General features: G+C 40.3%; 1 long non-coding RNA gene across 1 annotated transcript; it reads left to right on the forward strand.

The window, feature by feature from the left end:
• Positions 1-29,864: 29,864 nt before the first annotated feature.
• On the forward strand, positions 29,865-47,165 carry LOC135971231 (uncharacterized). Its single transcript, XR_010587289.1, has 4 exons — positions 29,865-30,086; positions 32,874-32,948; positions 34,879-35,119; positions 42,492-47,165. It is a non-coding gene; the product is annotated as an uncharacterized lncRNA (long non-coding RNA).
• Positions 47,166-72,089: the final 24,924 nt, after the last annotated feature.

The following is a 72,089-nucleotide window of genomic DNA, read 5'->3' on the forward strand; positions in this document are numbered from 1 at the left end:
ACCTATGCTTTCTCTCCTACCTTATCATTCCATTGCTGACCTCCCTGGTGGATGAAGAGCTGATTTCTTAGCGCACCTTTTCAGTTGACACTCTGTGGTCCTAGCAAGGCAGGTCGTCTTTCTAAGTTTCTGTTTCTTGAACTGCGGAATTGTGAATTTCTAGTCCAGAATCTCTCTGTTTCAGGATAGCCACAACTTTAAACAACTGGCTGGCTTATGGCCTCCCAATTGTTTGATGGTCAAAGAGGGAAATGTGATACAGTAGTCATCAAAATAAAAACAATTCTTGGCCTAATAGACTCTAATGAGCACGTTGCAAGCAGAAAGCTCAGAAAGGGTCATTTGGGTTTAGCAAAAAATAAAAAAGAAAATGAAGGCTTAAACAGAATTAAATATATAAGAATCCTGTTTCTGGTAATTTTTTTTCTTACCCATTATGAAAAAGTCTTATTCTATATTCATAAAGATTCATCTTTGGTGCTAAAAAAAAAAAATTAGGGAAAACTATCACTTGATACATGCATGACTCTACAAATGACTATATGATAGAGAAAAAAAGGTGTTTGGAGTTTGGAGATAAAGCTGTTTATCACTACAGTAATGTAAATAAATTTTTTTACAACTAACAATAAAGAACTCTCAAAGTGGAAGGTGAAATAAATGAAACGTCTAGTTATTTTTGAGAGGAAACATGAATCAAGCAAGTGTGAAGAATATTTGTTAGTGGCAAACACTCCCACATGGAGAAAGCATTTGCAATATAGTAACCACTATGAAATTTATTTTAAAATACCACCAAAGGCAAAGAAACAGCTTTTCTTTAAAGCTAAATGTTCATGGGCAGCTGTGATGTTCTCTGACTGACAACAACACAATCGCTGTCTCTACAAGAGCACCCACCCACATCTCCAGGATTAAACTAGGACAAGTTACGACAACGGAACCATTAAGGTCCATATTGATCTTCTCACATCAGCCTGAAATAGAACATCCTGTTATGTTACAGGCCCATCAGAAGCAAACCCGTTCTTGTCACAGCCTCTATCACTTCAAGGAGTTTCTAACACGAGTGCCGAGAGTAACCTCCCTCTTTCTACCTTAATGCAAAGTTTGATTTGAGCTTCCTGGACAAAAAGGATTCGAAGAGACACTCTAAGACTAAGACTTGCTTTGCTCCTGTGCCCTCCTCCTTTTGAAGTGCTTGTTTCAGAGGGGTGATCTGGCTTCAGAGCAGCCTGGCATTGACTTTGGTAAGTCCCTCCCTTCATTGCTTTAAATTTAGTAGCTGTATTATGATCTGAAAGATTACCAATTTTATAACGTAATCAAAATTCTAGTATGTCCTGTAGACTCCTTTCAAAGTCAGGAAATGGTCAGTACTTACCAGAGTGGGTTTTCGCAGTGAAATCATAATATCTTGCTAAATATTTTGAATTTGTGATATCCATGGGGAAAAAGTGAGATCTTCTTCTTCGTTTTTTTCTGTAAGTGGAGAATTTATTATCTCAAAGCTCCTCAGAGGTAGAAAAACACAGATGTAAAGAATTACTAATGATCGTTACTGTAGTGTTCATAATAAACACAACCTTCTTTCAACTCTGTGAAAGAGACAGTGCTACACATAATTATTCCTCACTCCTAATGTGTCTCCTCTCACATAAAGATGATACAAAAGTAATTAGGAATTAATTGAAACTACTGTAAGCTAAAGTTAGTCTTCCAGATATAAGAAGTTTACAACTTACCTAAGGCTTCTTTTTCTCTGTGTTTCAAATAAAAGTCAGTTAGTATTCCTAGTGGAGTAAATGTTTTTATGACTTTGATGGGAAAAGAATGTTCTCCCAAATCAGAGAATATAAAATATTACACAACTGAAACAAGTTTATGTTAGTTGCTCATCCCAGAATAATAATCATGAGAAGAGAACAGAAAGACCAAAGAGGAATCATCGGTGATATTTTGCACTTTAAAAATCCATGTTGAAAAAGTCATGTTGGGAGGAACACATTGTGTTCACTAGAGAAATGAGGAATACTTTCTTCTCTAAGCTGTTCTTGGTAAATATACAGAGAAACTAAAATCTGCATGTAATAATTGTAACCACTAGTATTTCTTGGGTACTCACGATGCACTTTTATAGTGCTCTCCATGCAGTCATGCATTTAAATCCCGGTGGTACTCCTCTACACACAGACGGAGACATGGCCTATTGTTAGATAAAAACTGGTTGTTATCAGTCAGGGTAGACCAGGTATGTTTCAGTTACAAGCCCACCGCCCCAGTGGCTTACAGAACTAAAAGTTTTACCGTTGCGGTGTGGATCTGGCGGTCCACGTAAACAGCCCTCTTCCAAGTGGTGACTCAGGGACTCACGCTATCAACGAGTGGGAACTTCACGTGTTGGAGTCCTTTGCTTCCAGACTCGAGGACTGGGACTGGAGGATGTGGAGGATAAAGAATGAATAAGGCAGAGCCACTTTTAGATGTATTGACCTAGATGTGACCCCTCACTTCCACTCAAGGTCCATGGACAATAAATTACCGATATGACCCCATTTATTTATTTATTTAGAGACAGAGTCTTGCTCTGTTGCCCAGGCTGGAGTGTCATAGTGCGATCCTGGTTCACTGCAGCTCTGCTGCCTGGTTCGAGCAATTCTCCTGCTTCAGCCTCTCAAATAGCTGGGATTACAGGTGCCTGCCACCACACCTGGCTAATTTTTGGATTTTTAGTAGAGATGGTGTTTCACTATGTTGGCCAGGCTGGTCTTGAACTCTCGACCTCAAGTGATCTGCCCACCTAGTCCTCCCAAAGTGCTGGGATCACAGGCGGAAGCCACCGCGCCCAGCTGATATGACCTCATTTAGATACTTACAGGCAGAACAATGGAATCTAAAAAATTATTATGAGCACTTCAGGGAGATGAATACATGTTGCTCAACTCTACCATCAGTTTCTGTCATGAGACCTTGATATTTGAACTCTTGGCCCGATTAAAATGCATGCAATACCTGAGAAAGACAGAGGACTGGACTCTAAAGAGCTCCCTGGCTCCCACATTGACAGAACCTCTGGTGGGCAGGGGGTGGAATAAGAACAATGAGAGGACCCTTTGCACTCTGCTCAACAAAGGGCTATTGTGGGAAGAGGTTACTGTTTACTGCTGTGAAGAATAGTAAAAACAGCTAATGGGGCCATACCTATGGTCTGTGCATATTGGTAATTATGCAGAAATATTCTGAACTGGGGTTTCAACTCACCACTGCAAGATTTTTCCACACATAAGTGGATGTAGTCATTGAAGGGTTCCTAACAGGAAGCAAACTCCTGAGAAAGCTATTAGCAGTTTAGTATTTGCAATTCATGTGACACTGCTTGCCTTAAGGGATATCATCCACAGAGTCCTGTTTGGTTTAAAATGTAACTCTCACAGTGGAGTAGGTTGAGCATTCAGATCTCAGCTGGGTTTCTCTTGAATTTATTAACTTACAAATGGAAATACACTTAAAATAGTTTACTATCTTTCAGTAACGGCTTCTTAACTTCCCCATTTCCAGAAGTGGTTCCGCTCTCCCTAGGCTTGTAATCTTGTAGTACCTCTGACTTCTCTTGCCCTTGGCACTCAAAATGCCATCTGTTTACCAAATCCTCTAGGTAGTTTCTTCACAACAGAGCTTTGAATCCTGACTTTCTCTTTATTTCTACATTTTGACTACAGGTTCTAACCACTCTGTAATTTTATTGCTCTGTCTACTGCTAACTAATAATAATATATTTCACATACTTCTAAGAATCAGCATCTGCAAGCACCTTGGTCCCTCTGTTACTTTTCCCCTCAAAGTTTACAGTGAGCCAGGGAAAGACTTGGAGTAAGAGCACTGACCCTCCCAATGTAACCAGAGCTTTACATCGGCTGAAAGAAATTCAGAATTTCAGGAACCATACAAACAGCACAGGATAGACTAGTAGATGCAGAAAACTCCTTAAAAATATGGGGAAACATTGGCTCTCCTGGTGACTTCTGGCTATGTCAGAGTGCCTATAGTTACCTATGTAATTTCACTTACTGAAGTCCTCTAGATCTGTTGTCTTGTTCTCATAATTAACGTCAACCCCTCACTAAAGCTCAGAGATCATTTGCCCCAGGATTCTATTTTTGCTTTCATTAATACTCTTCTCTTTTTTCTAAGATCAAAGAAAGAGGCAATGTTTAGTGAATGGATGCATAACAGATATTTAACAGGATGTCAACGGTAGTTTGACTAGTAGTTCCACTGTTGGCTAATTATGCTGCCTTTCATTTCTAGCATAAAGTGGTCCAGCTTGGTCACTATAAATGGAAGGCAATAGGAGACGATTCTTCAGATACACAACAACACATACCAGGCAGTGCAAAAGGCTCCCACTCATAAAATGTAAAACAAAAAACACATACCATAGATGATTTGGATTTTACTGAAAGTGGTGACATTAACACACACGCCTCGCAGGATAAGAATCGCTTCTGTTTCTGCAATAGACACTAAGGCAGAAAATATTTCATGGTCAATGAATGGTCACAGGGCAGTTGAGTCTACAAGTTGTCAACACAATCACAGGAGGAGAGGAATGAAAAGCAAATTGACTGTTAAGTACTCTGATAAGCCTCCTTAACACGATTCTCAAAACTCGCAGCCCTTCTGCCCACAAACGTACAAGTTTAAAAATCGCACGATTACAGCGTACACCTGCAAACTCCATTGTGCTGCTTGATCTGTGTATTTTACTGTAGGTCAAGGCAGTTAATCACTGAGGGCCTCGGGGTAGCCACAGAGAAGCTTATTTATGGGCAAATCAAGAAACCGAAATACTGAACCGTGCCTGATTAGCTGCACTAATATGCTACTTGTGGCTAATTTCTGAGCTGCTTAACCCACAGGTGTTTGCCCTCACCCATAAATCATGCCGTCCACCTCCTTTTTGCACTCTCGGTCTTACCATGCATATAGATAGCCTGTTTAAATGACAGGCAGGAAATAATGGACGGTGCACTAAATCACGCCAGTGCTTAGTCAACTGGCTCTCCTCTGAAACAAGTCGTGCAACCTTCCCAGTGCCCAGCTCATTTCAGATGTTATTGTAACCCAAGTCTTATGTGCCACTAAATGCAACCTTTCAAAGGTACAAAGTGTACATTTCCCCATTTTTATTTATTTTACTTGTAGAGCACACCCTTTGCATAAGACAGCACCATTAAAATTTCCACTCCAGCCAGCAGTGCAATGAAGCAGAACAGAATCCCAATGACTCCAATGGTGAAAGGAAACTCTCCCAGGGGCTTGAGCAACCATGGCCCTCCACTTACTGTTAATTTATTTTCTCTAATTAAAGACGTTAATTAAATGGATCACAAACCAAACAATCTAAACACTAAATACTATGGGCAGGAAATGCTTGGTTTGCATACAATTTGACGCCCTAGAGTAGTTCTTTGTTTTAAATCAACCTACAGGTCAATATGAAAGCCAGTAGCTATGAAAATACGCATTTTACATATATTTACAATGTTTGTCTGTGCTTGGAACAGAAGAAAGTGTGGGACTTGGCAGGAATTTTTTTTTTCAAGCTCCAGTTAATAAAACCCATAGGAAAAACTATTAATGCATAAGTGCTGAATGAAATCATATAAATAGACATATGACAAAATAGTAACGACGAGATGTGGTGTCACTATATTAGGACAAGTGAAGTCAGGGGCGTGATGCGATGGAGGCACTGTACAAGAGCTCCTCAGCTAAGGAGAGAAAAAGTTGTTTGAAATGTTCAATTACCTCTAGGAATTTTACATATCTCACTCTTAGACTCTATGATAAAAATAAATTTATCTGTTGTTTTGACACTTTCTAATTGAACTTCAATAGCCAGCTATCATGGCAAGATTTTGGTCATAAAGTATTCTCATTCTTGGGAATTCACTTTGAAACAAGATGGAATATCAGAAACCAAGATTATCTTCTGGCTGAAACACTGAAAAACTGATGAACTATACAACGTATTGGATCTCGAGGTGCTGAACACCCAGCAATGAAGATCTCTGATAAGGCCTGTGATTGTTCTAGGTTAGTACCTTGCGAGAGTTCAAGCCAGCAGGCAGGGACAGGGAGCCCAGATGGAGCCCAGAGAGTTAAAGAGGTGCAACGGAGCACCAGGGGGATAATCGTGGTTACAGGTTTGCAGAACGGGGTGGCAACAGGGAGAGAAGTGTATAAAGATAGTCCTCTTGAAAACTGCAGAGGATCCCTTCAGAATGTTCAGCTAAGACTTGATCAGAACACATAAATGAAGAAACCATCAGAAAGAACAAAAAGTATCAGTGTTGGTCACTCACCCAAGGCTGAGATAGCATCAGTTTTCACCAGACAGACGGGAAAACTCACGACCCATGAGCACGGAGGGGAACAGTCAGTAAGGTCTCATCTGAGGAGACGAGAATAGCTCGTCATGGACCAATCACTGCTTCTCTTCCACCTCACAGACTTTAACAACAAGACCTGAAGGATCAGACTGTTTTCAGGTAACATAACTGTGTCTCATGAAAAAGATCTGAAATATTTATAGAAATATAAAAATATCCAGCAGCCAAAAGATATAATTCACAATGTCAGGAATGCAATAAAATATTACCAGACATTTTTAAACACAGAAAAATATGAGCCATTATAAAGAGAAAAAAAAATTCAGTCAAAAGCAGACAAAATTACACAGATGTCAGAATTAGCAGAGAGACATTTTTTTTTCAAATTGTACTGCATATGTGCAGAAAGTTCAATAAAGATTTAGAAATTATTTAGGAGACTCAGTTGAACTTCAATAAGTGAACACTATATATAAAGTAAAAATTCAGTGAATGAGATTAATTTTAGTGTAGACACTGCAGAAGAAAATATTTGTAAACTTAAAGACATTGCAAAATAAACTATACAAAATAAAAGACAAAGAGCAAAGAGAATTAGAAATGAACATAGCATCAGTGACCTTTGGGAAAACTTGGAATGGATTCATGGACATGCACGTGGACTCCCTGATAATGGAGGGGGCCAGAGCAAAAGCTGATTGAAGAAATAGTGTCTGAAAACTCAAATTTCTTGAATACAACAAAGAACAGATCCAAGAAATGCAACAAATCCCAAACATGAGAAACCTAAAACAAACAAACCAAAAAATATATACTTGGTCCATCATACTCAAAGTACTCAAATCTAACAATAACACACAGATCCTATAAGCAAGCAAAGAAAAAAGACACAATATATACAGAGGAACAAAGATAGGAATAACCACAATTTTCTCTTTGAAAATAGTTCAGAAGAAAAACTTCCAACATAAAATTTTCAAGCACAATAAAAACAATGTAAAATAAAAACTTCTAGCATAAAATACTAAAACACAGGTGAAATAAAGATTTTTTTTTACATTCATGGAGATTTTTTACACATACAATTGATAAGAAGCAGATATGCACCAAAACCAATCTTACATGTTTTTCAGAGAGAAGAAAGATGTTACCTGAAAAATGTGATTATAGGCAGTGGAATGGAGAGCACTGAAAATGAAACTACATGAGTAGCTTATTTTCTTATTATTTAAATCTCTTTAAAAGCCAATTAATTTTTTGTATAAAAATAATAACAATATATCACCATATTTATAATATAATGTAAACTTGAAATATTTGACAATACCACAGCATAAAAAAAATAAATAAAAAGAGAAAAGAGATTTGAGAGTTGAGTAAATACAATTTTATTACTTTATAAGCTTTCTACATTTTTTATAACATGGTATAATATCACTCGAAGTGGGACTGTGATGAGTTAGAGTAATAAGTCAAAATTAAGATAAAAAGGAATCCTTAAAAATAATTAATTATTTCAAAGGAAGCCAAAAAAAAAAGAAGATGAGAGCAAGAAAGAACAGAGGATACAATTAGAAAGCAAATAGCAAGACAGTAGATTTAATTTCAAAATTTAACAAATAAAAATGGTGTAAACACCCAAATTAAGAGGCAGAGATTGTCGGATTTAAAAAATAGAGGCAAACTATATTTTATCCCTACAATACACATTTAAATATAAAGACTCAAAAATAGATTAAAAATTTTTTTTAAAGTCATGATAGCACTAATCAAAAGAAACTGTAATGACTTTAATCAATATCAGATAAATATATATATGAGAAAATAATATCAGCACTCTAAGTTAAGTCATTATCAATTATTCAATAATCAATTTATTTGCTGGGAGCTGTGGCTCATGCCTGTAATCCCAGCACTTTGGGAGTCTGAAGCTGGTGGATAACAAGGTCAGGAGTTTAAGACCAGTCTGGCCAAGATGCTGAAAAACCATCTCTACTAAAAATACAAAAATTAGCCGGGCGTGGTGGTGGGCACCTGTAATCCCAGCTACTTGGGAGGCTGAGGCAGGAAAATCACTTGAATCTGGGAGGCGGAGGTTGCAGTGAGTTGAGACTGCACCACTGCACTCCAGCCTGGGTGACAGAGTGATACTCCGTCTCAAAAAAAAAAAAAAAAAAAAAAAGAAAGAAAGAAAGAAAGAAAAAAAAAGAATCAATTAATTTATCAGGAGGACTTAACATTCTTTAAGTGTTATGAAACCAATAACAGAGTTTCCAAATATATGAAACAAAACTTGATAGAACCATGGGAAAAAATAATAAAACCAGCAATTGTAGCCCAATATGTTAATGCTCCCTCTCAGTGATTGGTGTAACAAGTACAGAGAAAATCAGTAAGGATACAAAATATTTAAACAATATGAGTCAGCCAACATTAAGTGACATTTCTAGAACATCCTATTCAACAGAGGAATGCACATTTTGTTGAAGTACAGAGGAAACATTTACCAAAATAGAGCATATTTGGGGTCATAACAAAAATCTCAATATTCTCACAAAGCATTTTCTCTTACTACCATGGTGCAATTAGAAGTTACTAATAGGAACATTGAGAAAATGCTAAGTATTTGGAAACTAATATCCCACTTCTAAGGAACCTATGTATCAAAGAATGCACTAAACATTAAGAAACGAGAAAGATTTTTGGTCTAAAGAAAAAAATGAACAAATTCAAACTTCTGAGAGGCAGCTAGAGTGTTACATGGCACGGGGAGTGGAGAGATTACAGTAATAGATGTCTGGATTCGAAAGCAAAAAAAAATCTCATGTCAATAACTTCAGCTTTCTAGTTAAGGAAGAACAAATATGCGGCAACAAAGAAAATAATAGAGGACAGAGCAGACAAACATGAAATAAACACCAAAAAAAAAAAAAAATCTCCCAAATCAAGGAAATCAAATATTTTTTCTTTAAGAAGATCCATATAATTGACATAGACAAAATTTACCAATGTCTTGTCTGAGAGAAGTGACATCGATATAGATTCTTCCCAGAATAATTTTTGTATCTCAACAAATGCCTCAAAACAGGGAATTGAAAACAACATGCTAATGTTATTATCCATCAGGATTTATTATAAAACTATAGTTACCAAGATAGTGTGGTATTGACATAAACATAGATCAATGGCAAAAAATACAGAGCAAAAACAGATCCACACATATGACTACTGAGTTTTCACAAAAGTGCAAAGGTAAATCAACAGAGTAAAGATAATCTTTCAACAAATGATGCTGAGATAAATGGGTTTTCATGTGCAAGAAAACGAAAACAAAACAGAAAAGAAAAATTATACATCAATACCATATGCAAAATGTAATTCATAATGAATCATCAGACATAAATGTTAGCTTAAAATTATAAAACTTATACATGATGCCTTCTTCAGTTTCATAAATATTATTTCTTAGAGGGCTTTTTACAACAATGCCTTTCCACTTTTTTCTAAGCATAACCCAGTTTCCCCCAAGCACACAAGTTTATCATTACATTTCAACTTATTATTCTGTAATACATCTGAAAGGAGAGCATACCCTCCTTGTGAAAATATTAAATGTGCTTTGGGATCCAACTCGCAATACTTAACACAATGAATCTCATCTGCCATTGGCACCTAAAAATTATATTCCCTATCTTCCACTATCTTAAAAATTATATTCCCTGACTTTGCCATTGCTTAAAACATCTGTGGCTATTCTTAACAGTTATTATAGTTCTCCATCCTTGACACTATTGTGCAGTCTACTTAAACTACTTAATGTAGTTTAATAATACTCGTGAGGTTCTATAAATATGCTAACTTCTATAAATTTGCTAACCATTGTGTAAAGAAACTTCTCTTGTCCATCTTTATATTTTTCAAAGCCCCTGCAGTTCCTCATATTTGCAGTTGTTCATGACTTTTAGTATAAATTTATGTTCACATTTTTTATTTTCATTTATGATTGTAAAAAGTTTAATTGTATTAATTTTCTTTCCATAATAAAATCTACTTATAAATCTCACAATCTCCTTTCCTTCCAAAGAAATTTTAGATCATGAAAGGAGGAGTCTACCCTCATGTAAGACATGACATATCACCTTCCTTTGGACCAGAGAACGTGTTTTTCTGTTAAATAATATATACTAACTCTTCATGCTCCATGTGCTGATGAAATAAACAACAAAAACAATCAACAAGCCAGCACATGCTCAGGGGCCAAAAGAGGTTGAATGTGACCATATTCATAAAACACAGATCATGGACATAGTTACCCAGGAGAGGACATGATTTCCACGGATGTAGGACAGGCTGCAAAAGAAGTCCATGTCCTTGAGATGACATCTGCACAAGAAATGAAAGCTAAATTTACCTGGTTAACATAAAGCCATTTTTTTTTTCGTTTCATTGTTTTGACCTTTATATAAATACTGAGTTTAGAGCAATATTGCAAAATCATGTGCCATTTGATTTATATAGCTCTTATTGCTTAGCTTGGCAGTATGGTGATAAGTGAAACTTCTATTCACTTGAATACACCCCTGTATTTACTGTACTATTATATAAAAACAGCTAAAACTTCTTCAAACTTCGGGAAGGGACCCCTTTTAATGAACGCACCACTAATAATTTAATGAATACACACATAAGATATACCTCAAGTTAAACTATTCATCACAGTATACTGACCTGGGATGCGTGTCATTTGAAAAGTTCAAGATGCCGTTTCACCCCAACTCAGGAAGGCATCCACTGAATTTTGGTGGTGGCAGTAGTTTCAATGGTCGTTAAAGCCTGTCCTGCACCAGCATTAACCACATTTGCTGGAGCTGCATTTTGAAGAAAATATGATGATTGAAACAGAAATGGAGAATAAGATGTCTAATATAGTACATTCAAAATAATGAACTGTATTTTTCTCATGATTTTTAAAGATAATCTTGGTTTATAAGAAGAACTGGATAATCAGTGGATCTTCTGGTTCTCAGGGGCTTTTGTTTCGATTGTCTTCTCCCAACCTGTGGTGGCATTTTTGTTACCAACTTCTAAACACCAAATCCTCAAGATTAAAATGCTATCATCTTCCTAGCAGAAGTTATGCTGCAGTTACCACTGGAGTAACTAGATGAATGGTTTTGGATGAGTAACTGGAAACAAAACATGGAAGACCACACTTTCGTCATCTCCTGCCTTCTCGAAACATTCTCTACCAGCTCTCTGTTGTCACTGTCCCAACACCAACCCATTGCCTCTGTTGTTTATGCTAATTCTGAACAATCATCTCAAAAATACAACTCTCATTGTATTTCTATCCATGGACAGCTCCCCCATGTCTTCCCATCACCTGAGGGTTCCCCATGAGTCAGGTGGTCCACTGTAATTGCAGGGCCCTGAAAAGTGGAAGAGAGAGGCAAGAGAGGCAGTGCAATACGATGTGAGAAGGACTCAGTTTGCTGTTTCTAGCTTTAAAGATGGAGGAAAGAGCCATGAGGCAAGGGATATGATGACCTTTGGACAAAGCCAAGAAACAGATTCTCTTCTAGAGTCTCAGAGAAGAAACCCAGCCCTACCCACACCTTGATTTGGGCTCATTGAAACCTGTGTCATATTACCCAATTGAACTGGGGTTTGTTCACCCAACACATGCAAGCCAAACATCCACATCGAGGTTTGCAGCAGTAGAAAGGAGGGTGTTTATTTTTAGGGTACTGGACAAGGAGAACTAGGCAGCTCATGCTTAAGACCTAACCAACCCCATGCCTTGTAAGCAAGGGTTTGTAAGGCCAGGGGAAATTTTCAAGAAAGTAGAAATTATAGGCAAAATTGCAAATCAATACTTAAGAAGCAAAATTACAAATCAAAACCAAACATTGGTTTGGCCTAAAAAGGGAGGATATCTTGAAGCTGAATCTTACAGGTAATAGGTGGATTTAACGCTTTTCTGATTTTCAATTGGTTAAGGAAAAGAAGCTTTGCTTTAAAACGTGGGGTCAGCAGAAAAGAATGTTAGCTCTGGCTTGTGGGTATGACTTCCTCCAGGCCCCTAAGGAAGAAATTTAGGAGAGAACAGTGGTGAGTGTTCAGTCCTCAGTCTACCTTTATCTGAGGTCTCCGTGCCGGCAGATACTTTTGGTGGGGGTCCATGTAACTCAAAGATATATGTTAAGCTGTTACCTCTGGTTTCTGTCGGGAACCAAACATCTCATGGCTCTCCTTTCCTTGGCTGTTGTTTTAGGGGGCTGTTACCTTCTTGCTTATGAAGTCACCCTTTTACTCATTTACTTCTTGGGGCAAGCTAGGTGCCTGGAATTTCTCTTGAAGGAATTCAAGATTTTTCTTTATTTTTATGCTTGTGGAAAGGGGGTGCTGACCCCTAAAACAGGTCCCTGCTCCACCTCCGGCAGACATTGGTAATAGAAGTCTAACGCACATGGCTTTGCATTCATTTTTACCGGCAATACCCATCATACTGACAATGGATTTTTCTGTAGCTTGTTGCTCTTCTGCATTAGACTAGCAATTTCCATAAGGGCAGAGACTTGATTCTACTTCCCACTGTAATCCAGTACGCAGCACACAGCCCATGGCACAGTCTGTTTGTAGAATGATATTAGGGTCTTTATAATCTCTTACTTGTTAAACAATTTATCTTAATTTATATATTTTTTATTTTTTTAGAGAGAGGATCTTGCTCTTTTACCCATGCAGGAGTGCAGTGGCACAATCCCAGCTAACTATAGCTTCTAACTCCTGGGCTCAAGTGATTCTCCTGCCTCAGCCTCCCAAGTACTATGTTAATTTATTTAAAAAAGTAAACATCATGGCTTAGACGAAAGCATGAAATGATTAAAATGAGGATATTAGTTCAAAGTGTGGGGAGGAGGGACAGTTCTTAATTGACTTCTACCATTTCCCAGGATTGATTTGGTGTTGTCCGGTTCATTTTAATCCACCGACGTAGAAGAGAGACAGGCTCCTGTACTGCGTCAGGCTGGTAGGGCAGGGCAGGGCTGCCATTACCTTGGAAAAATGGATTGCAATGAAGGACAACCATGGTAGAATGAGAGTATGGTCCAGAATCAACCAGAAACTCTTCTCACTGGAGAGTCACAAACCAGAACTTGGGGAGTGAGGAGGGGGAGTAACTAAAAACACAAGGAGGAGAGTGGGCATCTCAGACCCTGATCAGCAACCCCGAAACTGCAGGTGTCAGTTGGTTCTCTGCAAGGCATACATCAATCTTCCCTCCTGAGACGGGGGCTACGTGATGATGTCTATATGTTTCTATTACATTGACTCAAGATTTCTTTAGGCAAATAACTATGAAAAAGTCATCTGACAATTCCAAAAAGAAAAATGCATGAGGTGACTAGGGAGTGGCACCAGGAAGAGTTATTGTTGCGCTACACAGACAATTCAGAGCTGGCAGAAAGTGTATTATAGACAGGCAGGGTGGTTCCAGGATGGGAATTAAAAGGGCACCCGCTAAATCTGTCAGCAGGCACTTTCAAGATGTAGCACCAAAGAATTATATCAGAAAGGTCACTCAGAGAAATACGAGTGTCACAAAGTTAAGTACATCAAGAGAAGATCAGATAATAGGAAATATCTTTTTTCAAAGCTGAAATGATATATTGCAAAAATGGTAAAGTGAAGCACACGGCGGATATAAAGGGAAATCAAGACGCTGGGAAAAAATAAAATAGAAGCGTAATACAATAGAAGTGAAGCTGTAGAAATCATAAAAGAAATGCTTGGAAACAACAGTGAAACTTATTGAATAAAGCAAAATTTATTCAGAACATTCAGATGGCAAGATTCAGAAAAATAACCCATGGATTGGCATTCTGGCTGATTGCAAGATGCTGTGAAGAATACATTTTTTTAAAAATTGTCATATGTTCTCATAGAACACTGTATGAATAATTTAACAGGAATGCCACGATTTATGAAAAGAGTATTATCAGTGAAATGTTAATGCCAGTCTCCAGAATTTGTTTTTTAGGTGATAGTTTGGTTCTAACCAACATAATTATTTCTCTTTGTCACTCCCATGCCAAAAATGGAATAGAGAAATCTGAGGAGAGCTTTCCGATGTGAGCTGCATCTATGATTTATTATCTCTATATGACTTAGAACCTGCATTACCTGCTAATTGAGCTATTCTTGAAGCATCACCCGATTGAGCAGCCTCCAGCTGTGTCTCGTGCACTTTTCCACGGCTCTCAGTAATGTGATTTCCCTGTTGCCCAAGGTGTGTGTTTGTTTGTTTTCATGCACATCATTTCAGTAGGAAATCACGACTGTAACCAGCAGCCTTTCTTGAAGGAGAAAAATGAAAACGATTCTGCACTCACTATAAGCGACATGCCCTTTAGTCACCTGTAAGGAGGGCAGATGCATACTAGTTAGATGCAGTCCTGTGAATATTCACAAAGGCCCCTGTCCGGTGTGAGGTGCACTCTGAGTTGGGTTTTCGTCATCTCCACTAACAGTACAGCCTTCTGCATGGGTGACCACCTATCACCCAACCTGGAAAACTGCTCACAGTCATCAGAGCAGAAACACACGTTCTTTATCGCACAGCACACAGAGAAGCCTGAAATGAGATGGTAGACTCCTGCATCAAAGATTTCATCTTTGCAACCCTTTGAAAGCGTGGTCAGTACTTTACGTTCTGTTACATCACACTCAAGGCCTACGGAGAGGGAGCTCCTTCCCCTGGTGCTGGAGCCTGTGGCGTGTGACATTGGGCCACTTGGTTCATTCTTCTGCAACCTTTTGCCCCGAGCTAATCTGTGCTTTATCCACTGATGCAAAGATAATTCAATTTATGGGATGTTATGCAAGCATATTGAACTTTATGGGACTCTTAAAATCAGCTGCTGTATTTGTAAAGGAAACTCACGCAATGGAGGAAATTGCTTATAATATTGAGTTGCTGATACTGTACTTTAAAAAATTGATATGTAGGTAAGCTTTATAGTTCTAACACCTCATACTGTTGGACATTTTTCTAAGATAAAACCAGTTCTTTCTGTCTTCTAAACAAACAAACAAAAAAAGATTGTTAAAGGCAGACAGACCATTCAGGTTCCACAAAGATGCATGCTCTTAGATTAATAAATGGCACCATGCTTCCTCCAAACTACCCTCTCCTGTGTTCTGAAGAGGTTATTTGCAGATGGAATTCATAGTGATTTGAAAATAAATGTCTTACAAACATTACTTAATTTTATTAATATGCTTGAACCATGTACTTCTTCATTTACCATAAAAATAAAATGGAACAGCTATAATGCGATTATATATTCAAGTACTAATGGGTATGTTAAATATATAAGTTCCAATAAAATCCGTAATTTATTGAGGTTTAGAAACTGTGCATTGTGAACGGGTTAAGTGTCACTTTTATGATTATGATACGTCTTTTGGCAGTGAGGTCACGGCGCTTTTCTGGTTCCTATACGCGCCAGCATAGAAAAGAGTACTCCGATTTTCTTTTAAAGAAGAAACACAGAATTTCAGCAGATAAAGAAACATTGAGAAAATAATTGATGAGTCTTGCAAGGTCTGCAATAGTATAAAATAATTATACACAACTTTCATCACAGATGTAACTTGCATTATAAATCCTTTCCTAATATATAAATCATTCATTTGTAATATTTGGACTTATGTTTTCTTATTCCTCATTAAAATACGCCCGTGTGGAAGACAGAGGGCTCCAGCACTTATTCTGTGAAATGACTAGCTATTTCACTAGGAAGAGCATGCGTCTATCCCCACAGGGGAAACAAGAAAGAACTATACAAACTCTATCACTTCCACAGTGACAAGAAAAGAAATCCTCTTTTATGGTCTCATTCGTTCCATTAAGCATATTGAGGTCAGTCGTCTGTTAGATTGGCAATGGCCCACTCAATACCCACAGAGGACCCCGTGTGACCTACCTTGTCGGGACTAAACTACCACGCAGCAGCAGCCCTCTCCTCCCCAGTCCTTCCGTCAGTCATCCCCACCACAGTTGTCCAACAAGACCCGACAAGCACCAGCAGCAGGGCTGACACCCACCAAGAGCCATCGTCATTATTGTCATGCTATCTTTATTGCCCAGAGACCCTCAGCACCACCCCATCAGGCCTCCCATTCCTGTGGACCCCCAGGCAGCAGGGGGACACATCCAGGCTGATTCTGCCACTACTGGGATGCTCATCTTTTCCCAGCTCCAGCAGCTACTGCCCTTTCCCACCTCTCAAAGCTTCTACGGGGCCAAGAATCTTATGCATGTTCAACTTCTCTGCACTTCCCTGCACCTCTTGCTCTGACTGGCATTTGTCAATTCCGGAGGACACTGTTGGTTTGGAGCCCTATCAGAGGTGGCTGTTTTTATCATTTTGCAGATGAGGGAACATATCACGGAGGGGAAAAGGTTTTCTGCTGTTTATTACCACTTTGGGACTATTTATCTTCCAGTCTCTCTGAAAACCCCCAGCTTTGCTGAAGTGAGTGCTTCAGACTCCACCATGCAGTGGACACAGGCAAGCCTCCAGGTGTGCTCCTCACTCTGCCATGGGAAACACTTACAATGATAGTTAATGTTCTGTGTCTACTAATTAGGGCAGGGGTGCCCAGGTTCAACCTTATGTCTAGGTGCCTGTGAGGCTTTTCTGGATGAGACTGGCATGGAATCCCTGGACTCAGTAAGGCAGGCTGCCCTCCCCAGTGTGGGCTGGCCCCATCCAACCCATTGAGAGCTCGAGTAGATCTAAAGGCAAAGGAAGGAGGAATTTGTCCCCCTTTTTTTTTTTTACCTTACTGCTTCAAGTGAATCATCCCACCTCATCTTCTCCTTCCATCAGACCGGGAGATGCACCACCAGCTCCCCTTGATCTCAGGCGCTTGGATTGTAACTGAATCTCACCCCCAGCATCCCTAGGCCTCCAGCTTGCAGAGGTGGATCCCAGGACTTCTCAGCTTCCATAATCACAGGAGCTAGTTCCTCTTGACCCATCTTTCCCTCCCTCTCTCTCCTCCTGCCTCTCTTTCTCTCTTTCTCTGTATTGGTGTAGAAATAGAAATCGATGTGGATGTAGACATAGACATAGGTAGATATAGATGTAGATAGCAGTATAGATATCAATTTCTTATCTGTTTTGTTTTTCTGGAGAATCTCAATATATCAACTATGTATCTTTCCCGATTCTTAACACTTGTTATAATTTGACCCCATTTTATCATCTTAATAGTTCCATGTTGCAGATGAGGGAATGTATCACTGAGGGGAGAAGGTCTTCTGTTCTTTATTCCAGCTTGGGGACTATTTCTCTTCTAATCTCCCTGAAAACCCCCAGCTTTGCTGAAGTGAGTGCTTCTAATTCCACCATGCAATGCCCTAATTGCAGACACAGGCGGGCCTCCTGGGCTTGCTCATCACTCTCCGGAGGTGTCAGCCTCAGTCGGCTTCTTCCTGTTCTCACCACCAATCACTGCAAGATGTAAACAGCCACGTGGAAGACAAGGCCAACATCAGGCTCTCGGGCTTGTGTCTCATCAAGGCCCACAGTCACTTCCTGTAGCCCTCATTGCCTCCCGTGGTCATATTTCTGGATGATGTCACCATTGATAACTAAACCTCATCTAAATTTTGAATATAAACATTCCACTTTTGCTCAACACCTTCTATCTTACTAAGCAATCCTTTTGTCCAACTAGGACCTCCAATCTACTGGTCCTCTGGCATGAAAGAAAAGAAAATCTCATTAAAAATTTTTAATTTACAAAATGAATTACATTCTTAAGATTTAAAAATAAATTACATTTTTATGATTTAAAAATGAAGTAAATGAACACCAAGCCAGGGGCAATTCCTTCCCCTTACACACTTCTGCTGTCTGTGAAGTTCTCACTTGTACACCCCGTGCTTCTCCCAGGTCAACAGTGAATTTAGTTTCTTGAGTAAGCTTTCAAAGTTTCTCTCTGCATATTCTAGCAATCACAAAGAAATGTTCTTAATGTCTCATTTTTATTTAAAAGATAGAAATGCTATGCACTCTATTCCTAAGCTCCCTTTTTTATTTAAAAATAAATTAAGATAGTTCCATGTGGCCAGGTGTGGTGGCTTATGCCTGTAATCCCAGCACTTTGGGAGGCTGAGGTAGGTGGATCGCCTTAGGTCAAGCATTCAAGACCAGCCTAGTCAATGTGGTGAGACCACATCTCTACTAAAAATACAAAAATTAGACGGGTGTGGTGGCACATGTCTGTAATCCCAGCTACTCAGGAGGCTGAGGTAGGAGAATCTCTTGATTCTCCTCCAGGAGGCGGAGGTTGCAGTGAGCTGAGCTTATGCCACTGCACTCCAGCCTGGGTGACAGAGTGAGACTCTGTCTCAAAAAACAAAACAAAATAATGCAAAACAAAAAAGATATTATATGAAAGCATGTAAAAAGCTTTCTGTATTAGCCATTTTTAAGTGTAGAGTTTAGTAGTGCTAAATATATTCACATTGTGCAATAGATTTCTAGCACTTTCTTTCACCTTGCAAACCTAGAACTCTATATTCATTAAACAACTCACAACACTCTCCTCTTCTGGCCACTGGCAACCAACATTTTACTTTCTGCTTCTGCGAGTTTAACTATTTTAGATAACTAACACAAGTGGAATTATCCAGGACTTGTCCTCATGGGACCGGTTTATTTCACTTAAAATATTGTCTTCAAGGATTATCCATGTTGTAACATGTAACAGGGTTCCATTCATTTTAAAGGCTGAGTAATAATTCATTGTTTATATATACTACACTTTATTTATGCATCAATGGACATGCAGGTTGCTTCCACTTCCTGAGTATTGTGAATAATGCTGCAATCAACATGGTTATGCAAATATCTCTGCGAGTCCCTACTTTCAATCCCTTTTTACATGTGGACATTCTTCATTTTATTTATTGAGGAATCTTTGTACTGTTTTCCATAGAAGCTGCACCATTTTACCCTCCCACAAACAGTGGACAGGGGTTCCAGCTTCACCCAATCTTTGCCCACACTTGTTATTTTCTGGAGATTTTGGATCATTTTTCCTGGTAGTGGCCTCCCTAATTTGTGTGAGGTATTCTCTCCTTGTGGTTCTGATTTGTACTGCCTGAGTGGTGGGCACTGTTGAGTACCTTGTCATGTGCTTGCTGGAATGGTGTCTAACTTTGGAGAAATCTCTGTTCAAGTCCTTTATACATTTTCAAATCAGGTTATGGGTGTATTTGTTGTTAAGTTGTACGTTTGTTTTTTATTCTGTTTTTTATCCCTTATCAGATATATATTTTGCAAATATTTTTCCTCTTTTGGTAAGTTGTCTTTCAATCTATTTTTTGTTCACTTTGGTCACCAAAGTTTTTAGGTTTGTTGTAGTCCTATTTGTCTATTTTTACTTTTTTTTTTTTTTTTTTGCCTGTACTTTTGGTGTTACATCCAAGAAAACATTGCCAAATAGAGTATCATGAAGTTTTCCCCCTATATTTTTTTCTAGGACTTTTGCAGTTTTAGGTCTTATATTTATTACTTTAATTCATTTTGAGTTCATTTTTGAACATGCTTGAAGTATCTAACTTCATTGTTCTGCACGTGGATATCCAGTTTTCTCAACACTATCTTTTCTACATCATGTCATCTTGGCACCCTTGTGAAAAATTATTTAACATTATACAGGAGAGTTGAATTCTGGGCTGTTTATTATTTTCTATTCAGTCTGTCTTCCTGACAGGACTACACTGCTTTGATTACTATAGTTGTGTAATATACTTTAAAATCAGGAAGTGTATGGCCTTTAGATTTGTTCCTCTTTTTCAATATTGTTTTGGCTATTCAGAGTTGCTTGAGATTCCATATGAATTTTAGGATTTTTATTTTCTGAAAAAAAAGGTCATTGGAATTTTGATAGAGATTGCATTGAATCTCTAAATTGCTTTGGGTGATACGGGCATTTTAACATTAAGCTTCCAATTCATAAACACGGATGTTCTTGCATTTATTTGTGTCGTGTGCTTTTTAAAAAATTCTGTTTTACGCAGGTATTGATTTATCTAAACAGGAATTTAATTAACATATGAATCTTTGTATTAGATTGGTTCAATTTTGCTATTAGAAAAAAATGCTGCGGTAAATAACTACTAACACACATGGTTTTATAGTCATGCAAAGTTGTGTCTAGAAAAAATTCCAAAAAGTGGAATTTCTGAGTAAAAATTTATAGGTTTTTAAATTGTTTTCTATTTTATTTATTTATTTTTTTATTATTTCCATAGGTTTTGGGGGGAACAAGTGGTGTTTGTTTACATGAATAAGTTCTTTAGTGGTGATTTCTGAGATTTGGTGTAGCAGTCACCTGAGCAGTATACACTGTATCCAATTCGTAGTCTTTTATCCCTCACCCCGTCCCACCCATTTAGCACAAGTACAAGCTAAGTACTCTTCTCTCTATTGCAAATAGTCTTTCTAGTTTGACCTTTATCTCGACTTTATTTATCATTATTATTTTGTTGTTGTTGTTGGTTTGCACAGATTTTAGCTTTTGCAGTCATATTTAGCACCATTTTCTTTTATGGTCTCTCGGTTTTAGTCAGGCAGGCTTTCCTTTCTCCAAGGTTATAAAGGAATTTGGCTGTGTCTTCCAGTTCTTTGATGACTTAGCTTTTATAATTAAATATTGGAACCAGATTTTTCCTGGGGCGTGGTGTGAAGACTGAGTCCAATATTACTATTTCCATAACTCAACCGAGCTGCCCCATCACCACTTATTGAAAAGATCATCTTTACCCTCTTATTTTAATTGCCATATTAATTGTCCTCCAAAGTCCCAATGCATTTCAGTGTATTTCTTTTGTTCTATCTCTTCATGTGCCAATATCACACTATTTTAACAATGATAATTTTGTCGTGTGTTTCATCTTCCATTGTTTTTCCTTTTAGAGTATTCCTTAATCTTATCTTCAACGTGAGCCTTGGGATCAACTGGTCTTATTTCTCCTAAAATATCTGTTGATATCTTTTTATTGGCATTGTATGAAATGTGTTAAATGAATTACAGGCATTTCATATAGCTTTAATTTTGAGTATTCTTATTCAAGAACTTGGTACTTCTTTTCATATATTCAGTTCATTTTTGTGCTCTTCAATAACTTTTAAAAGTCTACTTCAAGTAAATGTGGCTTCTTTCATCTTCAATTTATTCCAAATCATCTTATATTTAGGGTTTGTTATTTTACATCAAGAATTTAACTGCATCGGAGCTATTTATGCATGTTAATTAATTTTCTACATTGCACAACTTTTGAATTGTAATATTATTTGCAGCAGTGTTTAGTTGATTCTCTTAATTTTTTCAAGAAGCTCTACTATTATATAGTAATAGAGTTATCTTTTCTAAATTATACATCTCTGTTTTATTATAATTTCATTAGCTATTGTTAAATGATGTTGATGATAATAAGAATGATGATCACCAAATAAATGAAGCACAAATGTATCAGCAATCTCACTGGATAAATGTAAGTGCAATATCGTAAGTGAAAAATGAGTAAACATAGTTTAAAAGCACTATAAAATAATCATTTAATAATCAAATAGAGCTTATTTCAGATACCAGGACAGTTTGTCTTTAGGAACTCGATCTAATTCATAATATTAAAATATTTAAAGAAAAAAATTATACTCATTTTCACAGGTGCAGACAGGCATTTGGAAACATTCAACAACCATTCATCATGTTAGAAAAAATAATAAATCGAGAACAGGTGACCATGTTCTAACTGATAAAATGTGTCTACCTCTATTCCAAAGCAGGATTATACTCAACAGTGAAACACAAGAACTATTGCAAATTCTCATGTTTAACTTGTGCCCTATTAGATGGGCAATTTTAATGACCATTCCATGATCACATAAGCCAGATATCTTCTCTATTTTCAGGACATAGCATTTGTTCTATACAAAGCCAGTTTCCTTTATTAATTATATTACTAAATTATATTAATATATTATATTAATTAATATATTATATTAATATATTCTATTAATTGATATATTATAAATTAATATATTCTATTAATATATTCTATTAATTGATATATTATAAATTAATATATTCTATTAATATATTCTATTAATTGATATATTATATATTAATATATTATACATTAATATATTAATTAATTCTATTACTTAAAACTTGATCTGTCATGGATGTAGATAAATGAATTGAAGTGATCACAACTTAAGTTGCTTCTATTTCTTCTTGCAGTCCCTGAAGTTTCCGCTTCATGAATATAGTTATTATGCTGTTTCATGTGTAGAGTTCAGAGCCGCTACATCTTATTGGTCAACAGTTTATTTTTATATTATAATTTCCTTTTTTAAAATTTTGGTCTTGTTTAATGGTTGTAGCTAAATTATTGCTTATTTTGTCTGATAGGAAGATTGTGTTCCCTGCTTTGTTTCTCTTTGCTAGCCTAGCTTTGCCTATTCATCAGTTTTCTCATCTTTATAGAATCACATTGTTTTAGTAATGTCCCATGGAATAACCTAAATTTACAATTTACTTTGCAACTGAATTTTAAAATGTGCTTATTTACATTTCCTGAAATGAGAAATAGGTTTGTCTCAGCTTTACCACATTATTTTATGTATGTTCTATGTTCATAGAAGTTTTAAAAGTCTTTAATTTGTGTTCAGTTTTCTTAGTGCATTTTTTGTGCATAGTTTCCTGACATTTAAGAAAGCTTGTATTTCTGTTGTTGTTGTAGTGATCATTTATAATTGTAACTTTATATAGTACCTTTCATCCTTTCATTACTTAGGCAATTTCTAATAGTCTCCCCCTCAAAGCAATGATAAAGTTACCACTTCCCTTTCTCTTCATTGTCCTCTATCAGCATCAATTTTAGTCAATAATGTTACTTTTTCAGCATTATCATTATTGTGTTAAATATCTTTATGATATTCTTAAGGTGTATACTGTGCATAACATTAATCGTTTTCTCTTTTCTTGCAATCTTTGCTAGTAGCCTCCTTGTGAAACATCTCATTCTGTTCAGCCTCCCTGATTAGTGATTGTAGTCTTTGCTTCATACATTCTAGGTTGACCAATGATTTTTGAAGGTGTAATTTCCATAATCATTTCTTGATTGGCTGAAATTTCTTATCTGGTAGTTTATGTAAGCATTCAGAAAAAAAAATTCTTAGTTTTTATGTGCAAAACACAATAATTTTGTCAAGCTAGAGCTCAATTCTTAGGTCAATTTTTCCTGGCCTCAAAATGTGCACTTTGAAAACATAATTTTAAATCTCATTTCACAAAAAAAGTCTTTGTAGATGGCACATACACAGGAGGTCATCTCATTCTCTGTGGCAGAATAAGGGAAAGACTTTAGATTTTGTGAAGTCTGGAAAGTCCCTTCTTCCAGCAAGGAAAATTTGCTTTTGTTTCATTGTTTTATCTGGTAATTTTGGAGACTTCACTTACGGCTCTATTGGATCTCCATATAGAATTTACGATCGGCTATTGCTTTCAACAAAAATGTCCACAGGGATTTGATTAGAATTGTTTCAAATTTGTAACTTGGGGAAATTGACATCTTAACAAAATTCAGATTTCCAATTCATAAACACTCTGTTTTTAATTTAGTCGTTATTTGATTTTTCTGTCCAAAGTTTATAATTTTCATCATACAAATCTTAAATTGTCTTAGATCTAGACATAAGTATTTCAAGTTTTCTTGGTGTTATTACAAGTTGTGTATGTTTTAAATTACTATCCAATTGTGGATTGCTAGTGTACAAAAATGCAATTGATTTTTATATATTGACTTTTGATGCAGCAATATTGTTGAACTCATGTACTGTATCAGGGAGTGCATTTTTGTGTATGCTTTGAACATTTGACACCAATAACCATATAGTTTATGTACAGATAATTTTCTTTCTTTCTTTCAATATTCTGTATTTCTCATGGTTTTTCTTTTCTAGTTTCATTGTACTAGAGTTCCTTCACTATGATATTGTGGTAAACAGAGTAAAGCTCCCAAACCTCTGAAAGAAAAAGATGTTCACACCCTCATCCCCAGAACTTGTAAATACGTGAGTGGTAAAGGTGACTGCAGGAGTGTATAGGAATACAGACAATAGGATTATCCTCGAGTCAATGAGATTATTCTGAATTATCCATATGGACCTAATTTAATCACACGAGTTCTTAAAAATGAGAAGTCCTTTCAGATAGGATGACACAAGTGAGAAGGATGAGCAAAGAGAAGAGATCCAGCAGGTGAGGGGGAGTTGGCTCACCATTGATAGCTTTGAGCATGGAGAAAGAAGGATCAGAACCCGGAGTGTGGGAATGGCCCACCGTGCACAGCCAGTGCGAAAATGGGAGCTCGGTCCTACACCTGAATTCTGCCAAGTAGTGGAATGAGCAACAAATGCATTATCCTCTATGACTTTCAGTGAGAAGCACAGCCTGGTGACACTTCTATTGCAGCTCAGTAGGAAGTATGTCAAACTTTCGACCCACAGACATATAAAATAATAAACATACGTTGTTTCAAGTCACTAACTTTGTGGTAATTTTTTTGCAATAGCAATAGAAAATTAATTCAGATATTGAATAGGAGTGGTGGGAGAGAACACCTTTGCTTTCTTCTCAATCTTAGGGGTCTTTCTGCGTTAATGTGCAGTCTTTCACCGTTAATACGGTATTAACTGTGGGTATTTTTTTTTTTTTTTTTTTTTTGTAGATGACCCTTGTGAGGTCAAGTTAATGTTCTTTTTCAGCTAGTTTCCCGAGTTTTTATCAGGAATGACTGTTGGATTTTGTTCATTTTTTTCTACCTCCATGGAAGTGATTATATAGGTTTTCTCCTCTAACATCTTGACATAGAAAATTACATTGCTTGATTTACAAATGTTGAAAATATGACTCATACTCAATTATGACTTATCATTTTTATCTATTGCTTGATTTTATTTGCTTTTATTATGTTAAATTTTTTGTGACCATGTTTATGAGGATTGTTAGTCTATATTTTTCTTTTCTTGTAATACTTTCATTTAGTTTTAATACTAGTACAATATTGGACTCATAAAATAATTTGAGAAGTTTTCACTATCTTGTATTTTCTGGAAGAGGTTCTATAGAATTGATATTATGTCTTCATGAAATGTTTGATAGAATTTGCCAGTAAAGACATGTAGGTCCAGAGTTTTATTTGTGGGACTATTTTAAAATAAGTTTAATTTCTTTAATAGAATTATACTATTCTGGGAATTTATTTCTTCTTGAATGAGCTTTGCCAGTTTGTATCATTCACAAAACTTAGGCCATCACTTCTTTTGCATATGTTTACAAATATTTTCTTATTATCTTATATCTTATTATATTATATCTGCAGAATCTCTAGTGATGTCACTTCTCTTACTTCTAATATTAATAATGTGATCTTTTTTTCCTGGTAAGTCTGGTTAAAAGTTAATGAATTTTGCTGACCTTTCAAAAGTAATCTGCTTTGATTCCATTGAATGTTTTCTCCTTTGTTTTCTGCTTTCAATTCTACTGATTTTTGCTGCTATATTTATTATTTTTTCTTTATGCTTATAAAGAAAAAATTTAGTTTTAATTTTCTTTTTCTAATTTTTTGAGGTGAAAGTTCTAGCAATTGACTTGAGACCTTTCTTATTTTTGACTTAAGTGTTTAATGCTATAAGTTTTCCTCAAAGTACTACTTTATCTACATCCTATACATTTTTTATGACATGCTTTCAACGTAATTTATTTTTAAAGATTTTCCATTTTCCCTTGGGATTGCCTTTTTGACACAGAAGTTATTTAAAAGTATGTTGCTTATTTTCCAAATTTTGTGGCATTATTCAGCTATCTGATATTGATTTCTAATTTAATTCATTGTAGTCAGAGAATGCACTGCAAAATCTGAGCTATTTAATCTGTATTTTTTTAGATGGCTATCCAGTTTTCTCAATTGTATTTAATGAACAATCTGTTTTTCCCACTAATTAAACATGACAGTATTATCGTACGTATATATCTCATATATTATTGAATCACATAAATAAGAAAATGGCAATGTTTAATAAACATATTTAATTCACGGCTTAGCTTTTCATGTGGACTATATTCCCCAAAAAACATCCATTATGGACAAAAAACCATGAGAAATTCTGTGGGTGTCTTCAATTTTCCATATCCTTTTGAATCAAGCTGCAGAATTGTTCAGGCATTTGGTTACATTCTTTTAAATAATTTTTTTTTCCACAAAGTTTACTTGGCTAACATATTTTTAGGTATTCTGGGTTCTTTTATTCAGTAAGAATTCAAAATTTTTAAGTAACTTGAAGAGGATATTGTTTGCGATCTTGACTTGCAAGATTACGAATGTCAAGATCATGAAGATACTGTTGATTTAAAATTGCACATGTTACTACGGTTTATGCTATGCTCAGATAGAATGTTCAAGTAATGCTTTACGATCCAAGGACAAAGGTGATTTTTTTAAAATAAATTCCTAATCATTTATTTTTTAAAGTGCTTGACAAGGGAAGTCAGTGATACACAAAAAGCACCAGAACATCTCTGCCTGCCCTAGGGGAAGAGAGGCAGGCATGCAAATCAGAGGGAAGGTGACACCCAGAGCCTCTAAGCACAGGCATATCTATATCTGGATCTGGATCTACTCCTTCCCTATCTACGTCTATCTATATTTATACACAAAGGCTACAAAGCAGCCCTCTGAAATGAATTCTCATTGAAAGAATGAGAAAAAAGGATGAGAAAAATCTTCCCAGAGAAAGTGCTTTCACATTCATAACAGCTCAAGGGGCCTTCGAGAATCTACCTTAAGAGAGAAATCCAAGCTTCTGACAGAATGAAGAAAAGAGACTGTGAGTGAAAAATCAGTTTATTGTCAATTGAACTGTTCCTTCCACAAAGTAAGCGTATAAAATGAAGAAAGCTTTGCCCAGAGAGGAGTGTGCTTCTCAGGACACTTAATGTTTATAAGAGGATCCATTTAAGGAAGTGAATAAATAGAAAGGTGAAGCAAAACAGGGCAGAGATTCACGGATGCCTTTCTTAGTAAAAAATCTCCAAGTAACAAGTAGATTCTTCGGGTTGTTCTTTGGAAGACTGCATTTATTTTTGAAAGAGTATTTCCTACAGCTTTTTTCATCATTTACATACATTTTTGAATATGTAAATATATATGTGTATGTGTGTGTATGTGTATACACACAAAGATGCATATACATAATTTTTTTAATTCAGGAAAGCATCTTTGCCCATAGATGACATTTTATATTGACAGTGCTTTCCAGAATATCTCCTCATTGGCAATCAGGATCTCATATTTATGGAAGAAATATTTTCTTTACATACCTCAAGGCATGACTATCTTGCATCTTTGCAAACTGCCCAGGGCAGAGTACTCTGGCGCTATCTGTTAACACCAGAAGGTTCTGAATTACATATTTTATGTTAAGATGCAAAACAGTGTCACCTAGGGGCCTCAGATGTTTGAGGAAAAATGGTATTTTTGTAATGAGTGTGTCTTTTTCCTTCATCAAGTCACTTTTTTGAGCATAAAAAGATGTTAATTTTTTGACCCTTCTTCCATAGTCATATTAAGAGGAATTTGCCATAAAGGATTTATTGGCTGTAGTTAAAGTGAAATGCACGCATGAATTAAATGCTAATAGAATGAAAAGTCCTTGCTGTGAATTTCTTTATAATTAATATCTAAATATATTACAGGTAGCAGGGGGTTTATTCTATCTATTATTTTGCCTTAAAGTGGGCATATTAGTGACCAGCTTCCTGATTGGGCTTAACTGTTCTTCGAGTCCTTCTCAGAGAGAGAGTAGGAAGGCAGTGGGAGCAAACTGCTGTTTTTATCCAAAGCAGGCATCTACCAGTCTCTGGATAGTCACAATTTTACTATTTTATTCTAAATATAATATCACTAGTGCAAAAAAAAAAATTATCGAGTAGGGGGACTATAAAAAAGCCACAAATGACAGTTACTTCTGACTGTCAATCCACATGTTTAATGAGAAACTCTGCCGGATTTAATGAATCCTGGTCCTTCAATCTGGCATCATTTTAAACATAACCTGCCTCTGCAACTCAGTGGTGTCAGTTTTTGGCCTCCACTGTGGCAGCTGGATGTATCTCTAATGGAAGGAGGTTTTATTGTGAACTATTAAACATATATAAGAAATCACTACTAATTTACTCAGATGGAGAGGGCACATGTGTGTCTCTGTGTGTGTATGTGTGTATGTGTGTGTGTGCACCTGCAGAGAGAGAGAGACAGACAGACAGATAGAATGTGTGCATAATGGAGTTATAGAGACAGGACAATGTTTAATCAGGACCGGAAATGCCCTGTGTGTGCATTAGTACAGGGAGCAAAAACAAAAAGACAGAAAAAATTGCATTCTATGTCACCAGTGCAATTTAATATCAAAGCCTAATTGGGTCATGCTTGCAGGTAAAGCCAGCGCGCTGCCTGCCGCCATGCGAAGGGACCACGTTCGTCCCTCCCTGCACGTGTGAGTTTAGCCTGGCACATGCTCACGCTCCAGTTTTATTTAAAATGCGTTCTCTTTCTGTCTCGTGCTTCTGGCTTGGTAAGCTGGAAAGAGGAAAAAGACCCCGTTTCCCCTGAAATCAGTGGAACTTGCTAGATCAGGGCTATTCTTTTCCTTAATGGTGTGAAGGGAAACTCAGCCATCCCTTCCACGTCCCGGCTTCCGTGAGCTGAACCGGACCCAGAGTCAGATGAAAAGTAGGAATCAAATGCCTCCCGTCTCAATCACTACTTAATAAAGCGATTAAAGAAAGGAAGATGAAGGAGAGAAAAATCTGTATCCCCCCTACCTGGAGTTATCTTACTCTCAACGTTAAAGAGGAAAAGAGGACATTACATTGGATTTCCCCCTATTTCTTCTCCCCACTTCCTTCTCTCTCTTCCACTCCTCTTTGCCGTTGTTGTTGGCGTTATTTTTTTTTAAAGCTCCAAGAGACAGACCTTCACGGTTTCTCTGTGGTCCCAAGACCTCAGTCTGGCAGAACCAAGGAGAAAGAATGCAGGTTGTGTCGTGCAGTCAAAACTGACCGAGGCAAGTCATTCAGACGAGTCGACCCCAAGTGCTGGACGACTCTAACGACTGGATTTAGTGGCAGGCGAACAATGGAGCCCTCAAGGAGGTAACAATAAATCCACAAAAGGTCGAAGTACCCCTCCATATGCAAAACTTCCTGCAGGACGGAGGGTGTGCCTGCAGCCCAGGCTGGCCTCAGGGCTGTGACAATGCTGCCACCTGCTGCTCCAGGCCTCTCTCTCCGGGAGACGAGAAGGCTCCGGGCACCTTGTCTCCAGCTGAGGCTGAGGGAGCACGCCTTTGTTTAGGGCCTCTGGTCTCGGCCTGTGTCAGAGCTTGCAGGGCAGTTGGAGCTCTCTCTGTAGGGACAACTGGTTTTAGAGGACTCCTGCTTTCCCCAGTTGTACCAGTTCAGGTGTAAACCTGACATGCGATAGGATCCGGCATGGTGTCCACACTCATTAGACACATGGCATCGTTTCCAAAGGTACATGCAAGGCGGACACCCTTGGTCTCACGGGCATGTCATGCTGGGGTTTAGCTTCTGGGCAGCGTCCCTACAGTCTCTGCCCTGTCGCTGAGCAATTAAACAAGTGTTAGAAACAAAATGCCGAGGCGGCTGGCATTTTCCGTCTCAGCAAGACGGAAGAAAAACTTGTGGGAGTTTCACTCTTGTTGTCTCGTGCTGAGGCCATGTGGCTGTAAATAATGAGACGTTGTGTAATTGTGTTGTCTGTCAAAATGTGTCTGATAGATGAGCCCGTGAGCATGGGTGAAAGTTAAGACTGCCTCCCCGATGTATAATTTGTGGGCAAGGCGACCTTTGACTAACTTTTCCTTAAGAACAAATATTCCTTCTCTTACAGCATCATTAGATTATTCATACAGCATTCCCTCGCTTCCTCTCATCACCCACTTGGTTTAAAATGTTCAGGTTTGCTATCAACGAAGTGAGAATCTCCTGAAAAATGATGAGCTTCAACTACTTTGTCATTTTTCAGAGTCATGTTTGGAAAAAGTGGTTCTTCAATATGCACAATTATTTTTTTTTTACCACTGTATTTAGGGTCATAATTATTTCTCTGTTTGGTACAGAAAAACTAAAGTTGATATTCCTTGTAGTCTGTGAATGAAAAAGAACATTTGGATAATCTTCCCAATTCACCAATTTAGGACTGGCCTCACCCTCACTAAAGGGTGATTTATCCACCTATCATGAGGGTAACAGAGTGGGGAGGAAAGCCTGCAGAGGGGATGGTAATGAGGGGTAGACAGAGGCTAAGTAGGAGGCAGGGAGAAGCCAGGCAAGAGAAGAAAACCTGAAAATATCAGCAGAGGCCAGGAGAGGGGGCTTCTGTTTCCCCTAACCTCCGAAGAAATAGTGCTGAACTCACAGAGAAGTAAATGTAGTCAGACCGAAGAGTTTCGTCACTTTGATGAGATTAACTAGGAAAAGACAATGTTTAAAAATCACCATTGCCTCAGTAAGTCAATTGCAGGGAAATCGTCCTACAACCCGTTCCAACAAGGATGGAGCATTTCAACAGGTACTGGTCTTCCCTTGGGGAACTCCCCAGCATGAGAAAGAAAATGTCCTATGAAACCGGATTCTGAAAACATTGCAACATAGGAAATTGGCATGTGGTTTCTGCTTAAAGTGAGTGCTATGAAATGGGTTATTTTAAGAAATATATGTTTATTGTATTAAGGGGACATTTGATACAAACTGGAGGATCTCAAATTCATTATACTTCTTGTAAATCAAAAGTGTAATTATTACCTTGGAAATCTGCTGGGAAGGAAGTTTAGTGACGGTTTTTATGTTAGCCATAAAATACACTTATTCTCGCCTTTATCTCACTTCCAGACTTTGCAATACGTGGTGGATTTAATCACAATGAATATGTCAAAATATCCCAAATTCCCAAAAATTACACCAGTCTATGGTCTACAGTCTCTGACTCATGATATAACCTCTTTAATCTTGTCTGTAATCTCCTGTCTTTGCAATAATGTAATGACCTTCTCCCCAGTGGACACACACACACTTTTGCACACTGCTAATCAAACATTTTAAGTCTAAAACACATAAAATCTAATGTAGTTATCATCATGTCTAAGGTATTTCGCTGCAAATCGATTCCCCAGCATGGCTACAGCCACAGTGTACATACACTTTCCTATTTGTTGTTAGGAGATTGGTCACCGGCCATGTCACCATTAGTTGCAGTGGGTACCTGGCCAGGAAAAACAAGTTTGCACCTGACTCAGCTCACAGGAAGGAGTCTGAAAATAGGGCAAAGGCAAAGCTCTTTAGGGAAAAATTATGAGAAATTACTGCAAGGCATCGTCAACTTTCATTGAATGGAAGCACTTGTGCTCACTTGGCATTTCACGTCAATAGGTAAATGGGTTTTTCCTTTGTTTCCCGATGTCAGCAAATATCAAGACCCAGTTGATATTTACTTTATTCCCAGGGGTCAGACTGTCAGATAGTTATCCTCTATAATCAAGTGTGGAGCCAAGTGTATAGAAAGGGAAATGATACTGATGGCCCCTAGCAGGCCACAGCGATTCACTCAGATCCCAGCACACTGTCTGCTGAGAGCTCCCCTAGCAGATTTAACGTGTGAAGATTCCAACTCCTTAGATAATTCAGATTCTAGCATGTGCTAGGGTTTACATCCATCATTTATTTATTTTCCAGTAGGCCTTTTGCAATTTAAATCTATACGGTCCATTCACTTTCGCCTAAAATAATAACCCTGTTATGAGTCTTCTACCAGGTCCTCCAGCAACGCATGTGTTTCTTCAGAAATCACAGCATCAAAGCGTAGGTGTCCCCACTTAATCTAACCGAGTTTTTTGTGCATCTCTTCACTTGTTCCCCTAGGTTTTCCTACTCATTAAGATTCAGCCCTTTTATTGTTTTCCAGGTATTTTTTTCTCAGAGCTCCTGTTTAGAATTCCCCAAAAGCATTATGTAAGCCAGACAAAATGTGATTCATTCTCATAAATCCGTCCTTTCAGCCCCTCTATCACTTTTGCTCTCTTTGTGCTTTCGAGTTTGCTGACATCAACATCATTTGTATAATGAAGTGCGCCTACTCCATGTGGGTCTATGTGGGTGATGGACATGGGATGTCCTAACATGGGAACACTACGCAGGGCTTTGTGAGGTCACACACAGGAACGCACATACACAGGCGCACACACACTCATTCCAGCAGTCCGATCAACGTAACGACCTGTCTTGTTTTAACCCTCGCTACAGATACAGGCCCCTGCACTTCAGCCTGATGCCAGAGGGTATACCCATAAACCTGCTTGACTTGGAAATCAAAGAGAGGTGAGAAGAGTTCAGATTTTCCCCTGCTGAGGTAGAAGGCTTGCCAAGAGACAAGACTGGACTCATAAGGTCTGCAACCGGCTCTATCGAGTTAATAGCAGCCTTTGACATCACAAAACATGCTATTTCCTTGTGTTCATGTCCTTAAGAGGAGCCACGGTGAAAGCAAACATTAAAGATTTTAATCTAACAAAAATGTGGAGTGAAAGTAAGACATTTTACACCTGCTCTCTGCATGACTATTTCAGGAGGAGGTCGGTCGCTGATCTTGAAACTGTTATTAATCAATGTTTTCCATCTGTGTGTGTTTCTGATTTCTCATCTGCATCTGTGGTTATAAAATGTCCTTCAATGTTTGTCTTCCTGAAGTACATTCTCTTTCACATTGTGCTGCCCGTTTTCACAAGTCATCTCGGACTAGGGAGTCCTCAGAGAAAGCCAGGTTTGGTTCCGCTGTTTCCTCTCCGGTGTATATGACACTTGGGAAAAAGACAGTTTGAGGGTAAATTTGCCTCATCGTTACAGATACCTCATGAATATTAAGTCTGCAAAACAAGTCCTCTCTTTACTTCAGCACTTCCAAAATGAGCAAAGAATTACAATGCCCTGCAGTAAAAGGCCACTTAATTGCATTTGGCCAATATTTATTTCGTGCCCACTGTGTAAGACACATTGAACTAGAGAGTATAAAAATTGGTCAATTACCATCTCTTAACTAAATAATCCTGTGGTCTCATAACAGAAATAGGGTATGATGAATGTACAAATAACAATTTTAATAAAAATAATAATGAGATTTTTTAATGATTAAAATTATTCTCCAAGAACACTTTAAACACAGTGTTTAAATTGTTTCTATTTATTGAGCTTCTACTACAATGAAGACAATATGGTAATTCTAGGATTATAGACACATGAGCAACAAACACACACACACGCACACACACACCCTGCCCCCAACTCACAAACAGTAGAAAGCATATGACATTAAACAATTGCATCATTTAATTCTTGCAACAAATTTAATTCTTGCAACAACCCGGGCATTATAATCCCCCATTACATGTGAGAGCACTCAGTATAACCACAGGGAGTTGATCTGCTCCCAGCCACACTGAAGAGCCAGGACATCCTTCAGGTACCAGGGGTTAAGATTTGGCGATGAGAACTAGAATGTTTGGTTCCACCCCCAGTTCCACAACATGAAAGCTGCATGACACTGAGCAAGTTACTCAATATCTCTGCCTGAGTTTCCCTGCACTATAAAGGTTTGTTGTGAGAAGTGAATTAATCCTCATCTTGATCGACCTAGGGAGATCTAGTATACAAGAAATTCTTCTGTCATCTTTACTTTTTTTATAATTAAAAATTGAAACAGCTTCCGTGCTTGACCACTGATTTATTTAGTAGAAGAAACTTCTCCTTTCTACTTTTCTTCTATTCTTCCTTCTTTCCTTCCTTCTCCGTTTCTTTTGCTGTAGTGGTGAGGGTTGTTGTTCTCTTCCTCCTCCTTCTCCTCTTCTTCCTCCTTCTCTTCCTCTTCCTCTCCCCGCTACTCCTTCTCTTCTTTCTTCTTTGGAGTAACTGACAGTGTGCATAATTATTCACCTCTTGCAATGGCAGAATTAAGTGACAAATATGCTGCTTACTTTCATTAAGTCTTACTCTAAATTGTTAATAATTTGGCTTCCAGGGAAAAAAGAATGACAAAATTTTAAGATAGAAGTGGTTCAAAAGTGCACTACTTCACCACGTTTTCTTTTTTTTTTTTTTTAAATACTTTTTTTTCAATGTGTGCACTAAGACAGTAGAACTCTCCCAGTGGCAGTCCATCTGATTTGTAAACCACAGCAAGTAAATCATTGACTTCAGAAATACGTTACTTTAAAAAAAAATGGCTAAAATGCCTTCAATTGTTTTTCCTTTACAGATTTTGGCAGAGAAAAATCTGAGGCACCTAATGTTAGATTACAGCAAAGAGAGCAAGAATGGTATTTGTTTAGAAAAACCCTCAGAATCATTGCGAACCATTAAGACAGCACAGCAGCTTCTGGAGGTGAAGGCTGATCAGACATGGGCTGAGTTTCCAAGTTCTCATGGGCACATGTGCTTTCCTGCGCTTAGACTTCTCTCCTCCAGGCTCCCACAGTCTCAGGGGAACCAGCGCTCAGGTGAGAGTGACCCCTTCTCCCACAGACTCCTTGCAGCACACACAGACGTCTCCAGTGATTCCTAAGAAAGGTTAAATTTATAAGAACCTAGTCACCATTTTCTATTTTTTATACATTTTATAAAATTGAGTGTGATTTTGGAACACAAGCAAATGTTCAAAAGATCATACTACTAGAAACATTGTCATTCTGCCACCCATTTAGCTCAGAATCTTTGATTTAGGTGAATTATTTTACATAAAACCTACAATTTTATCAATTGAATTTAACAATTGTAAAAGTAATCCCATACTATACTCACCATAAGAAACATAATCACTAATAGTTATTTTAAAAATTGTGGGATCTAATTTTTCCCTCCACACATTTTACTTGTAATGATGTAATCTCAGTATAGCACATCGGGGCTAATTAATTAGGACAGTTCACTGTGGAATATAGTTGCCTGTTAATGAAAATGCTTGATTTGAGAAATGATCACTTATTTAATGACATATGAGAATTGTAATATAACACAAAATTTATATTTATAATAATATAACAATTACTTGATTTCATCATTTAAAGATATTTTATAAAAGTGATTCCTAATAGAAAACAATAATTTAATTGTTAAAACATAAATCAAGGAAGAAAACATTGTAAAGTCAACAGCAACCTAATTAATATCAGCGTTTTCAATACAATGTATTATTAAGGGAACTGAGTACATTAAAATAATACATAGTATACATAAGATGGCATAATTTTAAAAATTGACAATTTATGACATAATATTTACTCAAAAACTCAATTGAATGCCTATATATATATTAAAATATATGTAGATCCCTAATTTTAAATGCTGTTTATAAAATTTGTAGTCAATTATCTATTATCTAAATAAATGCAAAGAGAAAATATCAAGTTACAGCACAGTTAATAATTTCCATTTATTTTATATAATTTGAATATTGTACCTCTATAAAAATTAGTCATAACTTTCTATTCAAAATTTTTATTTAACAAGTAGAGATTTTATTACAAAACATTTAACTTACGTTAATAATTCTTTTGTGTTAAATTTTAAAACTGCATAAGAAATTAAATAAAAACTCAAAGAATTTCTATTTGTGTCATTCCATCAGATGTTGAAAATTTGACTCTCTTCAAAGTAAGAAGAGGAATCTTCTGAACTAATGACACTGCCAAAACTTACAGTAGAAAATGCAAAATTGAAAAGGACTTGTAAAGAGATTTATATTACACCAAAATATTACACAGCTCCTTTTCATATTTTTTTCCTAACTAATTCAACAACTGGGCTTATTAAAAAAGCTAGCCTGGTTATTGGATAACTTTGCTTTAAAAGGTTATTAGAATAACCTGCTAATTAAAAAGCACAAATCAAACTCCTATAAAAAGTCTAAATGGAGAAGGGCTCAGCTAATTGGAGGTTCTTTCATATTAGTGTGAGAGTCCTGGAGTGCCTAGATTGCATTTTGAATGGTGTCATTATGCCGGCCCAGTGTGGTCATATTGGGAGCCGTGTTCCCAGACGGCTTCCCAGGATCTGTATATGGAGCTGCAGTCAGCACGAGGGGTGACACAGGCAACTCAATGCCCTTATCGCAAAGTCCCGAATTCAAATATTAGCATATACAGCAAACAATCAAAAATGGCATTGTGTTCAGCCATCTTAACAGGAATGAGATTTGGAGCAAAATTGGTAAGAATAAAATGGAGATGACGAAAGGGTGTTTTTAACTCAAAAGAAAAAGCCCCCACCCTTCCTGAAAGTGATGTGCTCAGAAAGAGACAGATCGTAATGAGAAGAGAAAAGGCACCTGGCATTTGCATCGCCCCTCCACCTGGAGCCCTGACTGGAGAGGGTGTAATTAGAGCACTCTGTGTGCAGGGAACAAAGGCCTGTCAGGATGAAGAAAAGCCCCAAGCTAAGCAAAACCCCGACTAGTTACATCTTTCAATTTCTTCTCGCTGCCTTGAAAAGAGGAAATATAAGAAAACAGGTGTGGGGTGGATTTTTCTAATGTTTGGAAAGGAAAGACTCGTCTTCTGTTAATATTCTTACAGAGAGTAATTACATCTTTTCAAGGCCAGAGAACAACTCAACATTCACTGGGCCAACTAACTGTGGGAATAGGATCAGGGTGGTCAATCCTGATGCAGCACGCCCTCTCTTTCTCTTAGTCATGCTAATTTTTTTCAAAATATTGAGTATTGGATTGATTAATTTGTCCTGTGAGGTTGCCGGGTTTCGTTTTCTCCTGGATCAGCAACACAAAATTGAGACGACATGTATGTCAGAGATAGATGACGGCATGAGCCTCTCTGCCACGTCTTTCTTTCAATGCTTCAAATTCCAGGACAAGGAGAAATTGTACTGGCTCATAGGGGATGCATTTTCAAAACGAAACTTAGCTTGCTTGCTCCAATAACTTTAAATGATAGCAAAGTGTGCTTCTCCAACAATGCTGGCATCTGTTCTATGTGTGTGCTCACAATCTCTCTAAATTCATCTTCATTCTTACATCTCTCAAGGCAAAATCCCGTATCCACAAAGTATGTAGACATTCCTGCTGGGGTTGAATACCTAGATTCCTCGTTTTAGTACATTTCATCAGGAAAAGCTTATTTTTAGGGAACAAGACAAGGTTGTTAGACCTAAAAACTGACATCACAGGTCAACAATGTGGGGGACAATTTGTCATCACGTGTAATGGTATAAATAATTTGATCAATGAGACCATATATTTATACTATGATCTAGACTCACTGCCCACCCAAAGCAATGACCAAGTGACCGTGTTCTAAACAGAAATTTGTCCCCTGGGCGCTTCAAACTGTCATAAATGAGAAATAATATGCAATGGGCCTCGAGAACTTGAAAAACCGTGAACTCCTAGTGGGCCACCGCAAGGTAATACTCAGTTTTATCATGTTTGTCTTTTAAAAATCCCACGTTTCTGAAATGGGGAATTCTTACTTGTTTCCATCACACCATTCTCATTTGGTTTCAGGAACAAAGACTATTATGAAAGAGAAAACAAAATATAAAAACATAATTGTGAGCGTTATTTACAGACTTTAGTAACATAATTTTCACATTTTGACCGATACACTACACTTCTATATGCATGCATAGATTTCTTTGGCAATACCCCTAGGTGGCAGGGTAATATTACAATACTTTAGTTTGGAAGACACTGGGTACCCTAACCTTGAGAGAAAGAGAAAGAGCATGTGTGAAACAAATTTCTAGAATCCTTAATCTTAAATTTGGACATCTCCAAAAATAAGCAGCATAAAAGAGGTTGGTAGTTGTTCGTAGGCAGTTTTCATCACCAATATAGAACCATGGAATGTGCTTGAGTGTCCAAAATTGTAATAATAAGAACATGTTTTTCTTTTGTATTGAAGAAGTGGGAAGAAGTGTGGTCTCAAAGCCAGTTTCCTCCATGAGCCATCAAAAAGTCATTTACTGGATTATAAGTTCTTTAGGAAATACTTCGTATCATTTGTTAAGACTGGTTAAACGAAACCCAACAGAACAACATCCAGGACGTAGTATATGACCATGGTTAAACGACTTTAAGCTTTGCCAAAATAAATTTATAGAACATATCATGAAACCACTATTTATTTACGATATGGGGTGAATCCTCTTAAACTCTGCTTTTATAAACCGGCACAATCATTTGAGAAATCAGCTCACACAAAGAAACTCAAAACATTTGGGAATTTGACATAGTGCTTACGTTTTATAAATTGATCCTGAGGAAATTACATTAAATATAACAGCAACAATAACCCATGTTAGTGCTGATGTACATCTAAAATTATAATTTGTTAATGAAAATAACCACATGTGAAAGAATAGTACATAAACATAAAAGCATGTTTAAAATAATATTTAATAAACTGGGATATAATAATTATAATATTAAGTGAAAATTTTGCACTCAAGTTGCAAAAATGTTAAATATGAAAATATATTGAAAATAAAAGAACAAGCATGATATATCTTAAAATATTTACAGAAGTTACTGCTAGGTAATAGAATTATGAATATTATTTTGCTAAACTGTTCAATATTTTAGATATTCTTCAGGAAGTTCATATTGCTTATATAGTAATACAAATATATTCATTCGTGTAGTCCTTTGTTTTGTGTCTAAAATCAAAATTTTGCATTTATATGGATAATAGGAAACATACATAAATAGACATATATATGTATGTATCAGGAGTAAGAAAATTTCTGGTTACTTCTATGCCAGTATTTGGGCTAAAGTAGATCATTTAACTCGTCTAGTCTGTTTTTTTATTTGTTTGTTTTTTATTTGTTAGTTTGTTTTTATTTAAAAAAAAACTGACTCTGACTAGAATGATGGTAAGACAAGGTGATCCTTAAGAATGTAAAATTTAAAATGTAGAGACTAAGAGTAGGGTGCAACATAAATCTATAATGAAAGTGGCAGCCTGTAAAGTCTGAATCCCTATACACAGCATTCAAAGCTTCATATATGAGGACTGAGCATGGTGGCTCACACTCATAATCCCAGCACTTTGGGAGGCTACCGCAGGCAGATCACCTGAAGTCAGAAGTTCAAGAACACCTTGGTCAACGTGGCAGAGCCCTGTCTCTACTAAAAATACAAACAACAACAACAACAACAACAACTAACCAGACCTGATGGGAGAGGCCTGTAGTCCCAGCTACTAGGGAGGCTGGGGCAGGAGAACTGCTTGAACCCAGGAGGCGGAGGTTGCAGTGAGTGACAGAGCAAAACTCTGTGAAAAAAAAGAAAAAAGGAATACAAAAAACTTCATATATGGGGTGTTTCATGTAGGTACATATTTCTCACTTGCATTAACTCACTGAGCCACTTACTGTTGCTTAAATATATTGCATGCACCATAGTGACTATTCATGAACAAAAATACATTTAAATTTTCATACATTTGCAAAATGTCATAAACGATATTTTCCTTGCAGTGACTGATACCATTCTGATGTCATGTTTACTCATGTTTTAGGGAAGTATTTAATAAGCCACCTATGTGACCATATTATACTCAATGTGGAAGATGTAACTGAGGAAAGGTCAGATATGGCCCTGTCCTCAGGGAGCTTCCTCCCAATCTTGGCATAGCGGCAGCTAAAGGCTGTTGACGTACAGGGGCTCAGCAACTCTCTGGGCAGATGGAGGAGCACCATATGCCTTTATTGAGCAGATGGTGTCCATAATTAGGGATGAAAGATGGGTTGGGATTCGCCCTGTGAAGCTGGAGGAAATAATGCCACCAGCAGAGAACAATGTGCAGGTGAGTTTACGCGTGCAAGGGGAAGGCACTACACACTCTTGGTTCCCTCACCATCCTAGAGGGTGACTAGGCTACCTTCCTCAGAGAGCTATGTTGAGGATTAAATGGGATAATAGCAGAAAATCACATTAAACAGTTCCTGGCACAAAGAGACATACAGGCTACGTCAGTAATGCTAGCAAAGGAGAGGAAGGCAAGAAGGAGGAGCCATGTAGAGGCATGTCAGCCCCAGCACGTGACTTACTAAAGAAGCTAGAATAAGTTACTGAACTGGAACAAGACTGGAGGAAGGTGGGCTGGATAGGGGACACTTGCTGTAAGCTGGTGAGAGGCGATGGTGACCAGGCCAGTACTTTGCAAGTGGCTCCCAGGATGGTGATGGTGAGAAACGGGAAATCTAAGAAAAGTACAGAAAGCAAAGTCAGCAGCACTGTGGACTGATGGAATCTGTGGGGAGAGGAAGGAATCAATCCAGGATGGCTGCTACTTCTCTGGCTTGGGAAGCAGCCCTGAAACAATGGCAATGCAGTGAGACCCCACGTGGAGGACTGTGGAGGAGGGCACAGCCTTGGTTCCGAATGTGGGATGTGTCAGGTTCCTAGGTCAGGCACCAGTGGGGACAGCCAGCAGCCTGTTAGGTAAATGAGGAGGCATCTCAGGGGGAGACAGAGGTTTGGGGTGCATCATTAAGGAAAGGGAGATAAAGCCACAGGCATCCTTGAGATAAACAGGAGTGACCCAGAATAAGATTTGAGGAACAAGAACTTTTGTGGGACAGGAGTCAGAGTTGCAGGCATACACAGTGAGCAGGAGGCCACAGATGCTCAGGACTAAGTTGGGGCAGGTGAAGAGGCACAGAGGAAAGGGAAGAAAAAGTTAGAGGAAGAAAGAGGCCAGATGAGTTAGCTAATGAGTAGTCATCCATGGATGACTCAAAAGGAGACTCCAATAGGACAATTTCACACACTGGTGGAGGCTGAGAGGAGAGTGGGAGATAAAGGCATTTCTAAGCCCTATCTAAACCTATGTCTAAGTCTAGGTCTGTGTCTATAACTAGATCACTGTCTGTTTGATCTGTATTGATGTCAGCTATATGCATGCCTACATCTACATAAAAGGATGAAAATAGATTCCTATTGGGTTTATCACAGTAAATAAATGCTTCAGTCCAGCTGACAGATGCAATGCCATCACTGATGTTATTTCTACTTGTGTTTTTCTTCTGCCATTGATTCTATTTCCCTTTTCCTGTCCTCTGTTTCTAGTTTGGATTCAAACTTGTCCCCCAAGCTAGAGAGTGGAGCTTCATGTTCCCCCCATTTCAGAACAGCTTCATTCCTGGCTCCATCCTCATTTCCTAACTTTATTCTTATCCTAGTTAGAGTTTCTCGTTATTTGAAATGTACTTTAACATGCAACATGGATGCATTTTTAAATCACCTTTCATAGACCTTTTACAAGGAAGGACACATAACTAAAGGAGTTAGTAATATTAGCTGTTCAGCCCAAAATGCACAACAGGTCCAACACAAAAAGCACTTTATTTCTCTCTCAGATAAAATCCAAACCAGGCAATCCTAGCTGGCAGCAGACTGGTCTCCTAGCAGCAATCCAGAGACTCTTCACCTTCAGCTTGTGGGCTCCAAGCTTTTTGGCCTGTCCCTCCACAGAAGGAAAGCCCCCGGGGGCCGCCTGTGCAAGGTTGTATGAGCCAGGAGTGGGTGCAGCAGGTGCGGCTTCCCCTCGCATCCCACCAGCTGGAACTCAGTCCAGAAGTCACATGGATGCCAGGGCAGGCCAGCCATGGACCCAGGCAGGGAAGACAGGAGGTTGGTGGCAGCTGGTGGGACCTCCAAGGGTTCTCCACTCTGCATTCTCAGCCATAGCATCTCAATGTCCCTTCACCAGGAAGACAATGCCATTGGAGACAGAGAGGAAAAGGGTCATGGAAATAGTTTCTTCCATCAAAGTTCTTCCTCAAAGTTTTTATTTTTTCATTTTTCTTTTCTGATCCAACTGTAGTATTATTTTATCTCTGTTTCAGAGACGGGCGCAATATTTCTCTCAACTTCAACAGCGCAGAACATATTGACTCCTGGGTCCTGCTGATGGGACTTGCTTCCCGGCTCCACTTCTTAAGTGTTGTGACCGTATTTGTTCCACTCAGCCTCAAGCCTTCCGTTGTGAGTGGGAGGCAGTGGGAGTGCCTGGCTCATAAAACTGCGGATCCACCCGAGAATCAGAAAGGCGAGGCTGTGTCTGAGACCAGGCTAAAGATACCAGAAACCTTTCCTATTAAATTTAAACACTGAACAATGATATAATCAAAGCTTACACAATGACCAAGCCAAGAAATAAAAGAATAAAGGAATGGTGAAGGCAAAGGCAGCCCTGGAGGTGGGAAAGACCTGTTTTCCACTAAATGAGGAGCAGCTCCCCCATGACAGCAGGCAGTGGCGAGGTGAAACGCCTTTCTCCCCCAGAGGTGCTGAGGGCTCCAGACCCTCAGGACCAGCAAAGGCAGTGAGTGATTCATTCCATAAATCCATGCATGGCGGATTTAAAATGGGAATATTTTGGAGACAAATGTTGAGATTATCTGAGCCCTTCATTCAACGTTGCAATGCAATGTTTCAGAAGGTACATAGAGGCTGTTTTTTGAGCAGAATGCCTGGAGAGCTGGATGACCTTCAGTTGCTATTGGTTGAAAGGGTAATATTTGTATATCATTTTAAGTATTTCTACACTTTTCTGAAATGAATTTAAAAGTCACATTGTACATACAAACATATGATGAAATATTGAAAATCATACCTGCTTCTTAGATGCGAAGGTTACATTTCATTAAGATGGTAAGTCTTAAGCCAGGCGCGGTGGCTCACGGCTATAATCACAGCAATTTGGGAGGCCGAGGCGGGTGGCTCACCTGAGGTTGGGAGTTCGATACCAGCCTGACCAACATGGAGAAACCCTGTCTCTACTAAAAACACAAAATTAGTCAGGTGTGGTGGTGCATGCCTGTAATCCTAGCTACTCAGAAGTCCGAAGCAGGAGAATCGCTTGAACCTGGGAGGCTGAGGTTGCAGCGAGCCAAGATCATGTCATTGCACTCTAGCTTGAGCAACAAGAGTGAAACGCCATCTCAAAAAAAAAAAAAAAAAAAAAAAGGATAGCAAGTCAGCCCATATTTCTACACTTTCCTGAAATGAAATTTAAAACTCATGTTGTATATATAAATATGCAATGAAATATTGAAAATGTCTTAAGATGCTATTGAATATATGAATTAGATTGGGAAGGTTTGGTTTTTTTTGAAAAAAAAATTGACACACAAAACAAAGATTTACTCACTAGTTTCTAAATTATTCTTACAAATCAACAAGGAGAATCCTACACATCAATAACATCAAAAGAAAATGAGTAGTCAGTTCACAAGAGGAAAAATAAATACACAAATTAGCCGAGCATTTATGAAAAGATGTTGGGCCTCACAGGTAATTAAACAAATGTAAATTAAAACAAGGAGGTAGATTTTGCTTCTCATGTTGACAGAGGTTAAAAAACACCGTGGTAATATTAAAGATACATGTATTCACTCAACAGTATTTATAGAAAGCCAATGTATTCTGGGCAGGGTATAAGTCCTGGAGATACCTGTGTGCATTTATCAGAAATGAGTGCAGATATGTCTCTAATGAGGATCCAAATCCATATAGCTTTATGGAGCAAAATCTCAGAGATATGAAACGTGAAAAACCTAAGGCTGAAAAATTGTCCTTTGGGAAATGTATTGCAAAGAATGTCATCACAACATTGGTTAAAATACAAACAATCATAGTCATAGTAAATATGCATTGATTTGCTAATTAAATTAAACTGTGTTACACCTCAGAATGCAAACATACTCATTTCATTATAGTGAAGAGATTTTTTTTAAAATTATGAAAAGATATATGTGACATATTATAAAATAAATATATGTTAGACAAGCCCACAGGTGAACAATCCTCTTTGCAGGTACATATGTGTATAGACTATGGGGCGCGGCAAACACAAAACATTGAGAGTAGACACTTCAGAGAGGTACACATTTGTTTTGCTTTTATTTTCTTCTTTGCTTGTATAAAATAAAAACAAAAATAAAAACATGCTTTCCTATATATAAAACTTCTCTTACCTTGCTCATGGTAAAGTACGATGAGAAGTGTTTCCAAAAACAGAAGTTTTATAAATAGGAAAGGCATGCTTTAATTTGGAAGAAACAAAATAAAAATGAAAAATTCTTTTCCCTTTTATTTGCCCAGCTTGGTGGTTGTAAGCCCATGGAGATGAGACGTCTGTGTGTAACACACACATTTAATTTTGCCGACGGTGCCTGTGGGCCTGTAGCTGGTGCCCAAACAACCTCCCAGGACTGTGTGATTCTCACCTTTGTGAGGAGGGTGATATGTCCTCTGATTAAATAATAGTAACCAGCAAAACTCCAGCTCTATCTTGTATTGTATTGTATTGTATTGTATTGTATTGTATTGTATTGTATTGTATTGTATTGTATTTTTTCAAGACTGAGTCTTGCTGTGTCACCCAGGCTGGAATGCTGTGGCGTGATCTCGGTTCACTGCAACCTCTGTCTCCAGGGTTCAAGTGATTCTCCTTCCTCAGCCTCCCGAGTAGCTGGAATTACAGGTGGCTGCCATCATGCTTGGCTAATTTTTGTATTTTTAGTAGAGACGGGGTTTCACCATGTTGGTCAGGCTGGTCTTGAACTCCTGATCTCAAGCGATCCACCTGCCTCGGCCTCCCACAGTGCTGGGATTACAGGTGTGAGCCACCTTGCCCAGCCAGCTCCATATTTTAATCTTTTGAATATGCATTTTCAAATCATGGAGGAAAAGAGTCATGAACTCTTGAAAGCAGAGCTCAGTCACACAAAGTCTTGACGTAGAAGTTTAGAGGTAAAAGAGAAAACATATCCACACCAGAGAGAAATCCACAGTTCTCCATCATGGCCTCTACATACTCCCTGAGAACTGAGAGAGGTCTGATGCGTTCTAATCTGAGAAGTTCATTCCAAGAACTGAAAACACGCATGGAAACAGCATGAGGAAAGGCCTCTGAGATGTGGGACCTCAGCCGCATGGGACTTCAATGTCCACAGCATCCAACTTGCAATCGAAAACCTTTTTTAGTGAAACAGCATGAAAGTATCCTACATGCCATGATGTGTCTCCGAATGGGAAGTAATTTAGATATCTGGTCAATTTGAGATACGTGTTTGAACTAAAAATCCTCCAGAAAACAGGGTGTGGCAGTGCCAAACAATGCCACGGCTTTAGGGAGACTGTCAGGGCAGCTAGATAGTTTGCAATTACCTTCGAAGTAAGTAGAATTTTTGCTTTACCTTTGCATTCCTTTTACTGTAATATTGCAGTAGATTATAAATTTGTTCAAGGTTGTAGTCACATTTACTTAACTAACAGAGTGGTCTTTAGAACATAAAAAATGGCTCGGGGTCCCAATTTCAGTGCTAAAGAACTATTTGAAAACTAGCAAGGAGTGTTCCTAAAAGGAAGGCAGCTCCCCAAAGCTACAGACCCACAGTTAGCACCCCTGTGCTCCTTGAAGGGACGCATGGGCTCCAGCCTACAGCGCAGTAAGGATTAATAAGATACTAAGTGTCCAGGCTCCCACCTCAGAGGGCTTCTGGTCAGGCTATTAATAGGCTTTAACCACATGGTTGAGGTTTGTTTGGGACCTGGTACTTATCTCTCTATGCACGTTACTTAACCTCTCTTCTCTTTTTGTCAATAGAACAATAGTAGCCATAATACAAATAAAAGTAATATTAATTTTTATTAATAGTATGACTATTTTAATCATGATAAAATCTACATTATGAGTCTGTGGTATAACGGGTAGAGTAGATAACACATTTAATACCCTTGGGAGAGAGCCTGGCTTACACAGGAAAAGTAAAATGAATAACTATTATTGTAGGTGAAAGCACTTTGTTACTTAAAATGCCATTACAATGTTCAAAAATAATTAGCAAAACCTTACTTTTAGACTGCCTCTCTCAAACAATCCAGGTCCTAGTCAAATGATCACAATCTTCCTAGTTGCAGTTTGTTTAACTCGTAGGCATAATGTAAAGGGAAGATTAGCGGCAACCTACTTATAAATGGATAGAAAGTGATCTTTGCTATATTTTTATGGCTTGTTTCAAAATGTTTTCCAGTACTGTTTCGTGTTGAAGTTACACCCTCTCATGATGCCCCAAAACTTACTGAAAACTTGGGTGATAGGAATGGAAATTAAACAATCAAACCAGTTCAACCAGCAAAAAAAGTTTATGCAAAGCAAGACCAAAGGCAGATCACCAGACTGTCAATCATGACTTTTCCTTTGTCTTTAAAAAGCTTCTTCTATAAATAGTTTTCCCAAATGCTTTGATCACTTCATTTGGATAATGCTAATAAAACTGTTAGCATTGACTGAGCATTACTAAACAGTAACACACGTTATTTATGTCACTCTTCACAAAATCGTGTGAGACCGATATATATTAGAATCTCAATAAATATCAAGGAACCAAGAATTAGAGAATTTAATTCTAAATTTTGTACATTCTACAGGTGATACCTGGGCTCCCTCGAAATGCAGCACTTCTCATTGTCTTGCTATATGACCTCTTTACGTTTTGACTTCGAATAAAAATCCTGAGGATTTTAATCTCAACCTAGTCATTGTCAATCATTTTCCCTTAAATTTTTATACATTTTGTTACTATTGTGTAGAAAGAGGAATTTTGTGTAAGTAAACAAATTGTCACTTTGAGCCATAAGTCCCTTGAGTTTAAGAAAATTATTATTTAAGAGATACATTTTTAAATATTTCTAGATAGCTTTATAAATGTATAAGACCAGATTACCTATGAGAATATGGTAATTACTTTAACCTAAGGAAAATTGTGTATTAACCTACTGATTGGTCCTACACAAGTGATTATCAAGACATGTGTTATTTTATCTATAAAGGAGGAAGTCTCAGAGTATCTTGGTGATATCTTGGTTTCATTAACCATATTTCATGCTGGAGAATATTTGGGCAGTCGAAGGATTGTAAATGCAGCTCTCAGATGAAGTTTTAAAGGAGTGTCGTGGTTGTGGGTGTGGGACGGAAGCAGGCAGAACCTATCATTTTGCTGGTTTGTTATATTTTAAAACAGGAATGAGCAGCTTGGGTGTGACCGTGAGCCGCATCTAGAATTATCCATCTCTGCAGCCCCGCTGCTGTCTACAGCCGGTCGCTGGGACATGTCCCGGGTTTCCCTTGCTGACACAGAGGATGGGCCTTCCCGGGACTCAGGGCACTGAATGGCCTTGGCCTTGGTGATTGTGCTGGGGATAGAGGGCAGGGGTCCCCTCAACACTTCAATTTCACCCCACCGCATGTCAATGAGCAGGAATGTCACACCCTCTTTTGAGAGGAAGAATAAAACAGAACACCTCTAAAGCCACCCTGCGTCCCCATGAGGCGTGGTGGGCCCTGACACAGCCGCGAGAAGCTGGGCTATGCCGACTGCTTGTTATGGTGACCTTGAAAACACAATGGGAAATCTGGAGAGAAAAGCAATTTCATCTTTGAAATTACACACTGCTCTTCTCATTCATCTTGATAAGCACTTTTAAGGAATAATAATAAAAAAAAAGAGGTGGGAATATTGCTGCCATAAGGGTTGCGGAGGCCTCCTTTCTGCAGTGTCAGTTTAAAGTAAATTTAGATGTTCAAAGATGCATTTGATTTATATTGTGAAACTAAATTGGCCACTTTACAAGGTTAAAAAAGAGAGGAAAAAAAAACAATGTAGATGAAAATTTGTTTAAAACAAAATTATTTTGTATTCTAGTTTTAAAATATAAACATTCTGACTGCGATGTTTATTTAAATAGAAAGCTTACCCTCTATTTTGTTCTTATACTTGCCATTGGGTTAATTTAGAGTGTGTGTGTGTGTGTGTGTGTGTGTGTGTGTGTGTGGTCTTTGCCCTGAGGGGAAAAAGAACCCTATCAGCTCACCAGTGTAATTACCAACTCCTTGAACTCACACAGCTTGGGTCTGTCTCAAACACGCACAAAATAATGCAACACCTTACACAAAATCCGCTGTCCTCCCTGTAGTCTGGAATGTTTCATTGTTACAGGAATAACAGGTCCCTCGTTGGAATCCAGCACTGATAACACCCTCTCCCTGTTATCATGATTCCTCACTGAGAAAGGAGGTGAGAGCTGTGGTTTTAAACCCAAGAGGAGGCCATAGCAGGCAGACACTACGAACAAAGGCATGAAACAGGTTGTGTCCCAATTAGAAGAGAACAGGGCAAGCCCTGAACTCATGCTGAACACGGTGAAAAGTCTGCAGCCCAGACCTGCCACCCTCCTCTAATAAGAAAGAGAACGGAGGCTATATTTGGAAGTTCCTGGCGGTTAGCGAGTAGAAGAAAAAACACGACTTCAGAAATCATCCCTTCTCTTTACTGAAGACCCCCTCAGGAGAACTCTTGGAAGGAATCATGTGACCCGCCAGAGTGAGCAGTCAGTCAGCAACCTGGGGTAAGACCTCCCCAACACAGTGTGCTGTGCTGTGCTGTGCTGTGCTGTGCACTACCTCCAATCTTGAAAGGACCAGAACAGGCTCGATGAGAGCAGCCTGTGAGTGATAGCGATAAGGAACAAAATGCCTAACGGGCCCCAGAGTCTTCCCATCTCATGCAGAAAAGCCTGGAAGAGAGCGGAATCTCCTGTGATTGTCTCCGGGGACCTCCAGAGCCATGCTTGGCATGCAGGGCTGGGCAGCAACCCTCCCCTGCCACGTGCACTCCGGGGGCACTTTTGCACACTTCAGCTTGCTACACAGATAATTTCTCATACCATGGCTGGGAGAGAGGGAAGGCAGTTGTGCCACCAAAGCCTGCAGATCATGTCACAGATAACATCCTCCCTGACTCAACGCTGTGTGGAGGAGTGTGAAGCTCCCATCTGCAGAGGCCGTCGCCCTGAGCATGGAGAGCATTCAGTGAGGTTCTCCCTGATGCTGATGCTGGGTTCTCCTTCTGTCAACCACAAGCTCTCAGATTTGGGGCAAATTATGTCTTCTTTATGATGGGGATAAAAACAATATATAACCACACAAGGTCCTGTAGGTGTGAATTGCTTGGAGCACGTGTGTGATGCAGATTCCTACCAAGAGTGTCAATTTTCCTGTAGAGATGTACTACCTGGAGAAAATCCCTTGTATGAGAAAGCTTTCTCCTGCTTTCCTCATCTTCTTACACTCAGTAAAGATGGTAACAGCGAAGAATGATATGATCATAAGAATAACTACAATTGAGATGTGATTAACTCATTGCATTATTTATTTTCTCCTGGCTCCAGAGCAGTTTTTGAGATCACCTTTCTCAGACAGCACCATTTACATGCTGCTCCAACCTCATCAGTAACATTCATGACACTGTAAGGGCGTGCATGTGTATTGTGCTTACGTACTTACACAAACCCAGCCAAGAGGTTACAGATCTGCTACTCCAAAATAGTGAGATGAATTTAATCAGCTCTTGTGTTTAATTTTCCTTTGCCCGCTTAAGGGACTTTAGATTTGAACTGAGAAGAAGAAAGTTGGCTGGAATTCATCTATGGAGAACTGATATCCTTCAGAAGCACAGTGAGATGGAATTAAGGACCTGCTTGTGTGAAGATGTAGCTGATGAAATAAGAAAACAGTGTAACCTTTGGCCGCTTCCCAGGCTACTCTGGGAATTTCCCAATTGCTTTGTCTGGGATTAGTTTTGACATCTCCAAATTTCCAAGCAAATCTCTCACAGGAGAAAAGAATAAATGGTGTTTATTGTTGAGGGGAAATTTAGCTCCTCTTTGAAGGTAATTATCCTTTTCAAAAGATAAGGATCTTCCCTCTCCTTTAAAATCACTGAAAACCCCTTCCAGGGTCTCCAGAAGTGCGTGGTTTACTACATGGCAGACACCCACTGATGACTCATTTATTTCTCAATTAAGTCTCAAACATGAAGGGCAGATTCTTTCACTGCTAGAATCCAGGAGCGGGGGAGAGAAGCACTTCATTAGTTGAATGAAGAGATAATCTGTAGATAGAATTTGAGAGATTAGGAAAAGAAGCTGACTTCTGGGTAATAACGCTTTAATTTAATATTACCAGAACATGTTTAATACCCAAGGAGATATTTTCAGTAATATTTTAAAAACTAAGTTCTTCATTCGATTTATTCATCTGGTAATTCACCCTTGATGAAGGGTTACAATAGAACGATATTGAGTTCTTGATTTCATATAAAGCTGGGTGAATGTGCGAAAGGTATGTAGAAGGCAGGATTCGTTACTAAAGCTTTGATCTTATGTGGTATAATTCTGGTGCCAACAACATTGACTCTGGCTGAAGGTAGAGCATTGATGTTGATATGGCACAGTGGTGACTTGGGAAGATGCACCATGGCAAGCAATAGACTTCCACGTAGTATTCTTGCAGCACTCTAGGCACTGGAGACACGTGGGCATGCGGTGCCACTGATGGTGAGGGAGGGGTTCCTGAGGGTGAGGGGCTCTGTGTGAAGGCCAGACAGACTCTTCCATTGCACACAAAGAATTTCTCCTCTCTTGAAGGGCATGGACAGAAAATGCTGAAGACCAAGTATGTAACATAGTAGCTGACTTTCAAAAAAATATAAACACCAAACCAAAGCAGTTCTGTTCTAACAAGATCTGGACCTTGGCTGGGAAAGTCTGGGATGCTGCCCATGGGCTAAATGCATCTTGGAGAATGCTCCCTATATTAATCCATTCTCACATTATTATAAAGAAATACCTCAAACTGGGTAATTTATAAAGAGGTTTAATTGACTCACCATTCCCCAGGCTGTACAGGAAGCCTGGTTGGGGAGGCCTCAGGAAAATTTCAATCACGGTGGAAAAGGAAGCAAGAGGAAGTTTCCATGGTTGGAGCAGGAGGAAGAGAGAGAGGAGGGAGGTGCTACGTGCTTTTAAACAACCAGATCTTGGAGAACTCACTCCCTCTCACGAGAACAGCATCAAAGTGGAAGGTGATTAGATCATTCTCTCGAAAATTCACCCCCATAATCCAATCACCTCCCATCGGGTCCCACCTTCAACTCTGGGGATTACAATTTGACCTGAGATTTGGGCGGGGACACAGGCCCAAATATCACTCCCACAGCTTTTGACTCCTCAGATGCCCCTGAACTGTCAAAGGGCAGAATCATCCCGTGATTTCTGAGTATATGGCAGTGAGTCTACCTTGCTTGGAGACAGTGCAGAAGCCCCTTCTCCACAAGGTAACTGGTGCCCTCTGCATGGCCTGAATGTTTACATTCTCCCAATGTCCATAAGTTGAAATCCTAACCTTCAAAGTGACGGTATTAGAAGGAGGGGTCTTTGAGTCATGAGGGTGGAGGCCTCATGAATGAGATCAGTGCCAGTATAAAAGAGGTGCCAGGGAGCTCCCTCACCCTTTCCACCATGTGAGGACACAGTGAAAAGGTGCTGTCTATGAAACAGGAAGTGGGTCCTCACCAGTCACCAAATCAGCTGGGACCTTGATCTTAGACTTCCAGCCTCTAGAACTGTGAGCAATAAACATCTGTTGCTTATAAGCCACACAGTTTACGGTATTCTTGTAACAGCAGCTCAAATGGACTAAGACATTCATTGCCTCAGAACTTGCCGCTCCTTTGCAGCCCCTCCTGTAGGCCCATAATGAGGGTTTAGTTTCAGCATAAGTCAGTGGGAAATGTTCTGGGGAGATGTCATGGGTCAACTTGTGGCTCCCTAAAAGACATGTGGAAGTCTAGTCCTCAGTGCCTGTGAATGTGGCCTTATTTGGAAATAGGTTCTTTGCAAATGCAATCAAGTTAGGATGAAGCCATTAGGCTGGGTCCCAAACCAATACAACTGGTCCTCTCATAAGAAGAAGAAAACATTGTGTGAAGACTGACGCACTAAGAGAAGACCAGGTGACAACAGAGACAGAGGCTGCAGTGATACCCCTGGAAGCCAGTGAATACCAAGGAATTCACCCAGACTCCCTCAGTGAGTGTGGCTGTGCTAGCTTCTGTATTTCAGACTTCTGCCCTCCAGAACTATGAGAGACTAAATTTCTCTTGTTTTAAGCCACCCAGTTTGTGGAAATTTGTTACAGCACACACAAGATATTTCTACAGGAGGAAAGGGACTGAATTCCAAAGGATCTTCAAGATTTAGCCAGCCTGCACCAGCAGAAACCAGGAGGATATACCTAGGATTGTGTTGTGAAGGTGCTTGGTTAAGGGAACTAGAACATAAAATTTACATGAAAGAGTATATTGGCTTGGGAGTGCTTTTCCTCTTTGTAGGATTTATCACCTTTTCAAAGATGCCAGGGAATTGTGCAAACTTGCTACTAGAATTACTCAGACAAGCCTGGCCAAAGTGATTGCCCACTCTTCAAACAGCTGCGATGCCAGGATTGCTGCGGTGGGCCATGGAGGGAGGGAGTAAAAGGTTTAGAAAGTGTGCTTGCTGGAATGGATATAGCCTGGTAACCCACCACACTTTCAGGAAGGCTGAAGGACTCACACTTTCCCCAAGCATAGACAGACATAAGCATCTATAAAGCTTTCAGGGGTGGCCGTCACCTGCAGGCCTGGGCTGAGAGGAGAAGAGGACATAGGGCTTCTCTCACTGCTAGCAATGGAGGTGACTGGACCTGAGACAGTGGAGGCAATGTACTGGTGCCAAGGAGTGGCACTTTACTTAATGACTAGCCAGGTTTAAGCAGCATCCTAGGGGTCCTGACTCCCAGAGGGTTATTGAGATGGTTAGGATGACACAGCAGATCTACGTGGGCTTCAGGCCAAGGCACTGAAAGCTTAGAGCAGCAGAAGGTGTCAGTGTGGATGACCAGGAGACCCAGGACACTCTCTCCAAAGACGGCTTGCTCCCTTGCCCAGTGTCCACACCTGAGCCCATTTCAGACCCAGAACCCACTGACCAAAGAGATGTTGAGTTCCCAGGAATGAAGATCATTCTTACCACACCATGACAAATAACATGGGAATGATTCTGTCCTCTGTCTTTCCTGAAGAGACCTATGGCCATTTACCCAGGAATCTGTGCCAGCAGGAAAGGGATATATATTAACAATGATTGGACGAGGTATCTGGAATTACCTTTGATACTCAAAGATAAAAGGCCATCACACTTTCCCTACATAGAGGAGTACATGTTGACACAGAATGGCTGGGCTCCCAGCTAAACCCCACCCTTAAGCCTGGAACTGTGACCCTAAGGGAAAACAGCTGACCCAATTTTCCCACCCAAATGTTGCCTTTTGGCCTTCCACATCCCAGTCCTGTGCCCATAAAAAGACTTCAGGTGGCAGAGCAACGCTGAGAAGTGTGCAGAGAAGCAGCAGTTGAGCATCAGAGACTATGGATAGACACCGCTAACTTCAGATGGTGTGGCTTCAGGGAAAGATTACCTTCCCACACCATTCTCTTTCCAACTCCCATCCCCCTGACAGCCATCACCGAATAAAATCCTCTTCATACCTTACCTTTCCATCTGCATGACCTGATTCTTCCTGGATGCTGGACGAGAACCCAGGTGCCAAGACAGACAGCGGGGGCGTGGACACTGCTGCAGGGCCTACGCAGAGTCTTCTCCCATCAGAGAGGGTGACTGGCTGGTTCCAGCATCCATTCCCTCCAGTTCCCGCACTTGCTTGCCGGCACGTTACCTCTCACGAGGAGTGGCCAGCAGCAGGCTGAGTGAAACAAGCCACTCCAGTTCCCACCCACAAAGGGGGTCAAGGGAACTACCCACCTCATCGTCAAGTTAGCCAATACACAGAGCCACATCCAAGGCCTAACTTACAGGCAAGCTATTGGGTCAATGGACCCACTTGGTACTCATTTCCACAGTGATCAAATCTATAATTTGAATGACCAACCCTGGCAATTGGTTCAACCCTCAAAACAGGCCCTTGGTTTGTATGATAAAAGCTATTGTGATAAGGAAGGCAAGTGAAAGTCACCTGCATCAACCCTGATCCAAGTAAGAAATCAAAAACAAGATTGCAACCCAGCATGCATGATGAAAATTGGTACCAACACGAAGGACTAAAAAGAGATGGGTTGGTGGCTCCCTTCATATATCCATTAATTGGCCAGTTTGGCTCTGTAGAAAATGGATCTGGAGAATGTCATAGACAACCACAAACTCATCCATGTAGTTTCACCTGATTTCAGCCACTCTATCAGATGGAGCATGTTTCTTAGAGCAGGAACACCTGGTCTGGGATACATTGTATGTAATCACTGACTTGGCAAACACTTTTCTTCTTTCTTCCATCTCAGTCAGAAAAATAGAATGAGAAATGGTTTGTTTCCACATGGAATTGACAACAACAGGCATTTGCATTTTTGCCCCAGGACTGTAATCTCTAGAGCATCTAGCATAATAGTCCAAAGAATCTTATTTGTCTTGACATTGACCTATTACATTAATGTGATTATGTTGGTCAGGTCAGGTGAGTAAGAGGTGGCTAGCATGCCTAAAGCCTTGGTAGAAGACATGCTTTCCTGAGGCTGGTAGTAAACCTTGCAGAAATTCAGAGACTTGTCACATCCATAGACATGTGGATACTGATCATCAGGAGCATGCTAAGAAAAATCACCCTCCCATGAAAAACAAACACAATGCCTGGAAGCTCTGTTTACGTCTATAGAGAGGATATTCCACACCTCAGGAACCTTCTTTAGTCCATAACCTGAGTGACTCAAAAAGCCCTTCCATTTAGATCACAGGATCTGACAGCCTCGATGTTGATGGATTTATCAGGGAAGGGAAAATGCACTTTATGAAGGGTGTGGCCGTGCAGCATGCCTGAGTGAACTCACAGCATGGGAGGACCCTGAGGGCTGAAGCAAGACCATGGCACTCACGGCAGAACATGGTCTGCCTCTTTCAAAACAACTGGCATGCTCCTGGACTCTCAGAGTGACCGAATCCTGGGCCTGTGACATTGGGTGACCATGCATCCAGGCTTGCCCATCATGAGCTGGATCCTGTCAGGCCTACTGAGGGCCCAGCTCAGACAGGACCAGCAAAGCTCTATCCTAAGATGGAAGTGGTGAATCTGGGCTGGAAAGTAAACAGGACTTAGGGACTGAGCAGATTGTCTGGACCGCGCTGGCCTCAGTGCTGTTGCAGCAGGGCCCCTCCCTTCGTTCCCATCCATGACTCCATGGGAGATCTTCCAGTCAGTTGAAGAAGGAAGGAGAAACCTAAGCTATGGATGTATTTGTGAGTCCAGGGCAAAAGTAGACAGCAGTCGCCCTCCATGTTCATTTGGGAGTGGCTTTGAATAAGAGTACCAAGGGAAATTTGTCTCATAAGGAGTGTGTCAACAGCAAACCCAGTCACCTCTTTGTGGAAAGAGAAGTGGTTCCAAAGAAAACATATGGAGCCATAGGAAGTGGCGAATGCCCTAGCCAGCTAACCAGAAACCTGGAAAGAAAAGATTGGCAGATCAGGGAAGACCTACGGGCAGAGGCATGAGCTTGGCTACATGGGGGGAATCCCATAGAGTTTGAAGGGTATCGAGGTTGAAGATCTTTATAGTGTACATTAATTTCCATGCAAAAACATTCCCTATGGAAGAGGTACTGAAACAGTAGAAAGAATGGCCTGCTCAGCAGCAACAGTTCCTCTCTGCAGACACCTATCCTTGTGCTGACATGACAAACACATGAGAAACTGGCCATGGTGGCACAGACGGAGATGACATTTTTGCCCAGCAGCCTGGACCCCATTGGCTGAGGCTGAGGAGGCTGAGTGGCCACTACTGCCAGTGATGTCAACCTGCCAGCCCTGGGGACCAACCTGGAGTTCCTGGTAAGGCAGCGGTCCTGGAGGAAACAACATCCCACAAGTTGTCTCCATTGGGCCCCTTCCCGTCTAATGGGCCAGCACTGCTTTCTCACAGAAGTCGACGCTCTTCTGAATTTGCTCCCACAAACTCAAACCAGCACCCCTGACCTGAATTTGCAAAGGGTTTAACCCACTGGCTTGGGATTCCACCTAATAAGGCACCAAATCAGGGTCATTCCTCAGCATAAGAGTAGCAGGGATGGCCCACGATTATGGGATTCATGATCATGTCATATGCTGTGCTGGTCTTCAAAGAACACTCATCAGCCTGGTAGTAATGCCCTGGGAGGATGGGGTGCCACGCTCCAGAGCACAGTGTCTACACTGAACCAAGTTTCCTTACAGGCCATGGCTGCACCACTGATGGAAGACTGCACGGGTCTGGCATTGAGGGGTGCCCATCCTCCCCAAGCATCCGTCACCATGACTCTTCCCAACAACTCTAGGCTTTACAGAGTTAAAGGTTCTTGTCCTCACAAAGCGCACACTTTTGCCAAGGAACAAAGCAAGAGTCCCAGTGAATTATAAGCTTCATGTATGCTTTGAGCTTCTTCACTGACAGGCCAGCAGGGAAGAAGAGATGTCAACCTCCTGGCACAGGTGGCTTTCAGCGGAGGGAGGAGCAGCAGCCACCGCACAGTGGGGAAGGGCTGCTCTAAAATGTAGAAACAGGTCTGGACGGTGCAGGGGCTGGGCTGTGGTAGACCCAGAGATTTGCTGATTCTCCAGATGTCCTTGCAGAGGTGACTTCCCCCCCAGTCATGCTGTGGGCTCCCTGAGCAATGCCTTCAGTGAGAGGCCAGGCTCTTCCCCAGGCAGTTGTGCCCAGGCAATGCAGGATTTGGTCCCATGTCAGCCTTTCTAAAGAGAAATGCATCCCCAAATCTACCCTCTGAGCCAGCTGAAGTTTTCTGAGGTCTGCATCAGCGACTGACTTCTCCCTTTACACACCCCTGCTCCCTCCTCTCCTTCTCCCCTGGTGTTGATTCCTCATAAATACCTTTTACCCTGAAGTCCATCTCCTCCCCTGTTTCCAGATGAGCAACCTGTCTCCACAACGTCCTGTCTAGCTTCTCTCAGACAGCAGGACCCACATGGAAATCACTTCCCCAGAAAGCCTTCTCTGCCCTTCTACCTCCACCAGCAGGCTGAGGGGTCCAGTGCCCCTTCTGGCCCTCTCCTTCTGCGTGCTCTTCTTCCTCCACACACTTTCCACATTCAATTGTGCCTTCTATATTCTCACCCACCCACTGCCTGTGAGTTGCTTGGGACAGGCAGCAGGTCTCAGTGCTCCAACCCTAGGCATAGAGTCCAAGTGAAGAGTGCATATATGTGGGCAAGTAAACAGATCCCTTAGGTGCTTCGCATGAAAGCTATCTCCAAAATACGAAGCAATTCGCATACTAATAAAAGAAGCCAGAAGGTGTTTTCTACACAATTCACAAAGCAACCTGCAGTTGTGCCCTACCTCTGCATTTTACCTGTGATGGCAGCCAACTTTTGAGTGCCAGCGATGTGTGCCCGAGTTCTTGGTGCTTTACCTCCACAGCAGAAGAAACCTAGGAGCCTGGTACTATTAGAGTTCCACATTGTATGGGTGAGAAAAGGAAGGCACAGCGGGTAAACTTCCCAGAATTCACTCTAGCGGAGACCTGGGGCCGGCCCCCGGGCTGTGTGGCTGCTAGTTGTGCTGGCTGCTTGGGTTGGGCCGCTGCACAGTTAGAGAGGGCTGCAGCTTTTCACACGTGTCTTAGATGCAGTGGAAGTATTTTCTGACTCCGTCTCATGGGAGCTCACACCTGCAGTCCACATCCTGACACTCAATGTACTATTTAGGGAGAATTTAGACACACTATTTGAATTTTAGCTTCTGGAAATTACTGACAGTAATTCTCACAGGGCTCGGTGAGGTTTAGAGATGTTGTGTCTATTATATCTTGCATAGTCTATTGTTCATGTCACATGATTGTAAAGTAAGACATAGTCCATTGTTTAAAATGTAGTATTTAAAAGATAGTACAAAATTTCTATATGCATAACCCTGTACTAAGACTGTATTGTCCTCTACATAAAGCAATGCAAGTGGAAATTGAAGCTTTCAAGTTCATTATTTATCTTCTGGCTTTTGAAATTAAAATGCTGCATTGAACTGCAATGTCTTTTCCTTTTATTCTATTCTGTCAAAGTTATTTGTGTGGGAAAATTTCTTTCTGGCTTTTCTGTCTCCTCTGGTCCTCACCCTACCTTTCTAAGGAATCTCAGCTAGGGTGGAAATTCCAAAGTGATCAGGAAAGGCCAGATACCTGGGGAGCTGAGCCAGGAGGGCAGATCCCCTGACTCGCCGGCTGGAGTCTATTTCTGCTGAAACCCAGCTGAAAGACGCCACTGTTTTCGGTGGACATGAGGAGGTCCAGGGGGGAAAGAGAGGAAGCCCAGCTTCCTGACGAGTGAGGAGTCAGGCATGTTCTTTCCTGAGCACACATCATCACCCAGGCTACAGTCGTAGAGGCATGGGGTCAGTGCAAGCTTCAGAGAAGAAACACGGTGCATTCTGCTGCATGTCCAGGACTGGACATCCACTTCTGGGCCTGTTTCCTAAGATGTCAAAATATCTATAATTGTCAAGTGAAAACACATACAACAGGAGAAGCCGTCAAGCTGGAGAATCCTTTCCGTCACTATTTCCTGGAACACAAAGCCCTGTTCTATGGCCCTTTGCCCAGGGTGCCTCTTAAATGCCACCAGTGCCTTTTCCCATTTTGGTATTCTCCATAAAAAATTTAACTAGAAGGAAAAGAGATTGAATAACATGATTGTGGATAGTTTGATTAAAAAATGTTGCCACAAATATGATTTATGAAGGAGAGAGGCCCATTGCTATCTGTACCCCCAAACCAGAGTCTGTGTTTACCTTCCAGTGAGGGAGTGCAGGTTAAAGTCAACAGACAGAAGAATATTCTCTAAGTGTCTGTTCCATGCCTTGGGGGAAGAGGCCCTGACCATCCCTTCCTAAAACGAGATAAGGACCTAACTTAAAGTAGGGCTTGTTTATCAGCCCCTAGCTCTGACAAGTCGATTTCAGATTTCAAGTTTAGACAGCACATTTTCTAAAGGAATTTGATCCCTTCTGCTTTTATTGCAAACCAGGGAGATGTGGTCACAAAAGGCCTCTTTCACAGACAGGAAGAGTTTTCACCTGGAAAAATAAACTGACAAAGACAACATTTACATATTGCTGATGATACAGTACCCTTGGAGGAAACCCTACACAGCCTTTTAGCTAATGGTGCATTTTAAAAGATGGAAATGGCAGGACATATCATAATACATCATCTGTCTGTTTCCTGTCCCTATTTTAGTGAGTTTCCCACCCAGTGCTGTCCATGGGACTACCTCGAACCAACATCTATTTTAGAGAACAAGGCTCATCACTCTAATGGCAGGTCTTTAAACACTCAGTCCTGTTCACTGCTTCAAAAAGTTGTACAATGATTTTTGTTACTGTCAAACTTGAGAAAAAATAAAGGAGAAAACAGACATAGTATAAGCTTTGTATTTATTGAGAATCCACCCTGAACTGCTCATCAGGAAAACAAAGTATACGCTTGATAATTCTATAAGAGATTAACTCTCATGACAACCCTTGTCTTACACATTTTTTGCAAATCTGGTCGGTTTTATATGCAGTTAGCTACTCAAACCAACCAGATTGGGGCAGATCTGGCTTGTGTTTGGGAGCTGCGGCTGGAATCGAAATATAGTAGGTGTGAGAAGAGGCGCCTGTTATTAAAGGTAAACGGAAGAGGAGAGTTTCTGTTCGCCAGCTTCTCAGCCATTACTCTAAATTCTAACCCCTTTGGCATGTTCTAGAGTGATTGAGAGTACTGCTGTGCTGCAGCCTTGCCACAATACCTCTTGAGCTAATTTGAACTTTCTGAAAAGTTTCCGTCAGATTTCATAATTTGACCGAGATTTTATAATTTCAAGATTTCACCAAAGGCTGGGTGACTTGAGCTGTCGCGGAAGGCGGAGACCACATCCTGGGGCTCTTCAGAGCTCCCCCACTGCCACGCAGGAGGGTGCAGCAGGACGTCCATGGTGAAGCCACTAATGACATTGATATGTGTCACTTTTTACATTAAGAGCAATAATGTCCAGGCCTCGTTAATACAAACTGTCATGTGCCCTTTGGAAAAGTGTGCCTAGACTTAATGGATCCCTGCTGTAAAATGCTCGGATGTGTTGATCTGATTTGAAGGGGGAAAGTGGGAAAACTGCTCTGTAGCTCTAGTGGCCCAATGTTGACCCCAGGAAGCCTTGTGCCATTCTCTTCTCTGGCATTTTAAGTCAAGGTGCTGTGTCATCCTGCAGACTGGCCTAGTATCTGACAATACAGGTCCCCATGGGAAGCCTTGGAAGCTTTCGAAGCTTACATCAAAAGCATGGGTTAAAATCTGCAGTACATCTTTCCAACGTGGCAACAAAAGTTCCTTTTTATCCCTTGATCAGTGGAGCTCACCTGTAGGAAATGTTACACCTTTCTAGTAAACCGATGAATTGTCTCTTCTATATAAACTAGAGATATTCTTGACAGGCTTAAAGTCATTAACACCTCCCTGGAATGCCGGGTAGAGCCCGGAGCGCTCTGCCTCCCTTGCCTCTGCATGCTCGGAAACCCGCGGCTCCCGAAACCCTCAAGCACATTTTCCTCTTGATACTTACATCGCTGATTTATTGAAATGAGCAAAAGCTTGTATGTTGGCAGGATTGTCCCTGACACAGAGGTGTACAGTAAAACACATCTGATGTTTTCAAATAAAGACCTTGCCTTAAATTAGCAAACTCTTGGATTACTCTGACAGGTTGGCAAAATAAATAGTCACTCGACGCTTGTCACGACCTATCTGGAGACACTTTGCTGGGGTCCGGCCAAGCTGTTCGGCAGAAGGAGTGTTGGGAAGGTAGGTGAAATGTGAACGCTCCACACTGCACCTTTGTTGCTTTTCTTTAAAGATACCGTGGAAACCAAAACTTGCTTTATTTTAAAGAACCTGTTGAAAACAGGCATTTTATTTTAAATCTACCATCAGCCAATAAAGAATGGTTTGTTCTCCCTCCTTTCCTCCCTCCTGCCCACCCTCTCTTCCTTCCTTCCTTCTCCCTTTTTAAAGATATCTAAACCTTGAATGCTTTCCAAAGAACAATGCCCTACCATTGTGGATATAATCATCATGCTATTTTGCCTAAAATTTATTTGACAAATACATTTGTGAATTTTACTGTCAAATAGTCAATCCCACAGGTGGGTTTTGCCAGTTTCTCCTAGGAACTAGCACCTTGAAATTGATTTGAATTGTTCTTTTTAATAGGAAAGTAATTGAAGCAGTAATTAATGTATTTGGAGGCGTTAAACATTTATTGCTGGCATTAAACTGTGTCTAGCTGTACCTGGCACACTATCTTTCTTGCTCACTGTTTCCTTTTCAGTATCTCCATTTAGTTTTCTCAATTTATTTTTTGAGTGTAGTAGGTAAAATTATTTGCTGATAGTGACAGAAAAGAAAAATGGCATCATTTTCAGGTATTTGTCATAATTTTTAGGCTCTCTCTAGTTCTTTCGCTGTTCACTGGGGTGGGTTAAAGGTTTACTCTCTTTCTCGTAGCACTCAGAGGGGTGCACAGCACACATCTATTAAATAAATAAAAACATACAACTAGAATGGACCAACAAGCGGCCAGTCACAAAGAAACACAAGCTGATGTATGTACAATCTGAGTATAGTTCAGGGGTTTAAACCCAGAGGCTGCTCGTCCAACTCAGACAGGAGGCAGTTCACTTGACGTCTGCTTCGTCACATCTCAGTGTCTCTAGAAATTCACATGGCTGGGCAGTAGCAGAGGGATGACTTGCCTCTCACTAGCCCAGGGATAAACAGGAAGCAAAGCAGAGGCTCAGAGGGTGCATTCAACAAAGAGAAAGGCATGATTCTATAAACCTGGGACGACTGTAGGTTTAGAGGCAGCTTGCTTTTCTGGGAACAAAGGCATCCACAGAGTCCTGAACAGTGTGGGGTGGGTGGCTTGTACTTCCCAGGGCACGGTACAATCCCAGTGGCATCCTGATTGATATCCTGATGGAGGGGCTTCCAACAGCAATCAGTACCTTACAGAGGCTACTTTGTACAGTTTTGTATGTAAGCTGATTTTAATATGGTGACATACATGACTGTTGGTAGTTCTTTAATTCAGACATTTTAGTAACTGCAATGAATTCATCTGCTTTTCAGATCTGGGTCCATTTTCTGGGGAAAAAATGGTTATTTCAACAACTTCTAACGACACAGAAGCATCTTTAAGGATTTTCAGGATTATTCGGTCCCACCCCAACACAGTCATACACAAAATACACGATTAAGTTAAAATAGCACTTTAAACCATTGCAGAGATTCAGGAGGTTTAGTGTTTTTGTTTTGTTCTTCCACATTTTCTCAGCTCAGCCTCCTGAGACTGGCCTTAGGGTGTGCATCATAATAAGCCGGACCTAAGGCCCCTGTGCATCAGCCTCTGGGGTGCTTACACACCACTCTGGGTTTTCAGTTTCACGAATTCCAGTGCCTACCATGTATTGATGTCCTGCTTGTAATCAATGCACACGGATCAGCACCGTATTCCATACTGCTGTAAGCTCATGTGAAGGGAAATGTCACTGATCTGAACACAGCAGTGGAGGTTATCTGGGAGAAGGGAGTGAGAAAATAAATGCAGGAGACACAGCGAGTTCTGTCTCAAAAACCTGTCTTAGATTTGCTATTTTCTCTCCAGTTTCATCGCGATGACCCCAGGGATGGTCACAGTTGCGCCTACAGAACACATTTCTGTCTGTTTATGTGTTTGTTATTTGCTTTTACTTTTTCTTCTTGTCAGTCTCCGCTTCTACAATCCAAGTTCAACAAGAGAAGAAACTTACACATACTTACTAAGCTTTTGTGGGGCATACCTGGTTTCAGGCACTTCATAAATACTTAACGAGTGGAGGAATACCACTGAAACGGTGAACTAAAGCTGAAACCCAAACTCACGGTGAGTCTGTAGTAACATCTTTTCCTAAGAAAGACAGCAAGGTACCTCAGCCACCAGCTTGTGTGTTGGAAAAAAGCAGAGAGAAGGAAAAGAAAGAGAGAGAGGTTGGCGTGGAGAAGGAAAAAAAGAAAAGGAGAAAGGGAGGGAGAGAAGGATGGAGATAGGGTTTGTTTCGCCCTGTGGTGTGGCCTGAGCATTTTTGCGCACGTGTTTTTAAAAAAGTACCTGACATGTCACATTTAATCCCAGACATGCTGTCTCCAAGGTCATCAGGCTGATAAAGCAGGGTTCTGTCCTGCTTATCTGCACAGCAGTTGGCCTAATTGAAATCACCTAAACAATCAATTCCTATGCCAGGTGGTGCCAATGCTTTCACAGAGAGCCTAGTGCTTTCTTAATAATTAAACCGATTTTAAATATCACTGTCAGGATCGATTATCACTATCACTATCAACACTTTTCCCCAGTTAAACCATGCTAGTCCTTTCTGCCTTGAAAAAGCAAATTGTGCAGAAAATGGCATCATGAAATGTGAAAGGCAGATAGGGGGCTATCCCTCAGGTACCGCAGAGCAGCCCACCACGTTTGGCTCTGGCGAGGGGAGGTGTGGAATGGGGCAGAGGGACAGGGGACCACTCAGGAATGAGTCTTGCAGGATCTTCAACTCAAGGGCTTCCCAGCAAGGCCTCCTCCGCTGCTTCTCTCAGATACCCCAGCTTCAGTTTTGCCGCTCCGAACAGGCCAGGTGGCGTTTATATCTTGACCTCACAGCTCACAACACTGGCTGAATGCCAAGAGGACTCGGAAAACTGAAGGTTTAGACTCAGTCTCAGGATTTCTTTGTGTAAAACTTCAGAATGAAAACGTGGCTCTGGCCGGGCGCAGTGGCTTAAGCCTGTAATCCCAGCACTTTGGGAGGCCGAGACGGGCGGATCACGAGGTCGGGAGATCGAGACCATCCTGGCTAACACAGTGAAACCCCGTCTCTACTAAAAAAATACAAAAAACAAAAAACAAACAAACAAAAAAAAACTAGCCAGGCGAGGTGGCAGGCGCCTGTGGTCCCAGCTACTCGGGAGGCTGAGGCAGGAGAATGGCGGGAATCTGGGAGGCAGAGCTTGCAGTGAGCTGAGATCCGACCACTGCACTCCAGCCTGGGTGACAGAGCAAGACTCCATCTCAAAAAAAAAAAAAAAAAAAAGAAAGAAAGAAAGAAAGAAAGGAAAGAAAATGTGGCTCTGAAGAGATGTTCTCCTGAGCGCAAGTTCACCCTTCCCATCACAGACGTCAGACCCCTCCGAGATCTGCAATCTGTTTCTGTGTGGACATTCGGGTCCCTTTAAACTCATATGCTGTGCATCACCCATAAGGCAGTGGTATAGGTCGTGGGGACTTGGGGAGGCGATTATGTCATGGGAGTAGAGCCTGTGGGAAGAAAAGAGGCCCAGGGGAGCTTTTTCACACCTTCAGCCACATGAGGACAGCAGTGAGAACAGCTTCCTGTGAATCTGGAAACGGGCTGTCACCAGACACCGAACCTGCTGGCATCTCAATCTTGGACTATCCAAACTCAGGAACTACGAGTAATAAATTTCTATTACTTATAAATTACCCAGTGTATGGTATTTTGTTATGTAACAGACCAGCTGGACTAAAACACAACCTGAGCTTCTAGCCAGGGCATTTCATTCCCGTGGAGTATGGACTGTTTCATGGTTCCTGCATCTGTACACTGTTCTATTGCAAACTTTTGTTGCTGATTCTTACAGAGGTCAGCATGCATTCTTTAGTGCATGGAGTCTCTCCAGTGAAGGTTAGCAATTAAACTCCTTCTCCTGGGTTTTAGTGGAGAAGGCACTCATTTTCTGTGCCTGTTACATCGATGCCACTTTCTAACTGAATGTCTTGCATGCACCCACCTTCTACCAAATTGAATCTGTTCTTCTCGGTGAGCTAGAAAAGCTCTGATTTGTTGAAGCCCACAGCCCAGTTCCTTGCCCAGACTACATGTATTTTAACTGTAGTGGCCTTTTTCCAGTTCTTACTTTTCTTCCAAGGAAGTCTTACCTCTGGCCACACTTCTGGAAAAGTCTACCCAATTTGCAAGGTAAGGCTACGTATTGAACGAATCCACAGAAGGCCTACAAAGCGCTGGGCACTCTTCTAGAAGATGAGAGTAGAACGATGAGCATAATAGACTGTGGCCATGAATCCTTTTTTGAAAGAAATGAAGAAAAAACAAGGAAACAATTCAAAATGTGAGAATAAGACAAATCAGAACAAATGGGTAAATAAATGAATGGGAGGGGGCTGCAGGGCAGTGACTCCCATGAGAGAGAAAGAGCCCTAAGTACAGGGTTTCTAGACTGAATTTTCCCACTAATTTATTTCCAGTGCCAACAATACAGTAGGGCACTGAATAGAGAGTTTAGGGAAAGCTGTTCTGAGAAGATCACATTTTAGCAGAGACCTCATGAAGAGAAGCAGGAGAAACGTGGAGACCTTGAGTGACTGTGTGCAGAGAGAACAGCAGCAGGTTTTTGAGCCCTGAATGAGAATAGGTTGAGCCCTGAGTGGGAATAGGTTGAGCCCTGAGTGGGAATAGGTTGAGCCCTGAGTGGGAATAGGTTCAGCCCTGAATGGGAATAGGTTGAGCCCTGAATGAGAATAGGTTCAGCCCTGAATGGGAATAGGTTCAGCCCTGAATGGGAATAGGTTCAGCCCTGAATGAGAATAGGTTCAGCCCTGAATGGGAATAGGTTCAGCCCTGAATGAGAATAGGTTCAGCCCTGAATGGGAATAGGTTCAGTCTTGAATGGGAATAGGTTGAGCCCTGAGTGGGAATAGGTTCGGTCCTGAATGGGAATAGGTTGAGCCCTGAGTGGGAATAGGCTCAGTCCTGAATGGGAATAGGTCGAGCTCTGAATGAGAATAGGTTCAGCCCTGAATGGGAACAAGTTCAGCCCTGAATGGGAACAGGTTGAGCCTTGAATGGGAAGAGGTTCAGCCCTGAATGGGGATAGATTGAGTCCTGAATGGGAATAGGTTCAGCCCTGAAAGGGAACAGGTTCAGCCCTTTTAGAGACCAGTCATGACAGCAAGAAGTTCAGGGAGGTGCGAGGGGCCAGGTCATGTGGAACAGTGGAGTCATGTGGGACCACGGAGTCATGTGGGACTGTGGAGTCATGTGGAACAGTGGAGTCATGTGGAACAGTGGAGTCATGTGGGACTGTGGAGTCATGTGGAACAGTGGAGTCATGTGTGACTGTGGGATCGTCTGGGACCACGGAGTCATGTGGGACTGTGGAGTCATGTGGGACTGTGGAGTCATGTGGGACTGTGGGATCGTCTGGGACCACGGAGTCATGTGGAACAGTGGAGTCATGTGGGACTGTGGAGTCATGTGGGACTGTGGGATCGTCTGGGACCACGGAGTCATGTGGAACAGTGGAGTCATGTGGGACTGTGGGATCATCTGGGACCACGGAGTCATGTGGAACAGTGGAGTCATGTGGGACTGTGGAGTCATGTGGGACTGTGGAGTCATGTGGGACTGTGGGATCGTCTGGGACCACGGAGTCATGTGGAACAGTGGAGTCATGTGGGACTGTGGGATCGTCTGGGACCACGGACTCATGTAGGGCTGTGGAGTCATGTGGGACTGTGGGATCGTCTGGGACCACAGAGTCATGAGGGCTTCTGGATATTTTTCTAGTAGTAAAAGGGAACCATTGGGTAGCTCGTAAGCAGAAGGCTTGCCCGTTCTCATGTATTTTAAATGGAATCAAAATTTTTTCTCTGGAGAATGGCTTACTGGGAATTAGAGAAAAATAGATATAAGAACATGTTAAGCAAATAGTTACATTATTTATAAAATTAATTATCAAAAGTGAAAGTTCCAAGTAGAGAATGTGCAGGGTTCAATTATAGTCAATGACGATCTATGTCAGTATAAGGCTTACCCGGGGATCAAAAAACTTATTTTAAGAAATCACTCATGGAAATCTTGTGATTGAAGATTATTTTTAACCTGTGAGTAACTGATCCAGAAAGAGACACTGGAAGGTCATTCCTGTCTGGGGTGCATGAGATGAGGAACTCTTGAGCTGATTGGACAGGGGCCAGATCACAGAGGCAGCAGGCTGAGATTGATGATGTAGGGTCTTGCAAATAATGTAGGGATTTGGATCCAGTCCCCTAGAACAATGGGAAGCCATGGAGGGTGCCAGCCAGTGAATTCATGACCCACTTGTTGAATTTAAAAGGCCCACAAAGCTGGACTGAAGATAATGAATGGAGGAGAGTCACAGGGTTGGGAGGAGGCTGGTCTGTACCTTAACAGGGGCCCCATGGGGACACAGCAATGTGGGCAGGAGAGGTTGGCAAGTGAGACAGAGAAACAGGATAGGGAGAGTTCTCGGGACCTACTGACAGAAAGTGGGAGGTTGCAGTGGGGTATGGAGTGTGGCCCCAAAGGTCCTGGCATACACAATGAATGGGTGGCTCTGCCCTTTGCTGATGAGAGAAACGCTGAAGGAGGTGCTGAGGTCAGTGATTTATAATCCAGAGACTGCAGCCTTCTCCTTTTCCAAGTCACCACCTAATGGGCCTTAGATGCCATGTTAAGTTACAAGGAAGCTTTTAAAATGTGTTCTTCAGGTCATTGGTCGGAGCAAAGGACTTTTGGATGAGACCTCAAAGCACGGGCAACAAAAGCAAAAATGAACAAATGGGATTCCATTAGGCTAAAAAGCTTCTGCAAAGCAAAGGAAACAATCAGCAGAGTGAAGATACAATCCACGGAATAGGAGAAAATATTTGCAAGCTATCAATTTCATAAGGGATTAGTAACCAGAATATATAGGAAGCTCAAACAACTCAGATGCAAAAAACACATAATCTGGTTTAAAAATGGGTAAAAGATCTGAATAAACATTTCTCAAAAGAAAACAGACAAATGGCCGACAGTTGTATGAAAAAAGTTCTCAACATCACTAGTCACTGGGGAAATGCAAAGCCAAACCACAATGAGATATCATCTTACTCCAGTTAGAATGGCTTTTATCAAAACCACAGGGACTAACAGATGCTGGCAAGGATGCAGACAGGGGAATGCTCACACGTTGTTGGTGGGAATGTAAATTAGCATAGCTACTACAGAGAACAGTATTGAGGGTCCTCAAAAAATTAAAAATAGAGTGACCATATGATCCGGCAATCCCACTACTCGGTGTGTGAAGGAAATCAAAATATTGAAGAAATACCTGTTCTCCCATGTTTATTGCAGCTCTATTCACAATAGCCAAGATACGGAATCAACCTAAGTGCTTATCAATGGATAAATGGATTTTTAAAAATTATATATATAATTTAATATTACTCAGCCATGAAAAATGCCATCCTGTCATTTGCATCAACATGGATGGAGCTGGAGGTCATCGTGTTAAATGCCATAATCCAGGCACAGACAGACAAATATTACATGTTCTCACTCATATGTGGGAGCTAAGCATGTGGAATTAATGAAGATAGAGAGATGATCATTGGCTTCCAAAGGCTGGGAAGTGGAGAGAAGAAGGGCGATGAAGAGAATTGGTTAACGGGAATAAAAATACAGTTAGACAGAAGGAGTAAGATCCAGTGGTCAAAAACACAGTAGGGTGAGTATAATAACAACATTGTACTGCATAGATCAAAAAAGCTACAAGAGAAGAATTAGAATAACCCCAGTACAAAGAAAAGCTAAACATTGGAGGTGATAGATATCCGAATTACCCTCATTTGATCAATACATATTGTACTGAATGCATGCAATATCAAAATATTGCATATTTCCACCAAAGAATGTACAACTCTTATGAATAATATCTGAAAAAATATTTTCTGCAGAAGATAAATAGACTCTGGTTTTAATTTAAAAGCCTACGCTTTTATAGTCATGTACCACATAATGATGCTTCAGTCAATGACAAACCACATATATGAAGGGGGTCCCATATATTTATAATACTACATATATTTTTTGAGATGGCATCTCACTCTGTCACCCAGGCTGGAGTTCAGTGGCATGATCTCAGCTCACTGCAACCTCTGTCTCCCAGGTTCAAGCAATTCTCCTGCCTCAGCCTCCCGAGTAGCTAGGGTTACAGGCACATGCCACCACACCCAGCTAATTTTTTCATATTTTTAGTAGAGACAAGGTTTCGCCATGTTGGCCAGACTATGTCTCAAACTCCTGACCTCAGGTGATCTGCGCACCTTGGCTTCCCAAAGTGCTGGGATTACAGATGTGAGCCATCATGCCCAGCCTATAACTCTATTTTTTAACTATACCTTTTGTATGTTTAAATATATTTAGATACATAGATATGTACCATTGTGCTACGACTGCCTACAATACAGTAACATGCTGCACATGTTTGTAGCCCAGGAGCAACAGGCTACACCATGTAGCCTAGGTGTGCAGTAGGCTACAACATCAAGTTTGTGTAGGGACACTCTAGAATGTTTGCACAAAGATGAAAATGCCTCAGGACACATTTCTCAGAACATGTCCTGGTTAAGCAAGGCATGACTGTTTTTCACTCTTCTGATTATCATCCAGACACATATATTGATATATAGTTTAGATGTTTAATAACAGGTGGGAGGGTACAGTCTTCACAGCACCCTCCACTTTTCAGTATCCAGAATTTAATTTTGTACATGCAGTTCCTCCTACGTTGATAGCCCAGTCAACAAAAATCAGCTCTTGTGTACTGGTGGCATGAACTCAAGAGATGATCTGAGAGGAGAGAATCGAAGAGGTGGAGAGAAGGAAAGAATGCCTACTTTGGTCTATGTAGTAAAGGCAGTTGGTCAAACAGAGAAGAAAAAAATGCCTAGACAGTAGCTGGTGAGAGAGTTAAGTTTTGAAGTGCTTGGCAGAAAATTGGGGACTGTATCAGTCAGGACAGGCAGCAACATGCTGCAGTAATGACCACCCCCAACAACAACATCTCAGTGGCAAGTACCATGAGAGACTGCTTTTTCGCTTACTGTTACGTACACATGATGGTGTTCTTTCCACAGATGGCTGGTCTTCTGAGTCATTGTCATTCTCCTTCTGGGATGCAGGCTGAAGAGCAGCCACAAGTGAAGTGTTGCCTGTCACCTCAGCAGTGGGAAAAAGGGCACTTCCTCTTTTTTCAGGAACTACTCTCATTTTTCCTGCTGAATGTGACCATGTTGGTCTGTGGGTGACTCAGACCACCTTTGCTCCCTTCTCAGTGGCCAAATCCCATCATATGACCACCAACGAGTTGGATAGGGCAAGGCCGTAATGTTCCCATAGGGAACAGCGCTTTCAGTCAAGGAAGAATCATGCCTTCTGCTTTAGGACAGAAGGAAATGTGATCTCCTAACACTCACAGTAGATCATGAGCACACCCTCATGTGAAAATACTGTGGGCACTGCGCATAAAATATGATTTGCTTTAATTATCTCTGTGGTGGCAGTTCCTTCCTCAAAGTCACATTTGTCCTCACCTCAACTGAGCTTCACACCTCTCAGAGTCACAGGGCTGGACAGGGTCTTCTTCACCTGAAGCAATTCATTCTGAGATGTATTTTCTCCCATTCTGTAGGTTCCCTGTTCACTCTGATACTAGTTTCTTTTGCTGTGCAGAAGCTCTTCAGTTACATCCCATTTGTCAATTTTGGCTTTTGTTGCCATTGTTTTTGGTATTTTAGTCATGAGGTCTTTGCCCATGCCTTGTCCTGAATGGTATTGCCTAGGCTTTCTTCCAGGGTTTTTATGGTTTTAGGTCTTCCGTTTAAGTCTTTACTCCATCTTGAGTTAATTTTTGTATAAGGTATACAAATTTTTGTATAAGGTATACAAATTTTTGTATAAGGTATACAAATTTTTGTATAAGGTATAGTTTTGTATAAGGAAGGGATCCAGTTTTGGTTTTCTGCATATGGCTCACCACCACCAGCCCTCCCAACAGACAGGGCCTGGTCAAGACGACAGACACTGAAAGCTGTGTCCTCTCAGCATGGAGCAGAGAGGCCTTGCGGTCGAATTACCCTGGGATTGAGTTACTAGAAGCACGCTCAAAATGAAGAACAGTTGCTTCTAAAAATAGGAAAAAGAAACACACATGGATGAAAGTCAAAGAGGAGAAAAGGCAGAACAAAAGCCATTTGGCTTTACAAACATCCACAAGATTTTAAAGTAGGGTTCCATCCTGTCCCTTTGGAACAACAACGGCTATGACGGAAAAGCAGCCAGGTTCTGTTTTCCTACAAGACCTGCTTTTTCAGCCCCTTGGTGAAATGTGATGTAGCAGCAGAGAGGCCCAGCCTGCACCCTGAGATCATAGCAGTGCTGTGGGTGGCTTCACCTTTAACCCCTTGAGGCCACCAAACATCCATTACCTGGCCAGGAGGAGTTGAAGACGAGTCTCACAGGCCTCTTACCTGAGCCCACAGGCAAACTGTCTTCCCCGGATCTGGGACAGAATCCCTTCAGAATCCCACGCATGGGCAAGGCGGCTTCGAGT

This window comes from Macaca fascicularis, chromosome 6 (genome assembly GCF_037993035.2).
Source record: "Macaca fascicularis isolate 582-1 chromosome 6, T2T-MFA8v1.1".
NCBI classification, from domain to species: domain Eukaryota; kingdom Metazoa; phylum Chordata; class Mammalia; order Primates; family Cercopithecidae; genus Macaca; species Macaca fascicularis.